We start from the raw sequence: 72,089 nt of genomic DNA, 5'->3' as shown, positions 1-72,089 counted from the left end.
TATGAGATTTCTCTTAAATGGGGTTTTTGGAAAGAAACAAATATTGTTTTGGAAAAACCTTTGAAATCTTTGAAAATTATTGGTTTTGAATAAGGATGCGAATGGTGGGGCAATGTTTGAACCCTTGTTGATTTGGATAGTGGAGTTGAACATGCATTATTACTCCGAATTAGAAATTATGAATTTATATCTATTGCTTGAAATTTATCTTTTGAATTGAGATATATGTTTTGGGATATCGGTAGAGGACAACTTTGATTGTTGTAGAAATCACATGAGGACTAGGTTAGTTAAAACCATTCACTTATACATCTCTCATTTGAACATTATTTCATACTCATACATTGAAATGTATCGTTTTTGAGAAAAATAAGTGAATACCTTGGAGAATTGCGTTAGGGTGTGTGATTATGGTTATTTTTATGTTAGCTTGTGCGTCCTTGGTGAAAGTTCACAAATCCGCACGGTTATCTTTCCGGTTAGTACCAGTAAAATAGATTTGGTAGTGCTTGTATAGCTTATTGGCAGACATGTACCTAAAGATTCCCAGTGCATGTATCCATTGCCCTGTTTTATGTTTTGGGAGTAATGGTTTATGAATTAAATTATACACATGGCATTGCATTTTCTGAAAAAGAAAATGCGTCATTTTGGTAAATAGCATTCATGTCCATTCACCGTATGGAATTGTTAAATATTATATAGAATATTAAATTAATCTATACTGGGTGTTAGCTTACTCTACGTGGAAACCAACTTTCAGGTACTGATGATATACCTCAGCCAAAGAGTTAGCTTGAGAGGATCGTGGAGCTGAAGGGTCATCTTCTTTTTGTTTTGTAAATATTTTTGTATAAGCCTAGGGCTATTACTTGTATTAGGCATCAATCCACTTTTGTGGTAACTATTTTCGTCTTGGAAATATGTAGCCATTCTGGCATGGACTTGACTTCATTTCTTTTCAGTCTTACGTATACCTGTCACATGTTATGGATTTATAGCTTAAGGTTAATGAATATTTCAATGCATGTGACATCATCCTTTAACAGATCAAAGGAATTAATAAATGCATGGCAGTTTTGATAATACATCTTATATTGAATGATTGAATCTTATTAGCTTCCGCATGTCTATTGGGTATTATGAGGGTTTCTGTAGCATAAAATTCCGGGCTATTACATACTTGCCTTGAGATTTTTGACAATTACAAGGACTTCCTCTATGGTTTCAATAATTATAAGATTCCCCAACTGTTAGGCCATTTAACAAAATTTGCTGATATCATGTTAATGCCATAGGTTATAATACTAAAAATGACAAAATTACCCATTAGTTACCTTATCTATTCAAATGAACATTTTCACTCACTTCCCTTGAGGTTTTGCATATATATTATCAAATGCCCATACATATTTTAGCATTATTTAATAAAATTTTTAGATTTAATGCAATATTAAATAAAACTCTTAAATTGTTAAGATATTATTAAATCATTTAGTGAAAAAAATTATTTTTTATTGATAAAATATTTAAAAATAAACAATTTCTCTAAAATTAATGTTAGATAATATCATAATAATTTAATACAAGGCTTATTCCGCACTACATAAGCAACGTGAAATTTATTATTTTGAGTAATGTATTTGTTATTTGTGTTTTTTTTAAAATTGAAATAAATGGATTTAGTTTTTCCTGGCAATTTGTATTACTTATTTATTCATATATAAAAGAAATTATTATTTTATCTTTTCTCAATTATATATTATTCTCAAATTTTAATTTTTATCTTTAAATCATTAACCTTTTAGTCAATGCATACTTCAAAAAATGCAAGTTAAAATTTCTTACATGATTAACAAAAATTAAAAAATAAATATAGATGTAAAAAAATCTAATTGCCTAACAATGGATTAAAATTAGTTAATAGGAAATGAAAGATCAAGAAATCATTTGAGAATAATAAATAATTCAAACAATTTATCATTTCTTACACCTAAAATTAAAATTAATCTTTACTTGAATAGAGAAATTATTTGAGAATAATAAAATACTCAATTAATTTGTTACGTGTATTACTTCAAATCTATTTCTCCATCTTTATTTATTTCATTTAAATTATTTTTATTAAATTAAATCTTAAAATTAATTTCTCACCTTCAATAATGGTTGAATTTTTATTTTATTTTTTGTTTATAAAAGTTCAAAAACTTGTTGTGGAAAAAAATAGAATCAAGAAAATATATTTATATTTTGAAAAAGTTATGAAAATAAATAATAATTTCATATATATTTAATAGGATAAATTAAATTTAGCGCATTTATGTTAAGATTAATGTTGATAATGAATGAGTTTAGTTTAATTGTTAGAAACCTCAATAGAGGTAAGATTTTTTTACTTCTATATTTAATTTTTAATTTTTTTAATCATGTGAGAAATATTAACTTGCATTTTTTTTAATATGCATCGACTAGAAGTTTAATGACTCAAAGATAAAAATTAAAATTTGAGAATAATATATGATTGAGAAAAGATTAAAAAAAAATTACAAATAAATAAATAAATAATGCAAATTTCCTGAAAAAAATAAATCCATTTATTTCAACTTTGTTAAAAAAATTAAACAACAAATGTATTATTTAAAATGATAAGTTTTACGTTGTTTATGTATATCTAACATTAATTTTACAGAAATTGTTTATTTTTTGTATTTTATCAATAAAAATTAAAATTTCCCTTAAATGTTTTAATAATATCTTAACAATTTAAGATTTTTTTTTTAATATTACATGAAATTTCAAAATTTTATTAAATAATGTTAAAATATGTATGTGTCTTTGATAATATATATGCAAAATTTTAGAGGAGGTGTGTGTAATTTACACATGTTGATAATGAATGAGTTAGTTTATGAGTATTTTCGTTTTTTCATGTGCAAAAAAAAGGTATCATGGTCACCCAACTAATGTCGTTTGTATGAAATTAACAGATTGAGAGAATCTTAATAATAATTTCAAAAGTAAAGGAGGTTAATATAATTATTGAAATTACAGGAAAGATTCTTGTAATTGTCAAAAATCTCAAACCCACCCAAAAAAAATTGACTCTTATTTTTCTTATCTCAATTTAAAAAAAAAAATTGATTAAAACCATTATTCTTTTTAAAGGAAATTGACTAAAAATTCATCCTGTTTGGTTTTCATTTTCAAAATTGGTAGATGTTATGATTAGCAGAAGAGCTAGTATAGCATACATACAAGAAACTAAGTGGACGGGTGAAAAAGCTAGGGTAATTGAGGATATCAGTTTTAAACTATATTTCAGTGGTAAGGATAGACGCATGAACAGGGTAGGAATCATAATTACCAAGGGTCTTGTGGAAAATGTAGTGGCGGTCATTAGGAAAGGGGATAGGAATATGTTAGTTAAACTAGTTATTGGAGGGAATATAGTGAACATTATTAGTGCATACGTCCCTTAAGTAGGATTAGATAATCAGACTAAGAGGGATTTTTGGGAGCGAATGGATGAGATCTTACAGGAGATACCCGTAGAAGAGAACTTAATTATAGGTGGAGATTTCAATGGCCATGTAGGCATAGATAAACTAGGCTATGAAATGGTGCATGGTGGATACAATTTTGGTGATAGAAATGAGGTTGGAGAGAGTATCTTAGATTTTGCGTTGGCTTTTGACCTGGTGATGGCCAATACTATGTATAAGAAGAGGGAGGAGCATTTGATAACCTTTAAGAGTGGGTCAATTAAGAGCCAAATAGATTACTTTTTAGTGAGAAAAGTGGACCGCCTAAAATGCAGCGATTGTAAGGTGATTCTTGGTGAGAGCCTGACCACTCAACGTAGGATTTTGGTACTAGATTTATGTTTTAAAGGGCAATACCAAGTTAGGAAGGATGATGGGCATTATAGGACGAGATGGTGGGACCTAAAAGGGGATAAACTAGAAATATTTAAGAATAGAATGGATAAGGAAGGTGCTTGGGACTTGGAAGATGATGCTAACACTATATGAAACTCGATGGCCAATTGTATGAAGAGAATCTCAAAGGGAAGTGCTTGGAGAGTCGAAAGGAACGGGACCCAGCCCTAGGGAAACTTGGCGGTGGAGGGAAGAAGAGGTTCAAGTAGTAGTTAAGGCAAAAAAAGAGTTCTTTAAAAAGTGACAGAATGATAGAACTAAGAAAAACCTTAAGAGCTATATATTGGCTAATAAGGAGGTCAAGAAATTAGTGAGAGAGGCTAAGTTGAAAGCTTATGATGACCTATACACTAGACTAGATAGTAAGGACGGAGAGAAAAGAGTATGGAAACTTGCTAAGATACGGGGAGAGGAAAACAAGAGATTTTAATCAAGTTAAGTGCATCATGAGTGATAATTCTAAGGTATTGGTGAAAGATGAAGAGATTAAGAAGAGATGAAAGAACTATTTTGAGAAACTATTAAATGAGGAACATAGAGGTACGTTAATAGAGAAAAAAATAACCAGTAATACGATAAACGAAGAGTATGGGTTTTATCGCAAGATTAGGAACTTTGAAGTGGAGATTGCACTTACGAAGATAAAATCAAATAAGGCTTTAGGACCCGATGATATCCTTATTGAAGCTTGGAAGTGTTTGGGTAAAAAGGAGGGTTACTTGGTTGACTAGGTTGTTTAGCAAAATTTTGTTGACTATGAATATGCCAGATGAGTGGAGGAAGAGTATCTTAGTGCCAATCTAAAAGAATAAAAGAGATGTCTAGAATTGTAACAACTATAGAGGAATCAAGCTAATGTCATATAATGAAAGTGTGGGAGAGGGTGATAGAACGCCGATTGCGAGATATAACAGACGTGTTAGAGAATTAATTTGGGTTTATGTCTGGCAGGTCAACAATGAAAACGATCTATATGTTGAAGAGAGTAATAGAAAAGTATAAAGAAAAGAAAGAAACATTCATATGGTATTTATCGACCTTAAGAAAGCATATGATAAAGTGCCTTGGGATATAATATGGTAGGTTTTGGAGAAGAAAGGGGTAACAAAAGGTCACATTGATGTGATTAGGGACATGTATGAAGGGGTGGTAACCACTATTAGATCACCTGCTAGAGAGACAAATCAATTTCCTATCACTGTAGGGTTACACCAAGGGTCTACTTTAAATTCTTATCTTTTTTCCTTAGTTATGGATGAGTTGATGAGAAATATTCAGGATGACGTGCCATGGTGTGTGCTTTTTGCAGATAGTATTGTATTAGTGGATGAGACTACAAAAGGAGTTAACACAAAGTTGGAGATTTGGAGAAAAGCACTTGAATCTAAAGGATTTCAGATAAGCAAAACTAAAATAGAGTACATGGAGTGTAAATTTAGTAACAGTAACAATGAAAGCAGAGGAGAAGTAAGGATTGAGAACCAAGAACTACCTAAGAGTGATCATTTTCGTTATTTAGGTCGATTATCACAACGGCGGGGAAGATTGATGTGGATGTAGCCCATAGGATTAAGGTGGAATGGCTTGAGTGAAGAAGTACGTCTGGGGTACTGTGTGATAAACGAATACCCACTAGACTAAAAGGTAAGTTCTATAGAATGGCTATGAGACCAGCGATGTTGTATGGGACGGAATGTTGGGTAACCAAGAAACAACATGTAAATAAGATGAGTGTTGCTGAGATGAGGATGCTAAGGTGGATGTGTGGAAAAACTAGACAAGATAGAATTAGGAATGAGTGTATTCGGGAATGGGTAGGAGTAGCACCAATAGAAGATAAGTTGGGAGAGAATCGATTAAGATGGTTTGGTCATATACAACGGAGACCGATAGACGCAGTAGTGAAGAAATGCGATGTAATGACGGTAGATGAAAGTGTTAGGGGATCGGGTAGGCCTAGATTAACGTTGGATAGTGTTGTAAATAGAGATATGGATATACTTAATTTGACTAACAAAATGGCCTTTGATAGAGTCGCGTGGAGAAGAAAGATTCATGTAGCTGACCTCATTTGATGGGACTTAAGGCTTTGTGACAACCACCTCCTTAATTGAGAAAATTAATTATATTAAATATATGCTTATTGTTAATTATGTGATTATGTGTTAATTGTGTGATTATGTACCATGTATGATATATGTATATGGTATTGTCATTGTGAACAGATAGGTAGAGCTATGGATTGAACTTGTCTGATTCATTAATTTCAACTGGTAAGAATTAAGACACTGGATAGGAATTAGAGCCTAATTCACCTTAGTATATTTTAATTTAGTGTAATTTAGATCATAAAATGATGAGAATTAATTTAAGTGGGTGAATTTGACTTACATTAATTCATGTGATTTATTATTAGCTTAAGTTAACTTTGAAGAATAAGATGATATATATATATATATATATTAAAAAAAATGAATATTAAGTAAATCCCACTCATCAATGGTGTAAAGTAGAGAACTTGTGGGCCTTCTTGTGCAATACACGTAGAGTGAGAAAGGGAGAGTAAACATTTGAGAGTTCAACAAAGATTAGAAGAAGAAGCAGAAGAAATTGAAGAAAGGGTTAGGGAAAAACATTCAACACAACTCAAATTGTTCACTCTAGGTAAGAACTCCTCTCTTTAATCTTATGGAATTGAAAAGATGTACTCATAACTTAGGAAATTCAAGAATGCTTAAAGAACTCATAAGCTTATTTAAGATTTATTGATATAGATGGAAATTGATACATGCATGGCAAGATTTTTAATTATTCTAGATCATGCATTCATGTACTTGCTTAAACCTTCAAAGTGAAGAGAAAACCCCATGGGAATTGAAAATTTGAAGCTTAATATGGCAAGGTTTATGATTACATATGACAAGTCTTGAAGTAAAATTAGAGGTGAGAATCTCTGAGCATAGAAATAAAAAATTAGATGCATTAATTTTTAAATCTTACCATGCATGGCATAATTCTTGAATTTCATGATCATCTATGTATTTTCTTATATGAGTTTTCAAATTGAGGGGAATTACTTTTTTGAGATTTGAAGATTAAAGCTCAAGATGGATAATCGTATGAAGTAGCATGATAATTCAAACCTTAAACTCTTACATGGAAATTTGAGTTTCCTTCTAAGTTGTGATGAACATTTTATATTGTAAATAAAGTGTTGAGTTGTGTGTCATGATCAAGGCCCAAGTTTAGCATGTGTATATGAGTTTTGGGAGAGAATTGCATGTGTTTATGATTGAAATTTGCAAAGGAACGCAGTGCCATAACAGAGCAGCTTTCGACTAGTTTGGTAGCATCACCGCACGTGCAGCCTAGGGCCCCGCACGTGCGGAAAATAGGGCAGTGGTGTGGTGTATTTTGCTTAAATTGCAGGTGCGGTGGTGGTCACCGCACGTGCAGCCCGGACCCCCGCACGTACGGCCCTTTTGGGCAGGCCCGATTTGTTTTTCGCTCCTCTTAATTCCACCTTCCAAGCCTCCATTTGCATGGTTTTGTTTTCATGTGCATATGTATCTCATGAACACGAATGAATTAAAGAACAAAAGTGTACCCAAATGGTTAGCAATGGATAGGAACCGAAACAATGAACATCGAATAGAAACCGAATAAATAAAGAACGTATAAAATCGATCGAATGATTGACTGTATTTTGAGTAGTATTGCAAGAATGTGATTGTAATCGTGTTATGCTTGACTTTATTTGTTAGGTCGGACGCCGAACCGTTAGTACGTGTATCAAGAAGCCCACTGTGAGTAACACTGTTTTAAAGATATGTTCAAATTGCATTTATTTTCTGAATGATAAATTATATTATTTCTGAACTACTTCTTTTTATCGGTTGAATGATGATCCTTTTTTTGAACTGTATTCGTGGCGTCTATCGCATATTGTTATTGTTATTGATATCGCTATTGTTACAGAGATCTTTGTCAGTTCCAATTCTTGAAACTATTGTTTATTGTTTGATGGCCATCAATTGATTGCTCGGTCTTTAAGACCTATTGTATTGTTGCTATCGGATGTACTACGTAGACCTATACGAATATGATTGATTGAATTGAACAATTGTACAATTGATTGACCAAAAGATATTGATTGAAAATGTTCTATTGATAATCGATTGTTTCAAATACTGTAAGGACATCATTCTTAACCTCTTTACACAGCTGTTATTCACTGGGCTCAAGCTCACTGTTTACTATGTATATGTAGGTGATCGAGCACCAGATCAAACTAGAGGCGACGACCCGAACCCTTGTTTTGTCAAGCCAGCTATTGTGCCTTACCGCGAGGTTCCAAAGTAACACACATCTTGGCTTGGGTGTTTTGAATTCACTCTTTTGGATTATGATTATAAACTATAAGTGTGTTTTGGTTTTCATATTCCTATTTTGGTGATGGGATTAAGTCTCTAGATTTGTACTATATTATTTTTGTATATGCTAGGACTGAAGGCTTATGACTGATGCAACTAGACTATTTGTATAAAAGTTTATTTTCATTCAGGTCTTCACAGCTCATTGGACATTGTATGTTATTGTTGATTGGCTTCTACCAGCCCCTTTATATTGTATTATTGTCATTATTGTTAACAGGCTTTCGGTAATCACGGATTACTGGCGGGTTATGACGCTAAACCTATAGGGACGAGTTTGGGTCGTGAAAGAGTGGTATCAGAGCACGAGTTATACCGTACACACGTGTCCAAATGAGTTATAAGATGCCCTAGAAAAATAATTTAGGGCATTACATGAGCATAAATAAGTGCTTGTGGACATGATATGTGTATATGCACTAACATACATGAATATGAAACCATCTTTCCTATGTTTATGATTACCATGTTTTATATAGTGCAATGGAAAATGAAAGAAATGCAGATGAAAATGAAACACCCAATGCAAGAATTGCAAGATTGGAAAGGATGGTTGAACTCTAGACTGAAGCTCTAAGACAACAACAGAATCAGCAACCCCCATCTCCTCCTCCACTACCAGTGCCAGCTGAACCAAATACCAATGATGAAGTCATAGCCTTAACACAAAATTTCAACAAAATGAAGCCACCAACATTCCAGGGAGGTCTCAAGCCACTGAAAGCCAAAGCCTGGATCCTAGAAATAGAAAAGTTGTTTGAAGTATTCCCGTGTTCGGAGGCACAGAAGGTGTTATTGGTTACTTTCACATTACAAGAAGAGGGAGGCGATGCTAGATGCTTATTCATGATACAAATAATGATATGACTTGGGCTCAGTTCAAAGAATCTTTTTATGATAAATACTTTGCTCAATGTGTCCGCGACCGCAAAGTATCCAAGTTTGGGGACTTAAAGCAGGGTACTATGTCAGTGGCCGAATATGAAGCAAAATTTACTAAGCTTGCATGTTATGCACCACACATGGTAGACACTGACTATAAAAAGGCTCAGAAATTTAATGTAGGACTTAATGTAGAGATACTTGACCAGATCAATGTTCTGAAATTACTCAAGTATGTGGATGTTCTTGACCGAGCTATCATGGCTGAAGCAAATATTGTAGCTTTAAAGCAGGCTCAGACGCCAGTGACTGAATGACGGGGTAAGAGACATGGTTTTAATTTCAAAAAGGGATGAAACAACTCACAGACTAAAAAGAAAAATACAGGGTCAACAAGTAGTTCCAGCCAAGGGAACAATTCTATACTGCCTTGTCCAGAATGTGGCAAAAGACACAAAGGGGTTTGTCATAAAATATCTGAGGCATGCTATAAGTGTGGCAGGGTGGGCCACACAGTAAAACATTGTCTTCTTGCAGTTCAAAACCTTACTGGACCTGTAGCAAGTGTTGCTGTGACGCCCCGATTCTACACTATTGGTTGCAGTCAAGGGAGAGTCACTAATGAGTCCTATGGTCAATAACCAAGTAATATCCCAGATCGCCGGAGGAGTCAAAATAGCCTCCTTCTAAGTCCAGCTTTCTTAGGCAGTACACTACCCTTTTGACAGATCTTAAAAGGTATTAACACAAGGTCTCATAAGCAATGATAAGGTTCATACATAGAATTTAAATACATAACAACCACAAATATACTTAATTCAGAAGATAGTTCCATTACATTACATCCCAAAAGAAAGCTTAAATCTTCACATGAGTCTTTACAAAATATCCAAAAAGAAACTTCTAATTTTTCTAGGATAGCCAAAAGTCTTCGAAGGTTTCGGGCTCGACATCTCCAGTTATGAGTTCCTCTTCGTCACCTGGCATGATACGCCGTGAGCTTTGAATACCCAGTAAACACACACACATCCCCCCCCCTTTTTTCCCAGTCCAATACACAATCACAATTATAACATCGAGTAGTAAAGTATGATACTCAAATAAATAAATAAAGGGTTAAGTTAGATGTTAGTAACCTAGAAATCCCCCAAAGAGATTTCGTCCTCCCAACTACAAGAATCGGACGCGGATTATTCGGTATGCCCCTTCTTTTGCTGCTTTGTTGCAGAACTAACCTCGGATGCCTACCAACGGTTACATACCGCGTAGCGCCAACCGCAGGGCCTCAAAAGAGACGGTAAAATAGGGTCTTGCCCGAATCCCTCCTCACACCAAACCACCTAGGGTCCGAATACAACCGCTCCGTTCAAGGGTTCCGAAAATCACTTGCGCAAGACTTTAACTTTCAAATAGGGAACGCATCCCAACAATCCATATATCACATATTCTCATCTTTTCATTACTCAAGTGCTCGAAAACCCAATACCCTCCCAATTAGGTTTCCCGTTGAGTTAAATATTTTACATCAAGGTTAGACAACTTAACAAGATAAAAATATCCACACAAGCATGCATCAATAAGGTGAAGAAGATGAAGAACATAACATAACACATACAATATCATGCCAAGATATGATCATAAGCTAATAAACATTTTCATGAATACAAGGGCATAAAACATCCATGCATAGCAAAATTTCCAAATTTAATATCACATAAAGATTAAAATGAAAGGACTATTTTAGATCCTTCGCCGGATTTGGCCTTCCTATGGTTCGTAGAGAATTTGATCTAGTTTCTAGAACATTTTTCGGAAATGGGATTGCTTTTCCAGATTCTAAGTTATTTAGAAAATATTCCAGCGCTGTCCAGATTCTGTCCAGATCCGTCGGCCGTTACGAAAATTTGATTTTCTTGCAAATCGCTTAATGTTTTTCGATGAAACAAATTTTAGTTGAAAGCTAACACCTTAAGGAAGGTTTTGACATAAAATATAAGTCCAGAATAATTTTGTACATTTGTCTAGAATTTCTGGAAGTGGGCAGCAAAAACAGGTTCTAGGGTGCTTTGCCCAAAACAAGAAGATTTATGAAAAAGGGGGTTCTACCAAGGGAAGGATTCATTTATTTTGTGAAGAAACTATGCTAAATATCACATGTTTAACTCAAAAATTTTGTTTGAAAGAGTGTCCTTGAAAAGTTGAGAGATTGGTACAAAAAGAAGATGGTTTTGTGCCAAAATGGGGAAAATACAAGAGAGATGGAATCAATACTCAACCCTTAGCATTTTTAACATGAGAACTCAGTAATAAAAGATCTGAAAACATTATTTACAACCCTTAGAACATGTATTGAAAAAAAGGAAAAATGAAAGAGAAGATTGTGTTTGTGGCTTACCTACTAAGCTTGCACAAGAAAGCTCTATTCTTCCTCCTCTCCTCTAGACTTCTCTCTCTTGCTCTCCTCTCTCTCTCTAACCAAATGTGTGTGTGTGTGGTGTGGTGTTTGTGCTTTCCAAGCTTAGGAGAGGTTGGTATTTATAGGCAAATTTTGGGGTAAAAAGTCCTAAAAGCCCATTAGTTGGAAATGGATGGAAAGGTTAGGATTTGTTTGAAATTTTAAAGGAAATAGGGATGATTTGGGAGGCTTACTCAAGGATTAAGTCCATACTAGTTAGAATGGAGCTAGTTTTGGAATTAGCAACCTAGGTCTAAGGTACTAGGTTTGGGTTTCCTAGAATATCTTCATCATGAATCTTGAAAATTGGCTCCTCTCTATTCCCTAGGGTGGCCGGCCTTGGGGGAGTGTGATGGGTTATTATTTTAATCATTTTAGGTACTAGTATATACACACACACACACACACACATATATATATATATATATATTACATGATTGATGGTACTTCAAGGTACAAGGTAAAAGTACTAGTTTGGGGTAAGTTTTGAATTTAAATGAAGAGTGAGGGCTTGGCGTTAAATACATGTATTGGGTCCTTACTCATGTAGAATTAAATTAAATTAGGTTAGGGAACCTAATCTGGCTAGGAAAATTCCAGTTTTCATGAAAATAAAATAAAATGCTAACCGACAAGATCTGAAATATTCAAGTAACCGAGGGACTTTAAGAAAATAATTCAAACATTAGAGTCCTTAAAGTGAATACATATTTCAGGGGCTTCACAGTTGCACCATCAATCGCTACACGAAAACCCAATTCTAAAGCTATAGGGAGAGAAACTTTGAGGCAAGGCTGGTTGTTTGCACTTGTACCAGGGGATGTGCAGAATACTGAGATAGTGGTGTCAGGGGTATTTCCAATTTGTGCACAAAACGCATATGTTTGGATTGATTCGGGATCTACACACTTGTTTGTCTCGCATGCTTTTCACAAAAATTAAATAGACCATCAGAACCCATGAACTATTTATTAGCTGTGTGTCTTCACATGTTGGGGGGTCCACGACTTGTGCTTATGTGTATCCTTCATTTGAGATTATTATTGGAGATGTGGTTTTATATGTTGATTTGCCTCTGAATCTTGATCACTTTGATGTAATTTTGGAAATGGATTGGTTAACAAAATATCATGCCTCCAATGATTGTGTAACAAAACAAGTTGTTTTTTGACCACTTGGGTTGCCTGAATTTATATTTAACGGAGTTGGTGTCCTACCTCCCCCATACTTGATTTCATCTATGAAAGCATGCAAGTTGATTAAAAACGGGTGTAAAGGGTATTTGTGTTGTGTAATGACTGTGCGTGCTGATAATAAAGTTAATGTGGACAATATTTCTATAGTTAGAGAATTCCCAGATGTTTTTTCAAGGGATTTGATTGATAGGGAGATTGAGTTCACTATTGAGGTGATACTAGGTACACAGCTAATTTCCAAAGCTCCGTACAGAATGGCACCTACTGAATTGAAAGAGTTAAAAATCTAGTTGCAAGAGTTGTTGGACAAGAAATTTATCAGGCCTAGTACATCACCGTGGGCACTCCAGTTTTATTTGGGAAAAAGAAGGACGGTTCATTAAGGCTTTGCATAGACTACCATGAACTGAACAAAATGATAGCAAAGAATAAGTATATGTTGCCTCGCATTGATGATTTATTTGACCAGTTGCAAGGTGACCAGGTATTTTCCAAGTTTGATCTTAGATCGGGATACCACCAATTAAAATTCAAAGCCGAAGATGTAGAAAATACTGCCTTCCAAATAAGGTACGGATATTACGAATTTCTTGTTATGCCTTTCGAAGTTATTAATGCGCCTGCTGTATTTATGGATCTCATGAACAGAATTTTCAAGCCATTCCTCGATGACTTTGTGGTTGTTTTTATCGACGACATTTTGATTTATTCCAAAAGTAAAGAGGAACATGAACATTACTTGAGAATTGCTTTGCAAACCATGAGAGAGAAGAAATTATATGCAAAACTGACAAAGTGTGAATTATGGCTTGATAGCGTTATGTTTTTAGGGCATGTGATTAGTAAAGATGGCATTTTTGTTGACCCATAGAAAATAGAAGCAGTTGTGAATTGGCCTAGACCGACTAATGTTACCGAAGTCCGAAGTTTCTTGGGTTTGGCCGGATACTACCGAAGATTCGTAAAAGACTTCTCCAAAATTGCTTTGCCTTTGACTTAGCTGACTCAGAAAGGGGTACCGTTTGATTGGACCGATCAGAGGGAATCAACTTTTCAAGAATTGAAAGCCCGACTTGTAACTGCACCGATTCTCACCTTAACCTCAGGTACGGATGGATTTACTATTTTTAGTGATGCTTCTTATAAGGGTTTGGGGTGTGTATTGATGCAGAATGGTAAAGTAATAGCATATGCTTCCCGACAACTGAAGCCACATGAAAAGAATTATCCAACTCATGATTTGGAGCTTGCCGCAGTAGTATTTGCATTGAAGATATGGCGCCACTATTTGTATGGAGCAACATGTGAGGTTTATATAGACCACAAAAGCTTAAATATTTCTTAACCCAGAAAGAGTTGAACATGAGATAGCGGAGATAGATGGAATTGATAAAAGATTATAACTTGCAAATCTTATACCATCCGAGGAAAGCTAACTCTGTTGCCGATGTACTTAGTCGGAAGTCAATTGGGAATTTGGCTTGCTTACTTATCGGGCAAAGAGAATTGCTACATGGCCTTGAGAAATTTGAAGTTGAAATTGTTTTGCGAGAACATGGCGGAACATTGGCTGTTATTTTTGCTCAACCGGCAATTCTTGAAAAACTTATAGAAAAACAGCAACAAGATGAATTTTTAAAGAAGATTATTGTTGAACAGGATTCCAAGCCGAGATCGGATTTTCTTTTTGACAATGGAGTGTTAAAATTTCAAGATAGATTGTGTGTACCAAATGATGTTGAGCTAAAGATGCGAGTTTTGCACGAAACCCATAATTCAAAATTTTCTATCCACCCAGGGAATATGAAAATGCACCAAGACTTGAAGCTTAATTTCTGGTGGCCAAGAATGAAGAAAGAAATTGCCAAATTTGTGTCTAAATGTTTACAATGCCAACAAGTCAAAGCCGAGCATCAACGACCTGCAAGATTGCTCCAACCACTGCCAATACTAGAGTAGAAATGAGAGCACATCACTATGGATTTTATTGTTGGACTACCTCGCTTCATTAGAGGTATGTATTCAATTTGGGTTATTGTTGACCATTTGACTAAGTCGGCTCATTTCTTACCTTTCAAGACAATTTATATTGTGGATAAGTTGGCTACAATTTACATTAATAAGATTGTTAGATTGCATGGAGTGCCTGTATCAATTGTTGCTGATAGGGACTCGAAATTCACATCAAGATTTTGGCAAAGTTTGCAAACATCATTGGGAACTGAGCTGAGATTGAGTAGTGCTTATCATCCACAAATTGATGGGTAGTCAGAAAGAACAATCCAAACTCCAAAGGATATGTTGTATATGTGTGTGCTTGATTTTCAAGGGAATTGGGAAACTCACTTGCCTGTAGCCGAATTTGCCTACAATAACAGTTTTCATTTAAGCATTGGTATGGCGCCTTTCGAGGCTGTATATGGCAGAAAATGTCGGTCTTCTATTTGTTGGGCAGAAGTTGGAGATGGGCCCTTACTTAGGCCTGAGATTCTGCATGAAACAACGGAAAAAATGAAGTTAATTCAGCAAAGATTGAAAACCACGTAAAACCGACAGAAAGTTACGCGGATGTCCATAGGCAAGACAGGGAATATGAAATGGGCAACCATGTTTTTATTAAAGTGATACCAATGAAAGGACAGACTTGCTTTGGAACCAAGGGCAAGTTAGCACCGAGGTATGTTGGGCCATATGAAATCATTGAAAAGATTAATCCAGTGGTATATCAGGTAGCACTTTCTCCCAAAATGGAACATATGCATAATGTCTTTCATGTTTCAATGTTGCGGGATTATTTTCGAGATCCTTTTCATGTTATTGAGCCTACCCATGTGCTTTTGAGTGATAATTATTCTTACGAAGAAAGGCCCATTCAGATCGTTAACCGGCGAATCAAGAAGTTGAGAAACAAAGAAATTCCATTAGTGAAAGTGGATTGGCAAAATCATGGTGATATCTATGCCACTTGGGAAAAAGAAGATGATATGAAGAGAAGATACCCGGATCTCTTCCCACTTGATCCTATATTATTCTCGGAGGAAGGTAATTGAGTTTGGAGGACCAAACGTCCTAAGGGGGAGAGAATGTGACAACCACCTCCTTAATTAAGCAAAATAATTATATTAAATATATGCTTATTGTTAATAATGTGATTATGTGCCATGTATGATATATGTGTATGGCATTGTCATTGTGAACGGATAGGTAGAGCTATGGATTAAACCTGTCTGATTCGTTAATTTGAACAGGTAAGAATTAAGACATTAGATAGGAATTAGAGCCTAATTCACCTTAATATATTTTAATTTAGTGTAATTCAGATCATAAAATGATGAGAATTAATTTAATTGAGTGAATTTGACTTATATTAATTAATGTGATTTATTATTAGCTTAAGTTAACTTTGAAGAATAAGATGATATATATATAAAAAAGAAAAAGAAATGAATAATAAGTAAATCCCACTCATCAATGGGGTAAAGTAGAGAACCTGTGGGGCTTCCTGTGCAATACACATAGAGTGAGAAAGGGAGAGTAAACATTTGAGAGCTCAACAAAGATTAGAAGAAGAAGAAGAAGAAAAAATTGAAGAAAGGGTTAGGGAAAAACATTCATCACAACTCAAATTGTTCACTCTAGGTAAGAACTCCTCTCTTTAATCTTATGGAATTGATGTGATGTATTCATAACTTAGGAAATTCAAGAATGCTTAAAGAACTCATAAGCTTATTTAAGATTTGTTGATATAGATGGAAATTGATACATGCATGGCAAGATTTTTAATTATTCTTGATCATACATTCATGTACTTGCTTAAACCTTCAAAGTGAAGAGAAAACTCCATGGGAATTGAGAAATTGAAGCTTAATATGGCAACGTTTATGATTATATATGACAAGTCTTGAAGTAAAATTAGAGGTGAGAATCTATGAGCATAGAAATAAGAAATTAGATGCATTAATTTTTAAACCTTACCATGCATGGCATAATTCTTGAATTTCATGATCATCTATGTATTTTCTTGTATGAGTTTTCAAAATTGAGGGGAATTATTTTTATGGGATTTGAAGATTAAAGCTCAAGATGGATAATTGTATGAAGTAGCATGATAATTCAAACCTTAAACTCTTACATGGAAATTTGAGTTTCATTCTAAGTTGTGATGAGCATTTGATATTGTAAAATAAAGTGTCGAGTTGTGTGTCATGATCAAGGCCCAAGTTTAGCATGTGTATATGAGTTTTGGGAGAGAATTGCATGTGTTTATGATTGAAATTTGCAAAGGAATCCACTACCATAACAGAGCAGTTTCGGATTGGTTTTGTAGCATCACCGCACGTGGGGCTTAGGGCCCCGCACGTGCGGAAAACAGGGTAGTGGTGTTGTGTATTTTGCTTAAATTGCAGGTGCGGGAGGCAGGTGCGATGTTGGTCACCGCACGTGCGGCTGGGACACTCGCACGTGCAGCCTTCACCCCTGCACGTGCGGCCCTTTTGGGCAGGCCCGGTTTGTTTTTTGCTCCTCTTAATTCCACCTTCCAGGCCTCCGTTTGCATGGTTTTGTTTTCATGTGAATATGCATCTCATGAACACGAGTGAATCAAAGAACAAAATTGTACCCAAATGGTTAGCAACCGATAGGAACCGAAACAATGAACATCGAATAGAAACCAAATAAATAAAGAATGCATAGAACCGATCGAATGATTGACTGTATTTTGAGTAGTATTGTGAGAATGTGATTGTAATCATGTTATGCTTGACTTTATTTGTTAGGTCGGACGCCGAATCGTTAGTACGTGTATCAATAAGCCCACTGTAAGTAACACTGTTGTAAAGATATGTTCAAATTGTATTTTTTTTTTGAATGATAAATTATATTGTTTCTGAACTACTACTTTTTATCGATTGAATGATGATCCTTTTTTTGAACTATATTTGTGGCATCCATAGCATATTACTATTGTTATTGTTATTGATATCACTATTGTTATAGAGATCTCTATCAGTTCTAATTCTTGGAACTATTGTTTATAGTTTTATGGCCATCAATTGGTTGCTCGGTCTTTATGACCTATTGTATTGTTGCTATCGGATGTACCATGTATGACCTATACGAATATGATTGATTGAATTGAACGATTGTATAATTGATTGACAAAAAGATATTGATTAAAAATGTTCTGTTGATAATTGATTGTTTTAAATACTGTAAGGACATCATTCTTAACCTCTTTATATAACTGTTATTCACTGGGCTCGAGCTCACTGTTTACTATGTATATGTTGGTGATCGAGCACTGGATCAAAGCTAGTGGCGACGACCTGAACCCTTGTTTTGTCAAGCCATCTATTGTGCCTTACCGCGAGGTACTGAAGTAACATGCGTCTTGGCTTGGGTGTTTTGAATTCACCATTTTGGATTATGACTATAAACTATAAGTGTGTTTTGGTTTTCGTATTCCTGTTTTGGTGATGGGATTAAGTCTCTGGATTTGTACTATATTTTTTTGAATATGCTTGGACTGTAGGTTTGTGACTGATGCATCTAGACTATATGTATAAAAGTTTATTTTCATTCAGGTCCTCACAGCTCATTGGACGTTGTATGTTATTGTTGATTGGCTTTTGCCAACCCCTTTATATTGTATTATTATCATTATTGTTAAACATGCTTTCGGTAATTACGGATTATTGGCCGGTTACGATGTTAAACCTATAGGGGTGGGTTTGGATCGTGACATGCTTGGTTGGGTTTGGTATTGAATTTTTTTAAATTTTTAAACACACCTAATATAAATATACTTATAAAGTATAATATTTGTGAAAAAATATTTTAAAAATTTACTAAATATCATAAATTCAAAATATATATATGTATTTATTATAAAATTCAGTACTTTTTTTTTTGTATTTTTATGTATTTATTAATTTTTGAAATATATTTTTACAAACATTTTATTATTGTATATCTAAGTAAGGTGCATCTAAAAAAGTATAAAAAAAAAATTGCTTAAAATTTTAAAAATATTCACTAAAAATTAAAAAAAAATACAAAAAATAAAAAAACTCAATTTAAAAAAAAATAAATTCAAAAAAATGAAAGAAATACACTAATTAATTATATATTTTTTATCTGAGATTTTTCTACAAGTGAGATTATGCTATTTTTTCATATCTCAATTTTGTGAGATTGAAGATGAAAACATGCTATTTGTTTAGAGTCCGAATCTTCTACCGTGTTTGTCTGCCGTGCTCGCAAAACAACGTCGTTATGGTAGTTTTTTTTTTTCCTCTTGCTTTGTTTTCTCTTAGTTTGAAGACCACGACCATAACCACAACCACAACCACAACTACAACCTTAAGCACCTTATGAACAAAAAGACGAAGAGGAGACTCATGATCAGACGACAAGGAGACTTCGATGGCGAGGTGACGACAACGACAACTCCATCAAGATGGAGTGATCCTCAACCTCTTCTTCTTCTCATCTCTCTCTCTCTCCTCGCCACTGCCGTCGAAGAGAAAATACTTGATTTTATTTCCACATACTAATTTAAGTTGATTTGTTTTCTGGGTTTCTTGTATTCTTGTTGGCTTAGATTGTTGTTTGTGAAAAACCCTGAGAAATTATCTATAATAACTGGGAAAATGTGATTTTTGGATGAGAATTGTCGTATGTGAGAAAGTTGAAATAAATTAATTTGTTTAATTGAAGGAAAACAAGAAGGAAGAGAACTAGGATTTGGTTTGTGCTTTGCTAATCTTTGTGTTGAGTTTCTCCTTTGCTAATCTTTGGGTTGAAATCTAGGTGGTTGACCAAACAATCATCTTAGTTTTTCATGGAATGTGAATTGGAAAACATATTTTGGATATGTTGAAGAACCCTCTTTTCTTAATCGGAATCACCGTTGCTGTCACCTTGTCGCCATCGTTCCTTTGTCGTCCGATCACCTGTCTCCTCTTTGTCTCCTTATTGTGGTCTCTCAAACAAACATTTGAGACATTTGAGAGCAAATAATATAGGGGGAAAGAAACAAAGGGGAAAAAAAAAAAAAAAAAATCGTCATTTTGATAGCACTGCAAAAACCACGACAGACAAACATGACAGACAATTTGGACTCATTTGTTTATATCTCAGTTTTATGAAAAGTGAGATTGAAAATAAAAAAACGCTATTTTGTTTCTAAACCTATGAATCGAAAATCCCGATAGCCTCATTCATCTCTAAACCTACAGGTACACACTCTCTCTCTTTCTCTCTGATTCTTCTCTCTCTTGATTTCTTTGTTTCTTCTTCGTATTAGTGTGTTTGATTTGAGTTTTTTGAATTTAATTTTTTAAAAATTGAGTTTTTTTGTTTTTAGTGTTTTTTTTTATTTTTAGTAAATATTTTTATAATTTTAAGTATTTTTTTATATTTTTTTAGATGCACCTTATTTAGATGTATCTAAAAAGTAAAATATTTATGAAAAATATTTTAAAAAATTAATAAATATATAAAAATACAAAAAATATATTCAATTTTCATATATTTTTAATACTTAGTGAATTTTTTAAATATTTTTTTTCACGAAAATTATATTTTTTAAATATATTTATGTTAAGTATATCTAAAAATTAAAAAAATTACTTAAAAAAAAAAAAAAAAAAAAAAAAAAAAAAAAAAAAAAAAAAAAAAGTAAACACAAGAAATAGGGTTTCGATTGATGCTTTTTTTTTTTTGTCCCTCGCGATTTCTATTCTTCAATTTATGTTCTTCACGATTTCTTCTTATGATCGATGCATTCAATTTCATTTGGAATTCTGTTTTCTCCATTTCTTCAAAGGTACGTGATTTTTGTTCTTGACGATTTCATTTCATTTAGTTTCAATTTCCAGTAGAGAATCGCTATGTTCGCACTCTCTTCTTCTCTTTGATCATTTCGTTTCCTCTCTCTATCAATTTCATATATTTCAACTTCATACATTTCAATTGTTGCTCATTGAGGCCATATTTGTTTGCATTTCAACTGGTTGGGCTTGTATTTCAATTCCTGATATTTGTTTTTTTTTTTTATTGTGATTTCTGAGCAGCAAGATATGCATAAATTGCTGCATATATAGGTCAATGGTTATATATATAGAGTTGGGCTTTATATATATATTTGGTTGCACGATTGGCATAGGGAGATTGCTTTTGATGCACAATGATGTGAGATTTGAAGTTTAATGTGGATTAGATTTTTCTGATAGCTATGGGATTCAAATCCTATGTAAAAAACCTACTAGAAATTAGAAGACCCATGTCTTACCTTAATACCTATGGTTGTCAATGTTGTTAGTTATTGTTGTCTTACTCGATAGTTTGTTTTGTACTCACTAAAAAAAAAAAAAAAAAAGACACATTATGCCTGGCACATGTTCGTAAAAATTCCAATGACAACACAGGCTGGTGTTCAATAGCTTAAATGAGTTACAATAAAGAATTGCAAAAAAATGAAGTGTTAAACCTGAGATTCATGCTATAGTTACAATAGAGAATTGCTTTTAAATGAATGCATTTTCAGTATAGAATCATTTATTGGATTTGGGTGCAACATTGGAGGAAAACATTGGAGATTGTTTGTCATATTTCAACAAAGAAACAATGTCAGCACCGGTAAGGAGTGATATGGCTAAAGATTCAAATGTAGTTGCTTACAAAGGAAGGCAGTGGGTTAAGGTGGTAGTTTTATTGAGGAAAATCTTGATGTTGATGCTAATGCCTGGTAAAAGCTTTGGCTAACAAGTGTGCAACCAAACCATGGGGCTCTAGCCTAGTTGACTAGCCCTTTGGCCACCATGTCTCTCCTAAGGGGGAGGTCTTGGGTTCCTGTGACACCCCAAAGAATGCAACATACTATAATTACACTATTATTTGTCTTTGAATATCCTAAGCCTAGCCTCATGTTATATGCCTACTTGAATCAAGAATCGTTAAGAAATTTAGGAGTGAGAAACATAACTTGATGAAACCAATTTAAGAATATAAATATTTGAAAGATTATTAGCGTTAGGGGAATGCCTTAAGCTTAGATTTGTGAATACTAGGATGTGCTTATGCACTAATTGAGGAGCTTAAAGATCTTAGACTAATGTACTTGTCATTTTAATGCCATATGTCATTTTGCTAATCGGGATTAGTGTTAATCAAGTAGGATTAGTGAACCTAAATCGAGATTAATTAAGTTAAGTGAGATTAAGTTAAACCTCGATTGATTAGAAACTAACCTTGATTAATTAACTAAGCTAAGTAAGATTAGATAAATTGATAAGACAAACACATAAATGATGCATACACCTCCCTTTTGCTCCACCTCACCAAATAAAAGCTCAAGATCCAAATCAAATAAAGAAGAGGAAATTTCTGCTGGAGAATTAAGGAAGAATCTAGAGAAAAGGAGAAGAAAGGAGAGAAAGAGATAAAAAAAGGAGAAACGAACTCAAGAAATCTTATGCTAAATTCATCCTAAAAAGTATTCTAAGGTAAGATTTCTATCCTAATTCATGTAGTAGACCTTCCTAGCATTCAAGATGAAGAAAAAGTTAGGATTAATTGGGTTTAAGAATGAAGATTTGAGAGAAAGAATGAAGGAAATTAGGTTAGGAGGAAGAACAAGGCATGTAGCTTAGGACTTCATCTTTTTAAAGCAATTTTTGATGTTCTTGATGTATTTAGACCTTCATCATCCCATATTCCTTTGGTTTTCATAAGTTTTGTGGCTTAAATTCCTATTTTAGATGAAAGGAAAGAAAAGTTTTGGAAAAGAATTCAATTCTTCAAATCCTTAGCAAATCTTGAGATTCAATCTTTGATTTTTGAAAACAAACCAAGTTTTTGTGTTTTGATTTGGAAAACAATCATATTTTCATGTTTATCAGTGATTTTACATGTTTTAGATTAAGTTGCATAAGCCCTAGCTCAAGAAAAATGAAAGAAGAACACTTAGAACTTATTGAATTTTCGGACTGCTCTGTTTTGCCTAGAACCGCACGTGCGGCGGGGGTTCCCACATGTGTGGCCAGCTTCACCAGAAAGCAAATTCAATTGTGAAAAAAAGGCATGTACCCTGCCCGGCCCGCACGTGCGCTGCCTATCTCGCGTGTGCGGAAATCCCCTGTTTTGCCTATGCTTTTTTTTTTTGTAACCCTCTTTCACATAAGACACTTCTTATACCCATTTGACACTTAGATAAGACTTGAGCTAGACCTAGAACAATGCTAGAATGCTTGAGAGGATATAAGAAAAACATTTAACTAAGTTTAGACAACCGATTTGTTATGTGAATGCATGTAAGTTAGGAATTTCAATGCTTTGCTCTTTTTTGTAGGTTAAGCTTTGAAGAAGTTACACTCTTATTCTCAGAGCCATTTGTGAGTAGTGATTTAGTAATGCTATCTTCAAACCATTATGTTTTCAATGCAAACCTTGATTATGTTTACAAGTTATGATGTGTTTTGCTATGAATGAACATTCTATACTCTTTTATCATGTACTTTGATGGCATTCTTGGATCATGTCCCACAATTGGTGGAATATCCAATCATGTATTATGGCCGAGCTCATCTTGTTTCGTTTAGCCAATACCCGGGCCGGTTAAGCACCTTGTAATCCTTGAGTTGTCCATCACTATGTAATGTTTGCAAGTCAAATATGTTTTGCTTTCTTCAAGTTAAAGATATGTTTCAATATTATATTTATAAAGTTCATTGATGTTCATTCAATTACTGCTTTACTTTATTACTATTCACTGGGCAATGACTCACCCCTCGTCCTTATATATATGTAGGTGGCGGAGAGTTCAATTACGAAGAGAAGTTTGAATAGAAGACGGTCTTGTATGCTTGTACTAGTTTTGTAAAGCCTTGTCATGTGTTATATTTTACTTTTGTCATACGGATAATAATGCAAAGATAACAATCCAGTAAGAACGTATATTTTCATTATGCACTGCGTTGAATGGATGTTTTAAATAGACTCAATATAAGCAAGTAATGGCTTGTGCACTTAGAAATTGAAAATTTGCCCCGATTATTCTAAGAGTCCAACTTGTTTGGTAAGCTAGGCCTTTGTTAGTCCACAACTATTGGCCGGTCACCTCACCATCCTGTTTGGGGCGGGTTAGGGTCATGGTAGTTCCACTCTTAGGAGTGGAATGGAAGTGCAAGATTTTCTTGCAAGGTGTATGGGTGTAAGTCCCCAAAGTGTTAATTTAACAACTAACCACTGACTTTCGCTGATCAAAAAAAAAAAAAAAAAAAAAAGGATTCTACCATTGATTTAAGTTGATGGCAAACCCTTTGCAAGTCCAATTAATCAATGGTTTGACAAACTCATTTCTGTTGTCTATGTGCTCCTTGTATTCTTTCATATTGTTTCATAACTCCTTTAGAACTTTGTAGCTCCTTTTTCTAGTACTTAATGTTACTACTCCTTTTTCTTTAATATGATTATGTTATTGGGCTATTTTTATTCTATCCCTTTTTTTTTTTTTTCCTAATATATCTGGCAGGTTGTCTCTCCTGTTAAAATGACATTTGAAATGTAAGAGATCTAGTTTCACATTTTAAGTGATTATTTCCTAGTTCTTTTTCAGTTTTCCAACTCTCCTTTCCTATTTGTTCTTAATTTTCTTTATTAGGAATCAGCAATAAGAAATTAGGGAAGGAAGAAGAGTTGGACGTTAAGGCTGAAAGGCTGAAAGAACAGCTGAAGCAAGTTAATGTGGAAAAGTCTGAAATGACCTCCAAATATGAAAAGCTTTCTGTTGGTCTTTGTTTTTCTTTTGCGTGTGTTCCCGCATTTATCGTATCCAACATTTGTTGGAAATATCTATGTGGAGGTGTCCGTGTCGTGTCACGTGTCCTTTCCCATCTCCATGTCTGTGCTTCTTATTCATGTGTTCTTTGCATTGCTTTAATTTTCTCTACACACTCATAGCTATCTATTAAATTTTGAGGAACATTAGTTGTCCATATTCTATGTGAAGGTTGGCATCGTGAGATGCCAGTTTAATATGTGCTTGAATTGTCTAAAAATCATGCACTTTGTATTCTAGAGATTTGAAGCCTTAATTCCAATTGATTGGTTGATGCCATGATGATTTAAATGTCATAGTTTCTAAGCACTCATCTCGTGGTTATACTATTTGCAGGTTGTAAGGGCATTAAAATTCTTCCAGGAGGGAAGAGATTCTTTTTGTGATCAGTGGGAGGCTGTTACAAAGAAAAACCCTCTGATAGTATTCATTCACGCTGGACCTTTAATTTAGTTTTATCGTTCGGCATTCTACATTGAACTTTGAGCTTATGGTTGCTTGTTTTTAGTAGTTCATTTAACGTTATTTGGGTAATTAGTTGAGTTTCTAATCATGCCAACTTACTTTGGGGAACCAAACTCTTTTTGCTGATAGACTACAGTAGAATTTCTTCAACTTGTAATTTTTACATGTATTCTTTCCTTATATATAAATTTTCCTTTTTTTTTTTTGAACAGTATAAATTTTCCTTCTTCTTATCTATTGTTTGCCAATGTTTTTGTAAATTCTGTATTTCAGCTTATGAATATGTGAGTAGATACTATAAGAATTCATGACCTTTAGTTCATATATTTTCATCAACTTGCAGTGTTGAATATTGAAATTTGAAGTTCCAGCATTAACTGTAATTCATTTTATGCAGTCTAATTCACGCTTATGCAGTGGGTAGAGACATGGAAGAAGCATTAGCTTTTGTGAGGAAAATGAAAGACGAGGGCATCGAAATGAGTTTGGTGACTTCCAGTATTCTTGTTGCGGGATTTGCTAAAGTTGGCAATGTTTGGCAAAAATAAATCTTGTACAGTATCCTATATATTAAAAGCTAACAACACTCTGTTAATCTCTCTCGGATCTGCTTCCTGTAATAAGTTCTGCTTTCATTGGGGTTTACTAGAGCTACTTGCTTCTCATTATCTCACTCTATTATAAGATTTACTTGTTCTTGTTGTTGGTGTAATTGTTGTTTGTGTTTGTATTGTAAATCTCTAGATGGTGTCCATCTCAGAGTGAGTTTTAACCGATATTTTGATCTGTGTTTGATTTCTGACTTTTACTAGTTAATGGATTTGTGGAAGCAATGAATGTCCTACATTGTTCTAACTGAATTTGGTTTGCACAGAATACCTTGAAGAAAGAGAAGAATTGATCAAAGCATTGCACAAGGACAAGTAATTCTCTGATCTTCCCAACATAACCCAGGTTTTTTTAATAATAGATACTACTATATGCTTGATACTTTCTCAAAGGAGTTAAACAAAAAACAGCTATTAAGCACTATTGATTACCAACTTCTTGCATTATGTTATGCTTGTTACGGGATTTCCATGAATAGGATTGTAAGTGGAGCTGTGACCTGTGCAATGATCTATATACACTTTCTTTGATTTGGATTATGGAAATTCATGTATTTGAATTATCATCTGATGCTTTAGGCTTCATGTTGGGGTTGTATAGAAATCAAAAATTAGCATTTGAATATTCCCTTGTATTTTTCTAGTAGTTGCAGTTGTTATTGCAGCTGGCGTAATCATTATCTAATCATTTATGCTTTTAATTTTCACATATGGGATGCGAGAGCAAATGTGAACTAGATTTGTTATGCGGAGTGGATTATCAGGATGGTTCCATTTAGAATTTTGTAATTCTCTTTGAAAGTAGTGACTGTCGATATATATATATACTTAAAAAAATTTGTTTATAGAGTTCAAATATTAATTTGTTTGTTTGAAACTATTCTTGTTTAATGTATTTGTTTATTTGAGTTATTCTTGTCTAATGCATTTGTTTGATTGAAATTACAGTAAGCCTCCGTTTGGGAAGTAGATTGGCTTTTTGGCTTTTTGGCTTTTTTGGCTATTTTAGCCTGGGCTAAAAAGCTTGGTTTGGGAAGGGCTTTTTGACTTTTTGTCTTTTTTGACTTTTTTTGTGAGAGAAGAGTGTAATGATTATGGGTTGGATGTGATGTTTTGTTTGTTATGGCTAAAATAGCCTATTTTGTTTTTTGTGGCTAAAATAGCCAAAAAAGCCCAACCAACTTCTTCCCAAACGGTGTTTAAATAAAATTTGTAGGAAAAAAATTGAATTCTATAAAACAAATAATTCAAAATATGAGTTCTTTTAACAAAAGAAATGAGATAGTATATCATGGTTTTAAGAAAAAATGAGATATTTTATATATTAATTATCATGGTTATAACTAAAAATGAGATTCTAACTGTAAAAACAATCACATTTCATTTATTTATTTATTTATAAAAAAGTGAGATTATAACTTTAAAACAATCATGTTTTTATTAAAAAAGTGAGATTGTAACTTTAAAATATTCACATTTTTCTTGAAAGGTGAGATCTTTTACATTTCAATCTCAGTTTTTTAATTATACTATCACGGCTAAAAATTGTAATGAAAAGGTTAGATAAACCGTCACACTTCCATTCAACACACTTTCTTTATTTAAAAAAAAAAATGAAATTGAAAATTTAAGGTCACGGTTTTTTAACTGTGACCTTTTACCATTATTGTAGTAGTGATTTTTTTGATAGTCGGCAAAAGCACTCCGAGGTCCAGCACTGGAGGTACATTAGGTGAAAAATTTACCATATTTTTTTTTAATCTTTCTCACCAAACAATTTTATTAAACATCTCCTTTCTAAAAAAAATAAAATAAAATAAAATTTGAACTGAATAACATGTGGCTCATGAGGATAGATTTTTCACCAATTATCCCATATAAATAGAAAAACACTAGGAACTCATAATTTTAGCATAAATGTTTTCAAGAAAGATCGTGTAGATGCAAACGTGATATATTGTGTCATCTAACAAATCTTGTAGTAGTGATTTTCCTGTAGCTGGCAAAAGCATTTCAACGAAATTCGACAGTAGAGGTAAAATTGAGGAAAAAATTTACAAAAAAAATTATTCTTTTAATCAAACAATTTCATTAAATATTTCCTTGTCCAAAAAAAAAATAAAAATAAATAACATATGGCTTATCGGTGTAGATTTTTTTACCAATTATTGCATATAAATATCCCCTCTAGGTGGAGTAAAAAGCTAAGAACTTGTAATTTTTGAACAAATGTTTTCAAGAAAGATCATATAGATGCAAACGTGATATATTGTGAGTGTCACATCTAATAAATCTTGTTTATACATGCAAAAATTTGAATAATTTTAGAAATTTCTTTCTAGGTTTTTAGTGGACATGGTTTCAAACTATTCATATGATTGGTGCGTATCAGTCACTCGACCAGACAAACAAAGCATCTCACCTCCTTATTAGATAAGGAAAAATCTTCATTGCAAATAGAGATAGCCATACAAATAGCACATGTCCACACACCTATCCTCACCATCCCAAATGGCCACCATTTTCTCACCCTCAGCCCTCCTCTCTCCCTCCTCCTCCCCCACCACCAGCACAACTCCTCCCAAAGCACCTACTCCACCTCCATCCAAACCCCACCAACTTACTTTCCCATCCCACAAACCACCCTGCTTAACTAACCTAACTACCACTCTAACCGCCGCCGTTGCTGCTGCTGCCGCAACAATACTGACCACTACAGCCCCCTCAATAGCAGACTCACCCACCACCTACCAGATTTACTACGGCACAGCCGCCAGTGCTGCCAACTACGGTGGCTACGGTGGCAACGCGAGCAAGAAAGACTCTGCTGAGTACATCTATGACGTGCCCGACGGATGGAAAGAGCGGTTGGTATCGAAGGTTGAGAAGGGAACGAATGGCACGGACAGCGAGTTCTACAACCCGAAGAAGAAGGCAGAGAAAGAGTACTTGACATTCCTATCTGGGTTTCGGCAATTGGCACCGAGAGATGCAGTGCTGAATAACTTGGCCTTGTCAGATGTGGATCTACAAGACTTGATCGCCAGCGCAGATAGCGTGACATCGGAGGAGAGGAAGGACGAGAATGGGCAGGTGTATTATGTGTATGAGATTGATGGTGTTGGTGCCCATAGTTTGATATCTGTTACTTGTGCTAATAACAAGCTGTACGCCCATTTTGTTAATGCGCCTACACCAGAGTGGAATAGGGACCAACAAACTCTAAGGCACATTCATAAGTCTTTTAAAACTGTTGGATAATGTCATTAGTTCATTGTCTACGATAGATATTGTGGGGCGAGAGAGAGAGAGAGAGAGTGAGAGTGAGAGAGAGTGATAATTTGATGTAATGATATGTACTTCCTTTTGTTATTGACCAATATGGATTCATTTGAGCAAATTCTCGTGTTTATTGCACACACTGCAATTCATTTGTTAATGTTCTACTAAGGCAATTGGGTGATTTGGCCAGGGATTGTTTGTCTCAAATTTCTTGCCTCTTATCGTAAATATACTTTCAATAACATGATATACAATTGAGACTCGGAAGTCTCAAAACACAGTCAGGTTTTTAGGCAAAAAAAGTTGTTTATCCAGAAAAAAATAGTTTAAACACTTGTCTAGAATGTTGTTGGATGGTCTTCAATTCAATTTTGTATAATGGGATCCACCTTTAAAATTGCATATCAACCATTCAATACTTTTTCTTAATATTTTTCTCAATAAATATTATGAGTAAGCTCCCTTCTGAGATCATGTTTCAGAGACCCAGTGGCTCCATTGGTCGGCTCCGTTTTGAGTCTATTTAGGGGCATGAGTTTACCCCTGCTCTTAATGTTCAGCATGTATGAAATTTCCCTTGCATTCTTGCACACTGTTCTTAATCGTTTACTGCTTTTATCTCGATCTGTTCATTGATGCTCTGTTTGCTTGTAGACACCAGCGGACTATGTTGAGTAGTGTCTTCTTCTCATTGAGATTTGCTTGGCATGGTGCAGCGGAGGGAACTCCTCATTTGCTTTGCTGGGCTTCTAGCATCCCAATTCCCTACATATATGTCTTCCTTGCACACTTGCACTAATACCCTATTCATTATGTACACAAATATCTGAATCCACACACTTCTGATACTCTGTTTCATTTCTACCCTTATTATCTATTAGGATACTCTGCTCATTGTTGACTTTTTAGGTTCTAGGAGTTCCTCCTCTAGCTGGTCACGGGAGAGGAGTACATCCTTTGATACAGGGGAGAGAAGATGCAGCCCGCTAGGGGCGAGGTAAGCATGATCCAGGCTGTGGCAGAGGTGATCAGGTTGTTGTTGTGCAGCAGATAGAGGTCCCTTCCTCATGAGGAGGAGGATGAGGAGGGGGATGACGAGGAGACTGAGGCCAGCAGTGAGAATGCTAGTGGCTAGAGTAGTGAGAGTGGCGAGAGTGTTGATGAGGAAGATGAGTCTAGCAACAATGATGACAGGAATGCTTCTAGTACACGTGCACCGAAACGGCGCAATATTGCAGGGAGTTGATTTTCTTTTTATTTCTTTCTTTTCCTTTTGCTTAGCAATAGAACCAAACAACATCGTCTGTATAGCTTTACTCTTTTTTGAAAATTGTCATAAAAATTGATCGGGGGCTTCGACCCTCACTTTATGAAAGAAAGAGTTTATTGCACATGACGTATGTATGGCACAACACCTTACTTGAGCACAAGAACACTTTAATAAAATACGAAAGGCGAATGGTTGTACTTCATGAGCTTCTAAGTCAGACATTGAGCCCATAACTGACCAAAATGAAGAATACAACTTGAAAGCAAAAACAAAGTCAAAACAAACTAAAGACACCCAAATACACTTGTTAGAAAGAAAGAGGACTCAAGTTGACCACCAACACACTCAAGCTGAATCCACAATGCATCAACTTGTTTTTGAACCTTTCAGCCTTAGCCATGGCTTCTGTTGTCGGCCAGATAACATTTTGTATGGTCGGGTACGTTTTGGTGTGAGCTGTACCTTTTTCATGAATTGGAAGTATTTGCCATGCCAGGTCTGGAAATATTATACAACTAAGCTAATGTTGGCTAGTCAGGCATTTGTTCTGTACAGCCAGGCCACTGTTGTACGACCGAGGTAATATTTTGGCTAGCACAAAATGAAATAGTTGTCATGCACCCCTAGTTATCTCAACTACTTTAAACACGATCTTTCTCGGTTTTTGAGTTGAAAAAAAGTGATTTTTGTCGTCCTTCTTCTAAAAAATAGATGTTTCGATTGTTTCAAGGCTTGAGGATTGAATACCAACCTAGATGGCATATATAAGATCAATTTTTCCAGCTTTGACCTGAACGCTTTATTTTACTTGAATCGTACTTCCTTATGCTTTCCTTTTTTCCATGATGATGTTGTTCGCTGTTGGGACTCGATCACTCATGTGTTCCACTTCATGATGCATGAGCTATGCTTGACTTTTGAGGAGTTTCGGGCATTGATGGAATGTACTCGAGAGGATGTGATCCTTCCTCAGCCCACCTTTGGTATGGACATGCCCTTGCTCAAATGTGTGGTATCACCCTGAGTAAGGCACGTGCTTTTGCTCATGACGGCGAGCTGGCCATTCTTGACATGATCCGTTGGTGCTCGAGTACTAGAGATAGAAGTGATTTTATATGGCAAGGGTATCACCAACATGCCCTTTGTTTGTGCCTGCTTGCATATTTCTTGCTTACCTCTAACGGTAGTAAAGCTAGCACCAGATTGGTTGAGGTGAAATAGCGCCTTAAGAAGGGTTAGAGTTACATTGGCTTAGTGTTGGGAAAGACTTTAATGGGCCGAGATGCACTTTGCCGTTGGGATACTTCACGATTTGCAGGCTTGCTCCTTCAAGTATCTGTTTTCATACCCTTTCTCACTTTGTGTTTCTTACATCACTTTGTCAATCAACACTCTATTTTCTCTCAAAAACCCTTTTTCTCACTTTGTCCTCTCATTTACACCTTTCTGTTCTTTAATCTGTCTTTTCTTTCATTCTTTCCTAGGTATGATTGATGGACAAATTGAAGGTAGTGGGTATTTAGCCAGATCTTACTCCTTCTGTGCTTAGTTGGTGAGTTTCTCTTCGAAGGGTCTATGGTGTGATTGGATGTGCAATAGGTCTACAGATGATATTGTTTGGTAATGCCCCTAGCTTGATTTGTCCTAGATGACTTATAGCATGTTCTGCCAGTCGGGGGTGTAGTTAGTTGGTTTGACTCATTGCACCTACTAATTCCCTTTTAGATTTAGGTGACAATTTGGCCATGATCAGACTCGTCTAGTTGATGCCATCAAGTACCCTGCTTTCTTTCTGTCCCAATTTTGACTGCTTGGAGGATGAAGGAGCTTTTGGCCCCTTTTGCTGGCTTTAGCTATGCCTTATCTATCAAGTGCCTGAGTTGGCTTGAGGAGGAGTCCCATATTGGTGCCACCTTGTTGGCAAAGACCTCAGAGAGAGTAGGGAAGAGATAGAGCACCTCTACTGGACTCGACTATGCCACTATTTCATTGCTTTCACACTCCTTTTTGGTTTTCTGATGTAAAAAGATTATGATTGACCTGAGAGTTAGATTAATGAACTTATTCCACTCTTTATTTTGAAATCATGTAATTAAAGTTTGAGTACTGAAAATTTCTCCTTTTTATTTCATGAATGGTTTGAGTTTGCAAGAACTAATACGAGAAAATCAGTCAACTTTATTAAAAATCAAAGTGGTCAACACTTGACAAACATGGAACCCATATCCTCAAGATGTATAGTTTCGAATCAATAAACCAAACCAAACACACTGCATTCACTACTTACAACTAAACTTCTGCACTGATCCACTTGCCAATGAATGTTCCATATTGTAGAGGTTTGGATAATCGAGTCAAACAAGGATGGGAATAACTAGATCAAACATGGATAGGACAACTGAGTCAAACAAGGTTGGGATCAAACTTCGAGGTGAAGTTTCCTATGTATCCTAAAGATTGGAATCAGGCTATATGTAGTTCATGGTTAAGGTTTATTTGGGAATTAACACTCCCCTTTTGTGCTCTAACTTTTATCAAAGCCGCCATTTTGAGTTTTTAACCTTGCGAGCTTTTTTTTTATACATTTTTATTTTGAATGCTCTAACTTTTGCCTGGGTCGCCGTTTCGGATTTTCAGCCCAGTGAGTCTTTCAAGGGTAGTATTTCTTTACGTTGTCCATGTCGATCGTTTGTGAAAACCCCAAATCATCGAGGTCCATGAGAATGACTACTCCTGACCAAATGGTTTTGATGATGCAGGGACCTGTCCAATTGGGATTGAACTTGCCCCTAGGGTCGTGGATAGGAGTTCGGTTATCCTTCAGCATTAGATCTATTTCCCTCAGATTCTTGGACTTGACTTCTTGTTGAATGCTCTAGTAATTCTACATTAATATTCCTGAATGTGGTATAATGCCTTCAACCTCCTCTCTTCAAACAACATTAATTCTTCAAATCAATTATGTTGCCATTTTGTTTTTGTGATCTAACACTCAGCCACAATCCGTAGTGAAGGCACTTTAATATCAATACATAGAATAGCCTCAATTCCATATACCAAAGAGTAAGGGTTGCTCCCGAGATGTTCGAATTGATGTCCTATATCCCAAAGTGGAAAAAATAGCTTATTAGGCCAGTCTTTGTAAGCTTCCACCATCTTCTGTAGAATGTTTTTGTTTTCAGTTTCAATGACTCCATTAGTTTGTGGCATGTATGTTGATGACTTGTGAAAAACGACATTGTATTTTTCGAGCAAATATACTACTTCTCCTTTGAAGTGTGAGTCGCTGACTGATACTATTTTATCTGGCACTTGATCTCTGCAGATGACGTTATTCCTGATGACCTTGACCATGTGTGATGCTTTCGACACTGAATACAACGCTAGCTTTACCAATTTGGTGAAATAATCAATTTGTGCCTGTTTGAACCCTTTAGTGTGACTTCTTAAAGACATTCCATTTTTGACTGGCCTTAAGACTTGGGCGCTCTATGAAAAGCTCCCGATGATGAAAATAGAAATCATTTCAAGCAACAAATTAGGGATGAATAGAGACATACCTTCTACACCCATTTTGGCCAATGAGTTTTTTGGACCTTTAAAACCTATCTTCAAAATATTTTTAAGGCAAGTGGTACATTTTCATTCATTTTGGCCATTCTTGGCATTATTTTTTCCAAAGTGGTTTATATATTTTTCAGAAAAGAGAGCTAGAAAAGCGAAAATGAATGAGAACATAGAGGAAACTTTTTGAAAATTTTGGTCAGATCAAACTTGCTTGGCCAGACAACTTGTGAACAAAGTGACAACTTGCCTGGGTCGCCGTTTCGGATTTTCAGCCCAGTGAGTCTTTCAAGGGTAGTATTTCTTTACGTTGTCCATGTCGATCGTTTGTGAAAACCCCAAATCATCGAGGTCCATGAGAATGACTACTCCTGACCAAATGGTTTTGATGATGCAGGGACCTGTCCAATTGGGATTGAACTTGCCCCTAGGGTCGTGGATAGGAGTTCGGTTATCCTTCAGCATTAGATCTATTTCCCTCAGATTCTTGGACTTGACTTCTTGTTGAATGCTCTAGTAATTCTACATTAATATTCCTGAATGTGGTATAATGCCTTCAACCTCCTCTCTTCAAACAACATTAATTCTTCAAATCAATTATGTTGCCATTTTGTTTTTGTGATCTAACACTCAGCCACAATCCGTAGTGAAGGCACTTTAATATCAATACATAGAATAGCCTCAATTCCATATACCAAAGAGTAAGGGTTGCTCCCGAGATGTTCGAATTGATGTCCTATATCCCAAAGTGGAAAAAATAGCTTATTAGGCCAGTCTTTGTAAGCTTCCACCATCTTCTGTAGAATGTTTTTGTTTTCAGTTTCAATGACTCCATTAGTTTGTGGCATGTATGTTGATGACTTGTGAAAAACGACATTGTATTTTTCGAGCAAATATACTACTTCTCCTTTGAAGTGTGAGTCGCTGACTGATACTATTTTATCTGGCACTTGATCTCTGCAGATGACGTTATTCCTGATGACCTTGACCATGTGTGATGCTTTCGACACTGAATACAACGCTAGCTTTACCAATTTGGTGAAATAATCAATTTGTGCCTGTTTGAACCCTTTAGTGTGACTTCTTAAAGACATTCCATTTTTGACTGGCCTTAAGACTTGGGCGCTCTATGAAAAGCTCCCGATGATGAAAATAGAAATCATTTCAAGCAACAAATTAGGGATGAATAGAGACATACCTTCTACACCCATTTTGGCCAATGAGTTTTTTGGACCTTTAAAACCTATCTTCAAAATATTTTTAAGGCAAGTGGTACATTTTCATTCATTTTGGCCATTCTTGGCATTATTTTTTCCAAAGTGGTTTATATATTTTTCAGAAAAGAGAGCTAGAAAAGCGAAAATGAATGAGAACATAGAGGAAACTTTTTGAAAATTTTGGTCAGATCAAACTTGCTTGGCCAGACAACTTGTGAACAAAGTGACAAACAACTTCGAGAAGAGTGAGCACGTCTAGACAAGATCTACAAGGACGTGCATGCCCAGAACTTTTTTGCCAAGCCAAACAAGTTTTTGTAGAAATACGACAAACAACAACTAGCTGGCCGGGCAAGTTTTATTCGGCAAAAGCTATTTGATGTCAGCCAAATAGGTCCTTTCATGAGGTGTCCCCTAGTTCTAAACTCCCAATTTTATTCTCTAGATTAGTTAGTTAATTAGGTAATTAAGCTAATTAATCTGAGTGAGAGTTGGTAGGATTTGGACTTTGATACTCATACACTTGGATTATCTTCTTTATCCCCTCTGCTTAGAGACTTGGAATTAGAGATCTCCATTGGCCAGAGGGAGCTTGGATTAGAGTCTCTAACTGTCTTGGGTGTCCGCTCGAGCGGGGAAGTTCACGCTCGAGCGGGGAGCTATATAGACAGACCTTCAGCTCGAGCGCCAGACTTCACGCTCGAGCATAATTTTGATGCATCCAGCACTTTTACAGATCTCATGGGTTCGCTCGAGTGGGGAAGTCCACGCTCTGCTTGAGCGAGGACCCTGTTTTCTGAAATTTTGAAAGCATTCTGAGTATTGTTTTCCGTCCTCTTTCACTTCTAAGTACTCTTAGGCATGCATTGAGCATTGTAATTGAGTTAAAGAGATATGAATGAAGCCTAAAGAGGAAAATGTGAATTTAGAACGGATTGAATTGTTTGTAACCCTTTTGTGTTCATGGAATGTGTAGGGTCGAGCTTTAGGGCAAACCCACCAACCGATCACTGTGAGTAATATCTTAACAAAGATATCTGAAATATGTTGTTGTCCAAATTACCTACTTCTATGTAAGTTTTATAAGTTCGTTGATTCGATTGGTGGACAATGTTGCTACGCCAAATGAATGGGCCAGAGGCCAGTTTGATCTGAATGATAGAGTGAATGGGCTAGAGCCCGTTTTGACAAGAATGAATGGATGGGCCAGAGGCCATTTTGACATGAATGGATGGGCCAGAGGCCGTTTTGACACGAATAAATGAATGGGCCAGAGGCCGTTTTGACACGAATGAATGAATGGGCCAGAGGCCATTTCGACATGAATAAATGAATGGGCCAAAGGCTAGTTTGATACGAATAAATGAATGGGCCAAAGGCCAGTTTGACATAAATGAAAAGATGAATTGGGCCTAAGGCCATTTGAAGCATGTTGTGCTATATACCGTTTGTAGAACTCCTTTATTTGATATTATTCACTGGGCTTTCGTTCACGCTCATTCATGTGTTTGTAGGTGAGCCAAGAGAAGTCCAAACCCAGCCCTAGTGAAGTCTGTGAGGAACAACAAAGGTTTTGAAGAGTCAGCCCTTACGTCTCACGCACGAGACCCGTCTTCTCCTTTTGTCATTCTGTTTTATTTTGTCATGTGGGCGAAGTCTTTGAATATGCTGTATATAGTTTTCTTGGGTTGACTTAGACTTATATGATCCTGTATGTACAGAACCTTGTGTAGTACATATTTTGTTGTGAGTTATTAATATACATATGTATGGTTTGTTATGATGTGCCATGTAAGCATAGCTCTATAGACAAAGTTTTAAACTGCTTCTGTTTGGCCCCCATTAACTCTGTTAACATAGTTTTGGTTTGGTTTAAGGCCATAGGTAATCTCATGATTACTAGCCGGTTATGTCCTCAACCCACGGGGGCGGGTTCGGGTCATGACAGAGTGGTATGAGAGCACGAGTTAATAACCCACACACTTGTCGAAAAGAGCAATAAGCGTCTAGAAAAGATCTAGGATGCATTCATGTGATAAGTATGAATTTGGAAGCATCGAGAATGTGCCTAACTATTTTGATATGAACGATTATGTGCTATAAGTTTGTGAATCGCTTGCATTGCAATTGTTTGAATATGTGTGCTTTCTAGTATATGCATGCTTGTGTATCTTTTGTATAAAGTATAATGTAAGTTTAATCAGATGGTGAGAACAAGAGGTGATGAGATAGAGGAGTCCTCTACTTCCAGAATAGATAGAATGGAAAGATTGATTCAGGAAATGGCAGAAATGTTGAGGCAACAACAGGAGTGGCAACAACAGTGGCAACAACCACACCCTCCACCTCCACCTCCGGCACCTCCTATGCCAGATAATCAGAATGACAATCGGATAATAGCACTCACCAAAGAATTCAAGAAAATGGAACCACCACAGTTCCATGGGGGACTAGATCTGTTGAAAGCCGAAGCATGGGTCCTCGGCATTGAGAAACTGTTTGAAGTGTTCTCGTGTTCAGAGACACAAAAAGTACTTCTAGCCACTTTTATGCTAGAAGACGAGGCAAGAAGATGGTGGATATTAATGCGAGAAAATCATAAAGATGTTGACTGGGTGAAATTTCTGGAGATTTTCTACGACAAGTACTTCCCACAATGTGTTCGGGATAGGAAAGTAGCAGAGTTCATGAAACTTAAGCAAGACAACATGACTGTAACTGAGTATGAGGCCAAATTCACTGAATTGGCCAAGTTTGCACCACATGTAATTGATACTGACTATAAGAAGGCGAGACATTTTGAAGGTGGACTTCGAAGTGACATTTTAGAAAGAGTGAATGTCTTGAAGCTGGAGACCTACATTGGGGTGCTAGATAGGGCCATCATATCTAAGGCTAACATAGCTAGACAGACTAAGTCAATAACTGACTGGAAAGGTAACAAAAGGCAAGGCTTCTTATCAAAGAAGAAATTTTTGAAAAAGCAAAATACGGGCTCCTCAAATACTTCAAATTCTTTTCGAGACACAGCTCCCAGGTGCAATATTTGTAGCAGAAAGCACCGTGTAGTTTGTTACCGTGTGTCAAGAGCCTGTTTCAAGTATGGAAAACAAGGGCATATGGCCCGAGATTGTAATCAGAATGGGGAAAATCTAGCTACTAGCTCAACTACATCGATCCCGAAGCCGAGAAATACTTTGAAGTCTGCTACCACCGGGGATACCGTGAGATAGGGGAGAGTTTTTGCGCTTGTTCCGAGCATTACACGGAATGCCAACACAGTTGTCTCAGGTACCATTTCTGTATGTAATCAGGATGCCTTTGTGTTAATTGACTCTGGATCAACACACTCATTTGTAACATGTGCATTTGCATCTAGACTGAATAGACCTTTAGAATTACTGCCATATCTGCTATGTGTGTCTGCTCCATCTGGGGAATCTGTATTGTGTGAAGCTATATACCAATTTTGTGATATGCGTGTTGAGGATGCTATCCTATATGTAGATTTGTTACCCTTGAACTTTAGGCATTTCGATGTAATTTTGGGCATGGATTGGTTGACCAAATATTGTGCCACCATTGATTGTGTGACAAAACGGGTTGTGTTTAAACCACCAGAACATAAGGAAATTGTGTTTGTGGGTAATGTGGTAGTGCCTCCACCTTATTTGATATCTGCAATGAAAGCATGTAAACTGATCAGGAAAGGACGCCCGAGTTATTTGTGCTATGTGTTGTCTGAACAATTTGTGAATGTTGAATTGAATGATATCCCTATTGTTACAGAATTTCCAGATGTGTTTCCAAATGAATTACCAGGGGAATTGGTAGATAGGGAGATAGAGTTTACTATTGAAACTGTGCCAGGCACCCAGCCCATTTCTAAAACTCCTTGCAGAATGGCTATTGCCGAAATGAAAAAATTGAAAGAACAGTTGCAAGACCTGCTTGACAAGGGGTTTATTCGACCTAGCACTTTGCCTTGGGGTGCACTAGTATTATTTGTGAAAAAGAAGGATGGAACCCTACACCTGTGTATCGATTATCGGGAATTGAACAAGGTAACAATAAAGAACAAATATCCCCTATCCCGTATTCATGACTTATTTGACCAGTTGCAGGGATCACATGTGTTTTCTAAGATTGATTTGAGGTCTGGGTATCATCAGTTGAAAGTCAAGGTAGAAGTTGTCGAGAAAATCGTATTCAGAACGAGGTATGGACATTTTCAGTTTCTTGTTATGCCATTTGGAGTGACTAATGCTCCGACAGCATTTATGGACTTAATGAACCAAATTTTTAAAACCTACCTTGACAAATTCGTTGTGGTTTTTATTGATGACATTTTGCTATATTCTAAAGAAAGACTTGAACATGAACATCATTTGAGAACTCTCCTCCAAATACTTCGGGAAAGGAAATTATTTGCTAAGCTAAAGAAATGTGAGTTTTGGTTGGATGAAGTTGTTTTCTTAGGGCATGTTATCAACAAAGAAGGGATTTCAGTGGACCCACAGAAAATAGAAGTAATTGTGAATTGGCCCATATCGACGAATGTAACAGAGGTCCGCAGTTTCATGGGCTTGGCTGGGTACTACAGGAGGTTTGTGAAGGACTTTTCGAAATTAGCTGTACCTCTTACCCAATTGACACGAAAAGGGCAACCATGAATGGAACGACGAAAGAGAAGCTGCCTTTCATGAACTGAAAACAAGATTGACCACTGCACCAATTCTAACACTACCTTCAGGTACGGAGAATTTTGTAATTTTTAGTGATGCGTCTTATAAAGTTTGGGTTGTGTGTTAATGCAGAACGAAAAGGTTATTGCTTACGCCTCCTGACAGTTGAGGTCACACGAGAAGAATTATCCAACACATGACCTAGAATTGGCCGCAGTTGTTTTTTCTTTGAGAATCTGGCGGCATTATCTGTATGGAGCAAAGTGTGAAGTCTACACAGATCACAAAAGTCTAAAATACATCTTCACGCAGAAGGAGTTGAATATGCGACAGAGGAGATGGCTGGAACTGACAAAGGATTATGATTTAGAGATTCAGTATCACCTCGGGAAAGCTAACACAGTTGCTGATACCATGAGCAGAAAATCAACGGGGAGTATGGCTTGTTTGCTTACTGAATAGAAAGAGATCTTGCAAGATTTTGAGAAGTCTGAAATTGAAGTGGTAATGTGTGAACAGGGCAGATTGATAGCCGCTATTACAGCCGAGCCGGCAATCATTGATGAAATCAAACAGAAACAGAAAGAGGATAAATTCCTCAAGAAGGTGATAGATGAATTTGAGACAAGTCCGAAAGCAGAGTTTGGCGTTGTAAATGAAGTGTTGAGATTTCGAAACCGAATGTGTGTCCCAGACATTCCGGAACTAAAGAAGAGGGTTTTAGATGAAGCCCACAAATTAGCGTTTGCTATGCATCCGGGTAACAACAAAATGTATCGGGATTTGAAACAGACCTATTGGTGGCCTAAGATGAAGAAAGAGATTGTAGAATATGTGTCCAAATGTCTTCAGTGTCAGCAAGTTAAAGCTAAACATCAGAAACCAGGCGGTCTACTGTAACCTCTCCCTATTCCTGAATGGAAGTAGGAGCATGTGACTATGGATTTTGTTGTTGGCCTACCTTAGACTTCTCGAGGTATGGATTCTATTTGGGTTGTAGTTGATAGATTGACTAAATCTGCACATTTTCTGCCTGTCAAAACTCCATTTAATGCTTATAGATTGGCTACTATTTATGTTGATGAGATCATCCGTTTACATGGAGTTCCAGCATCTATTGTGTCGGATAGAGATTTGAAATTTGTATCTAGATTGTGGAAGAGTTTGCAGGAAGCTATGGGGACAGAACTAAGGTTCGGTACTGCATTCCACCCACAGACAGATAGGCAATCAGAACGAACAATACAGACTTTGGAAGATATGCTTCGGATGTGTGCTTTGGATTTTCAGGGGAGTTGGGAAGACTATTTGCCACTTGCGGAATTTGCTTATAATAACAACTTCCACTCCAGCATCGGTATGACACCATACGAGGCTTTGTATGGTAGAAGGTGTAGATCACCAAATTTTTGGACAGAGGTCGGGGATAGAGCTTTACTTGGGCCTGAAATTGTGCAACATACTTCTGAGAAAATCTAAACTATTCGGCAAAGGCTCAAAACAGCTCAGGACTGACAAAAGAACTATACAGACGTTCGAAGAAGACCTCTTGAGTATGAGGTCGGTGACCACGTGTTTATCCATATGTCCCCAATGAAAGGCCAAGTCAGGTTTGGAAAGAAGGGCAAGTTGTCGCCCCGTTACATTGGGCCGTTTCAGATTCTGGAAAGGCTTGGTCCAGTTGCTTATAGAGTTACTTTGCCACTAGGATTTGAACAAATCCATAATCTGTTTCACGTGTTGATGTTGAGGGGTTACCTCCGAGACCCGTTTCATGTGATTGATTATCACCGGGTAGCTATTGATGAAAATATGGAATACGCCAAATGGCCGGAACGAATCGTTGACCGACAACTGAAACAACTGAGAAGCAAGTCCATCCCAATGGTGAAAGTGGAATGGAAAGAACATTATGGGACGGATGCCACGTGGGAAAAGGAGGATGAAATGCGACTACGCTATCCACATTTATTTCCCGACGAAGGTAAATTAAGTTTGGAGGACCAAACTTCCTAAAGGGGGGAAGACTGTAATATCCTTATTCTGTAGTATGCTAATTGGTCCTTAACATGAATATGATTATGTGTCTGATATGATTTTGTGTGCCATTATGTGAAAATATGTGGTTTTGAATTTCTATCTGTTTACCGTAGGAATATCTGTTTGATTGTCTGCTTTGGAAATTAAATTGAAGGCCTTATCGGCCACCGAAATCGAAATTGGTCGCGCCATTGTGATTGGCATAATATTTAGAGCCTATGGTGAAGTTTAATTGAAAAATTGATTCGGACCAGATTAAATTGATTAAATTAATAAATTAGTGCCCAATTATTTATTATTATTAATTGGAATTAGTGAGGCTTTATATAAAGGGCCATATACACTCTCATGGTTTCTTTTTGAGCTCAAAATCTGAGATATACATTTGAGAGGGTGAGAAGACCGGCTATAGAGAGAGAGGGGAGAATTGTGCAATTTTGGCCTTGAAGCTTGATAACTTTGAAGCTATACTCAAGAATTTGCTACTGATTGGAGAAATTCAGCCTCTAGGTAGGTAATTGATCTTGAATTCAAGTTTGAATAATGGTCAAGAACATGGATTAAATTCATTATAAGGAAATTGAGTTGATTTTGTTCTATTTGAAGTCATGGAATGCATGCATGTGCATAATAGCCATGAATTTGTATAGTTGAGCATGAAAAATATGATCCATGTAGAATTGTGGCTAGAATCCATGCTTGTGACCAGCATTTGTACAATTGAGTTGAAATGGAAGTTATATCTCACATGCATGTACCATTAATAAAAAGTATGAGCTTGAATGCATGAAATTGTTATGTTGAAAGTGAATTTGGTATAGATTGGGACATGCATGTGATTAATTGTGAAATTGAGCTTCATTGTGTTGTAATTTGGTGTTGGTACCGTGTTAGTATATGATTATGTGAAGTTTGAGCCAAAAGCATGCATCTAGAACCATTGAATGTCGAATTGGAGCTCAAGAACATGTTCTGGAAAACCCAGAAAATTTGATGTCCGCTCGAGCGGGGAGCTTTGTAGACAAACCTTTAGCTTTAGTGCCAGACTTCATGCTCGAGCATAATTTTGATGCATCCAGCACTTTTGCAGACCTCATGGGTCCGCTCGAGCGGGGAAGTCCATGCTCCGCTCGAGCGGGGACCCTGTTTTCTGAAATTTTGAAAAGGCATTCTGAGTTTCGTTTTCCGTCCTCTTTCACTTCTAAGTACTCTTAGGCATGCATTGAGCATTGTAATTAAGTTAAAGAGATAAGAATGAAGCCTAAAGAGAAAAATGTGAATTTAGAACGGATTGAATTGTTTGTGACGCTTTTGTGTTCATGGAATGTGTAGGGTCGAGCTCCAGGGCAAACCAACCAACCGATCACTGTGAGTAATATCTTAACAAAGATATCTGAAATATGTTGTTGTCCAAATTACTTACTTCTATATAAGTTTTATAAGTTCGTTGATTTGATTGGTGGACAATGTTGCTACGCCAAATGAATGGGCTAGAGGCCAGTTTGATCTGAATGATAGAGTGAATGGGCTAGAGCCCGTTTTGACAAGAATGAATGGATGGGCCAGAGGCCGTTTTGACATGAATGAATGGGCCAGAGGCCGTTTCGACATGAATAAATGAATGGGCCAAAGGCCAGTTTGATACGAATAAATGAATGGGCCAAAGGCCAGTTTGACATAAATGAAAAGATGAATTGGGCCTAAGGCCGTTTGAAGCATGTTGTGCTACATACCGTTTGTAGAACTCCTTTATTTGATATTATTCACTGGGTTTTCGCTCACGCTCATTCATGTGTTTGTGGGTGAGCCAAGAGAAGTTCAAACCCAACCCCAGTGAAGTCTATGAGGAACAACAAAGGTTTTGAAGAGTCAGCCCTTGCGTCTCACACACGAGACCCGTCTCGCCTTTTGTCATTCTGTTTCATTTTGTCATGTGGGCGAAGTCTTTGAATATGTTGTATATAGTTTTCTTGGGTTGACTTAGACTTATATGATCCTGTATGTATAGAACCTTGTGTAGTACATATTTTGTTGTGAGTTATTAATATGCATATGTATGGTTTGTTATGATGTGCCGTGTAAGCACAGCTCTATGAACAAAGTTTTAAACTGCTTCCGTTTGGCCGCCATTAACTCTGTTAACATACTTTTGGTTTGGTTTGAGGCCGTAGGTAATCTCATGATTACTGGCCGGTTATGTCCTCAACCCACGGGGGCGGGTTCGGGTCATGACAGAAAAACTAGCCGAGGAAGTCTGTTGATGTGAATGGATGGATCAAGGCTCTCCAGGCCGCGGGCGTTGATCCAACGTCGCCCTGATATCAGAGTTATACTTTTTCGTTCGAAGCTTTCGATGCCGAGAAGACTGATGACGAGGACGAAGCCAAATAACTTTGATGTACATTGTTCTGTTTTTATGTAAAGCATGTACTCACGATCTATTGAATAAAACATATTATTCTAAATGTCTATATGTTATTTTGATCAATACTCGTAGATTAAGTTATGTCTACTACTTTACGTCAATCGCGTTTGCGTTTGTCAATCACAATATTCACGAAAAAAGCTCCGAATTCGGACGATTATTCGGCCCAAACGTCATTCGCGGATGGGGCTCCAAATTCGGAGGCTTTTTCTTCTGTTTTTTTTAGCCCAAACATTGTTCGCGAAGGGCGCTTTGAACTTGGAGGCTTTTCGTGTTGGCCAATCGTGATTTCCACGAAGGGCGCTCCGAATTCAGAGGCTTATTCAGCCTAAACATGTCATTCACACAGGGCAATCTGAATTCGGAGGCTTTTTGTGTTGGCCAATCGTGATTTCCATGAAGGGCGCTCCAAATTCGGAGGCTTATTCGGCCCAAACGTGTTATTCACGAAGGGCGCTCCGAATTTGGAGACTTTTTGTGTTGGCCAATTGTGATTTCCACGAAGAGCGCTCCGAATTCGGAGGCTTTTTCGGCCCAAACATGTTATTCACGAAGGGCACTCCGAATTCGGAAGCTTTTTGTGTTGGCCAATCGTGATTTCCACAATGGGCGCTCCGAATTCGGAGGCTTTTTGTGTTGGCCAATCGTGATTTCCACGAAGGGTGCTCCGAATTCGGAGGCTTATTCGGCCCAAACGTGTTATTCACAAAAGGCGCTCCGAATTCGGAGGCTTTTTTGGTTGGCTAATCGTGATTTCCACGAACGGCCATTTGAATTCGGAGGCTTATTCGGCCCAAACGTGTTATTTACGAAGGGCGCTCCGAATTCGGAGGATTTTTGTGTTGGCCAATCGTGATTTCCACAAAGGGCGCTCTGAATTCGGAGGCTTTTTGACATAACCATAACTCACTGGGCAAGAGAGAAAACATTGTATTGAAAAAAGAAAGATGTGCACAGCATAAAATCAAAACAAGCTATCGTGCCGTACAAGTTAACTTAATGATAAAATTTGCGCAAGTGTATGGAATTCCACGGACACGGCAAGCTTCTTCCATCCATGTCTTTGAGCCGATATTCCCCTGTCCCTGCGATTGAGTCAATCTGATAGGGGCCGTCCCGGTTAGGACCCAATTTTTTGTTAGCGGGATTCCTAGCAGCGGAAAACACTTTCATGAGGACCAATTCTCCTGGTGTATAACGGCATAGCTGAACATGTTGATTATATGATTTAGCGAGCTGTTGCTGGTACCGTGCCATGGAAGTAAGGGCACGGTTTTGGCGTTCTTTAATCAGAGTCAAGTCCAAGGTCAACGTCATGTCATTTTAGCCCATGTCAAAAACCTTCGATTTCAAGGTTGGAAGGCCGATCTCTCGGGGGATGATTGCCTGGGTTCCAAAGCACAGAGCAAACTGTGTTTCCCTAGTGGATCGCCTTGGAGTAGTGAGGTGAGCCCGCAGCATGCTGGGCAACTCTTCGACCTATCTTCCTTTAGCTTTCTCCAGCCTTTTCTTGATGCCATCCAAAATAACCTTGTTGGTGGCCTCCGCTTGACCATTGTTTTGGGGGTAAGCCGGCGAGGAAAAATGGGGCCGGATACCATAAGTGTTGCACAATTCTTGATCCACGCCACAATCAAACTGGGTACTGTTGTCTGAAACAAGTGCTTGTGGTATGCCGAATCTCATTATGAAGTTTTTCCATACAAAACGCTTAACGTCGGAGTCTCAAATATGTGTTAGTGCCTCTGCTTTGACCCATTTTGTGAAATAATCCGTCGCAACAATTAAGAATCGCCTGTTGCTTGGGGCCCGTGGTAATGGTTCAACGATATCAAGCCCTCATTGAGCGAACGGCTAAGGACTAGTGATAGAGTTTAACTCCTCAGCAGACTGATGAGTTAAGGGGGAAAACTTCTGGCATTGCTCACATTTCTTGACATAACACTCGGCATCGGTTCGCATGGTCGGCCAATAGTACCCCTGCGTTACAGCTCGATGGGCTAGAGAACATCCGCCCGAATGGACACCACAATTGCCTTCATGTATTTCAGACAAAAGTTCCTCGACTTTATCCGGGTGAACACATTCTAAGTACGGCCCAGAGAGAGTGCTTTGTAAAGCTTTCCCTACGGATCCAAGTAGTATTAGAGGGCTTTGTTTTCCAGTTTGTGTGCTTCTTTCTTATCCATCGAGAGCTGCTTTGAAGATAGGAATGCGGTGATAGGGTCCATCCAACTTGGACCCGATTCGATAACGTTGACCTGAACTGATTCTGAAGAGGCAATGCTTGGCTTAGGGACAAACCCTACTTCGATTGTCTGCTTAATTTCTGAGTTGATGGCAGAACCTAAGCAAGCCAGGGTGTCTGCATGTGTGTTATAATCCCAAGTTATTTGTTTTAACTCGTGGTGATCAAATTTCGCGAGCAAAGAATTCGCTGTTTTCATATAGGCTACCCTGTAGACCTCCCGAACTTCCTTTGCGCGCCCTCCTTTTGGAGAGGGAGCAAATTTGGTTCATGCTACTACAGTTTGGACTCCTGTCACGGTTCTGAATCTAATCTCACAAAGTGCAATGTAAGACTGATAAATCACCAAAGAGTCCAATCCGGCAAATCATTTTGGAAAATTAGATTTTGAATAAAAAATGCCAAACTGAACTACTTTTCCAGATTACAGAATCGCCACCTAAATATTTTGTTTTGGGAAATTTAGGAAACCTTGACTCGTGCTAAAGTCCACATGTTCGTCATCACCAAAGTTGCCTCGGCTCGGGAACTTGGGTACGAGAAGGGAAGGTCATGCAATGAGCACCCTCGCTCGCCCTATCAAAGGATCGGCCTCTACTAATCATGATATGTTGTTTTGAAAACACATGTGTTCTTATTCCGGTTATTTAGCTAACTTACTACGTGATGCGCACAGCACACAAGTATAGACTAGATCGTCTAAATTGGAACAAAACAATTCAATGTTTGTTTTCGAAAATGGTTTGAATTTGCCACCCCCAAGTGGGCTTAGAAATGCGGATTTGCCACCAAACAAGGTGGGCTTAAAACATGATGATTTGCCACTCCAAGTGGGCTTAAAACTTCCATTTTGATGAATTGTTCCAATTCAAGTAATGAAGCCTTCATCCACAGGCATTCATGTAGTTATAGTAATTAAGCAAATAGCCTCATGGCAAGCATGCTATCATGGCAACACTCACACACATACAAGTATGCTAAAGCGTAAACACTTACAGTGTATTCCAAGCCAAAACAGAGAACTAGTTAGAAATCAATGCATGATCCTAACTATGTTAAGTGTCTAATGCAACACATGCAAAAATGAAACTAAATAGGCTCGACTATCTAATATGGCATATGAGTGCAACAATTCGATAACCTACTTTTAAAACACGTATTCAAATATGTATTGAAATACAATGTAGTTTGAATGATGCGCCGAGCCCGGTGCATGCAAGACAAATGAATGGATGCAAACATGCAAGCATAAGGTATGCTAATTAAAATATGCCCTAAACTAACCATCGTAAGCGGTTAAATAAAAGGGAGAAAGACATGGGGTTAGAAGACATTCACACACACATGCACACTTATTACAACAGTTTGCCCTCTTGAAGGAGGGTCCAAATGAAAGAGAGCTAACTATCTACGCTAATTAAGCTAACTATTACAAATCAACTAATTAACTAACTTAGCTAATTAATTATTACAACACAAACCGATTAGCTAAGCACATTAACTAATTAAGTACAAAGCCAATAAATTAACTAGCTAAGTAAAGCAGTTAAAAGGCCTCGAGGGCGAGGGGTGCATGCATGCTTGATCGTCTTCCTCTCAAAAATCCGTCGCCTTGCCACCGGTTGCCTCTGTTTGCATTTGCCTTGATTTCTGAACACCGAACCAATCTCTAGGCTGTTTCTGCTCCAGAACCAGAATAACTTTGGACCACCTCTGAGTTTGAGAACTGTCAGCCACTCAAGGAGACTGTAGGCCACTTGCTTCTGCATTCTCCAATTTTGCTGCAAACAGGGAACAACAGAGGCAAAGCAAGGTCCTTGCAGGATATGTGTGTACAACCACCCTCCTTATCATTTCTCAAGCTCAAAGGAGTGTGGTACTCGACTCTCGGGCCACCAACCGAGCATCTCAATGCACGATGACCGAGAAGCCAAGTATGCACAAGTCAATGAATGCACAAATAGACTCGACGAGCCTTCACCCTGTCATGCACAATCAAGGGTGTCGGTGACTAAGAAATAAGGCACGGTTCATCACTTCAAGTATAAAACGTCTCTCATTTCTTGTGTTTGGATTAACGTCCGATCCAAACACATGCAATGAAACACAAACATGTTATCTTGGCATGTTTTACTTTGATTCATTTTGTTTACTCGTTTTAGATTACCGATTAATCCTTTAATTGGTTAAGTCCAATGTGCAAGTCCTCTAAGGAGAGGTGGTCAACCAAAAGAATGGTTTAAGGCATAGGAGAGACCATGCCTTTGACTAGGAGGAGCCCTCAAAAGAGGGTTAAAGCCATTTAAGCACAAGCCTCAATCCTATGCATTAAACTCAAACTCAAGACTAACCAATCCCCAAGACAAATCAAAAGTGAAGAAATGAGGGAGATGACAGATTTTTCAGTGCTAAAGTGGCATGAAAAACAAGACTCCAACATGCAAACACTTCATGTACAACATGCTAGAAGGCTTAAGCATTAAAATTAGTGAAGGACACAACACTAGAACCATGCAACACAATGCTCAAAGGACTAAATCAGCCCTAAATAGACCTTATGCATGCCAAAACAGTGGCCAAAATGAGTTGAAATGATAGCATGAAAGGCAAGAAATGCATGCACATGCGTTGGCTCACAAACAAAGCATAAGGTACAACTCTCAAGAGCTATGAAGAAGTGAAGTGTATGAGAGTGTGTCTACACTAAATGCACTGAAACATGCCAAATGGTGCCATACCATGCAAACATCACATGCACAACATGTTAAAGGCCCCAAAACTCAAAGCTAGTCAAGCCCCTTTACATTACAACCATATTAAACAATGCTCAAATGACCTTGGCCACACAAAACAGACCCAAGGCAGGTCGAAACAATGGAAAAAATATGCTAGACTTGCAACATAGATGGCAAGAAAGATATGCTCATGTATTAGTTCCCAAACAAGGCATAAAGGCACAACTCTTAAACACAATGAAAGAGTGATAAACATGAGAGTATGACAGTGAAACATGCTCTGAAAATCACATATTCGATGATGCCATATCATGCAAACAACCTAAGCAAAGCATGCTAGTGGACTCAAAACACAAGGCTAGTGAAGCCTATCATGGTATAGCTATACAAAGAAAGCCTCAAAGGACCTAAACCACTCAAGATAGAGTTAAAGCATGCTAAAACATGAGTAAAAGCATGCTGGAGTGTAGCCAAAATAAGCTAGAATGATTAGCCAAATCACCAAGTACACTAAGTTAATGAGCATGATTGCACTACAATTGCAAAAACCAACCAAGAGGTGACCCAACCAACCAAAATCAGAGTTAAAGCATGTTAAATAATGGCCAAAAACATGAACCTGCTGGAGTGGAGCCAAAGCATGCTAGAATTATAGGCTAAGACATGAAGCATGTTAGGCTAGCACGTAGGATTTACACTACAAGTGTATGAAACATGCAAGAGGTGACCAAACTAGCCAAAAACAGAGTTATAGTAGGTCCAAAAAGTCACAAAAACATGCTCAAACTAAGCCTCAAGAAGGGAGAAACACATGCTAATTTGGTACGCCAACAACACATACTAACAAGACAAGAGGAGGGGGGACCACCCCCTTCTATTTGGGACCTCAAAACAAGTTTTTCACTACTGAAATTCCTCTAGAATTCAGTGGTTAAAAGGCCAAAACAAGATAATTTCAAAAGCTTTAAAGAAAGGCAAGAAGCTAAGCAAATAAGCCACCAAAGAGGGTGAAACACCCCTAACTCCAAAAACACTTTAAACTACCATTTTTAACACTTAAAAACAAAGGTTTTTGTAGTTGAAAGCTAGGCCTAAAATAGCATGCAAATGTGGCTAAGTAAGCAACTAAAACAAAGCTTCAAAGAGAAGATAGCTTACCCTTGAAGCACAACAGCCACAGCAGCACTTCTAAACCAAAACCAACTTTAAAATGCTCCAAACAAACCTCAAGAAACCTCAGCTCCAAGTAAGAAGTGTTTGATCAAGAGTCCTTTTGCAAATGCACAAAGAATTCCCACTTTCAAACCCTTTCAAGTATAAAAATATAGAGAGAGAGTAGATTTTTTTGCTCTAAAAAATCTGAACCCCCAAAGAAGGGGGAGGCACCTCCCCTTTTATAGAAATACAAGAAAGAGCTTGCTTGAATCCCTCCATACACGTGTAGGGAGGATGCATTCAGTGACCAACAACTGGTAAAACTGGCACAAAAAATATCTGCAAAAATAGAAAAATGGCCGTAGGCCACTTCAAGTGGCCAACCAGCCACTTCCACTAGCCTACCGGCCACTTCAAGTGGCCTACAAGAGGGAAAAGTGGCCTATAACTACCAAAAGTGGTCGACAAGCCCTCCCCTCCCTCTAGGCAAGAGCTAACAAGGTATGGTCCAAAAACAAACCAAAAAAAAGAGAGCTAAGAGGCCCCAAGATAAGGCACTCAGCCGAAAGCTCCTGAAACTAGCCTATTGGCCACTGCAAGTGGCCTACAAGAGGGAAAAGTAGCCTACAGCTACAAAAAGTGGCCTACAGGCCTCTCTCTCCCTCCAGTCAAAGGCACCAAGGTCCGGTCCAAAAACCAGGCCACAACATAGAGGGTTTAGAGGCTTAAAGACAAGGCGCACGGTCGAGATCTTCAGGCACTCAAAACGAGCACAAACATGCATAATCATCGCGCGCACAAATGATGATGTCTGAGTCTTAAGGTCGGTCAAAAATGGGATGTCTACACTGCCATGCGGTCATTTTTGGCTGTATATTCCCCTTTAAATTGGTTGATTACTAGCTTTGAGTCACAAAAAACAAGCAGACGCCGCGCACCGAGGTGAAGTGCATTTCGGAGGCCGGTTAACAGTGCTTCGTATTCGGCCTCATTGTTCGATGCATTGAAGCCCAGTTTGACGGCCTGTTCGATTATTGCCCCTTTGGGGGTCATGATTACTACGCCAGTCCCACTGCCACGCTGATTGGATGATCCGTCGCTATATATCTGCCAAACGTCGCCAATATACATTCTCTAGTTGGGCTTAGTTTGCACTTGATCATACTTAAAATCGATGAGGGATCCTGTGAATTGGGCTACAAAGTTGGCAAGCACTTGCCCTTTGATGGAAGTTTTCGGTAGAAATTGGATATCATACTGGCCGAGTTCGAGAGCCCATTTTGAAACACGCTTGGACGCTTCTGCGCTGCGGAGCGCTGACTGGAGGGGATATTCCGTTGGTACCCCAATGGTATGCCCCTGAAAGTAGTGCATCAGTTTTCTTGCAACCATAACGAGAGCAAGGATAAGCTTTTTCAGTGGAAGGTAACGTGTTTCGGCGTCGGCCATAGCTTTGCTCACATAGTAAACTGGTCGCTGCTCCCCAAGTTCTTCCCTTAACAGTATGACGCTGACCACCCGATCGGATACTGCCAAATACAAAATGAGCGGATCGCCTGCCGCAGGTGTTGCCAAGAGTGGTACTGATTGGAGATAAGACTTCAAGCCGTCCAAAGTGGCCTGGCACTCGGGGGTCCAATCAAATGCTCTGCCTTGCCGAAGTGTGTGAAAGAATTGTCGGTAGCGATCTATGAAACGGCTGATAAACCTGTTGAGCGCGCCGGCCATTCCCATCAGCTTCTGAACCTCTTTGACTGACCGAGGGGATCCAAACTCTAGAATTGTCATGATTTGCCTCGGATTGGCTTCGATTCCACGGTGGTTAACGATGTAGCCAAGGAATTTTCCGGATCTGATGCCGAATGCACACTTAGAAGCGTTCAATTTCATCTTGTACTTTCGAAGAATGCCAAATGTCTCTGACAAATCGGCTATATAGGAGTGTTTTTCCTTAGATTTGACCACCATATTATTGATGTATACTTCAATGGTACGGCCGAGTTGTTCCTTGAACATTGCAGTCACTAGTCTTTGATAAATTGCCCCCGCATTCTTTAGCCCAAAAGGCATGACCTTGTAGCAATAGGTTTCTCTTGGGGTGAGGAATGCGATTTTTTCTTGATCCTTCGAATGCATGGTAATTTGATGATAGCCCCTGCAGGCATCCAAGAAGCTCATGCATTGATTATGTGCTGTTGCATCTACGAGTTGGTCTATTCTGGGCAGGGGAAAACAGTCCTTGGGACAGTCTTTGTTTAAGTCTGTGAAATCCACACAGACACGCCAAGAGCTATTCTTCTTCTTTACAACCATAGTATTGGACAACCATGTAGGATAGGTTACTTTGCAAACCGCCTCGGTGTCAAGTAACCGATCTACTTCTTCAACAACGGCCGAAGTATGCTCTGCGACTGACTGCCGACTTCTTTGAATAATTGGTTTACATTTTGGATCAACGTTTAAGCAATGTTGGGCCATTGATGGATCCACTCCTGGCATCTCGTATGGAGACCATGCAAATACATCAATGTTGTCGAGTAAGAAGGATACCAACTCCTGCCTTTCAACTCTATCCAAGGAAGTGCCGATTCTGAAGAACTTGTCAGGACTTCCGTGAATTTCAACCCGATACAGGGCTTCGGTTGCCTTTTCACTTGGGATCCTCCTAATGTCTTTGAGGCTCTCCCTATCCGGTACCTTAATTGAATGCACTTCCAGCTTCTTTGGTCTCTTTGTAGCTAGAAGATAGCATGCTTCCGCTAATTTTTGAGAGCCGCGAATTTGTTCGATACCGTATTTAGTTGAAAAATGAAGTAGTTGGTGTAGGTGCTTGGCACGGCTTGCATCGTATGTAACCATGTTCTGCCCAAGATGAGATTATATGGCGAAGGAAGCTTGACAACCTGAAATTCAACGTCTACTAATCCGATGCCGGCCCGTATTAGCAGTGTGATTTTGGCCAAAGGATACTCCAGGTTAGCATTGAAGCCGAATAACGGGTAATCAGCCGGCGACAGGTTCGAGTCGGTAAAACCAAGTTTGACGATAGTTTTGTAATACATTATTTTTGAAGTGTTGCCCTGGTCAATGAGAACACGCTCAATGGTGAATCTGTTTATGCATAGCTCGATGACAAGGGTATCGGTGTGGGGGTGGGTCATTCTAACTAAATCACTATCATCGAGACTAATCATTCCTGTGTCATGGGGTCGTTTCGCTGGTGTGATTGGGCTATGGGGGCTAGATGGCAACTGGATTGTATGCTCCTCGGATGATGCCGACAAGTTGTATATCATATGAATTACACCAAGAGGAGGTGACTCCGACCATAGAGCTACTGTATTTGTTGAATTGTTCTTTCGGACGTGTTGGGTAAGATGGTCATCTTGCACCAATTCTTCAAGGTGATCTTTTAATGCATAACAACTATCGGTGTCGTGACCGTGGTCTTTATGATACTCACACCGTTTATCCTGTTTTTTCGCATCGGGAGGTCCCATCATCTTGGGCGGCCACTTCAAGAATGGAAGGTGTTGTAGTTTCGACAGAGTCTTATTGATCGGCTTTGTTAGCTCCATGTATTTCTTGCTTGAGTGCCTTGTGCGCTTGCTATTCACTTGATACTGTTCATTAGCTCGATGTGAACATTGGTCATTTGATCAGCGCGAGTCACACCTTTTGTCTCGTTTAGGTCGATTCTGCTGCTCGGGGTTTCTTGATGGCACAAAGCTAATTGGCTGAACAATTCTCGACGTGGTCGTCTCAACAGATTTTCGTCCAGCTTTGACTCGTAGGGCATCGTCTTCCACTTTGCAGTATTCTTCGACCTTCTTCATTAACGCCCATGGAGTCATTACAAGCATCATCTACTAGATTAAAGCACTCCCAATAGCGGGCCGAGTATTCGCGAAGAGTTTCTTCCGGTTTAATTTGCATGGCCCAGAGAGAATCGGCTTGCTTCGGCTGGACATCATTAGTAATGAATCTCGCCCTGAATGACTGTTGGAGTTAGTGGAAGCTCTTAATCGATGCCGGCTCCATTTTATAGTACCACCTCACGGCCAATGGTCCTAGACTGCTTGAAAATATTCGACAGATAAGGGCTTCGTCGTCAACATAGAGCGTCACCGCTTGCTTGTAATGATGAATGTGATCAGTGGGGTCTGATTTTCCATCGTGGAGGATGAATGACGGTGGCTTGAACTTTTTAGGTAGCACAGGCCTTGCAATTCATCGCACGAAAGGGTCATGTTTATCTTCCTCATCCGAATCATCGCTTCTCCCTCGTTTATGCCGTACATATGGACTTCCATCAAATGAGTTGGATACATCAACGCGTCCTTTCTTTCTGGGCTCCAGGGATGGTGAGTCTGAATCACTATCATTATTGCGTTTCTGAAGTCGATGTCGTCGACCATCCTTCTTTCCTGAAGGTCGAACCCAGTCTTGGCATGCGGCTTGTTGGGATCTCGCCACCTCCAAGGCCAAATCCTGGCGCAGGTGCTCATTCTCAGCCATCATGTTCTCCAGCCGCTGTTCATTTTTCTTTGGTTGATCCATAATCGTCTGTATTGTCTCATCCATTAAAGTTGAGGGTGAGGTCTGAGCTACTGAATCAAAGTTCAAGGCACGTCGTGTGACGATATTCTCTGGTCCCAGCATGTTTCTTGGAGTGAGGTCATCTCTTGGTGTAGTTTTGTTAGCAACTATCGGAGGATCTTCTGTGACGCTAGCCATGAATATGCTTGAGTATTCTCACAGATGGTGCCAATTATGGAGAGGTAGGTTTGGAAATACTCTTGGATCTTGAAGGACGTTCCTGATCCTTTGATCGCCACCTGAAAAAGGGATTAACACTCCAATCGGGGGTGCCGGAATTAGAACTCCGATGGACAAGTTAGTATAGGTCTCTTGTTTGCTTGTGTCTTAAGTTTGCTGGGTCTGTTCTCACATACCTTTCTTTGGTTGATGTTCCTCTATTTATATTAGCTTTTGGGCCCTAGGGTCGGGCCCACTCTTAATCCATCGTATGATTGCTCATTCGGCCCCTTCTGTCGTGTGCCAGTTCCCACTCGACTTTTTGTTCAACTAGTTCTATGGCCGATTAGTCTATTCAGCTTCGGGATAGTCTAGGACGGAGCCGAATATAATATATATCCTGATTTTCTTCAGATGCATTCGGCTTTCTTGCATGTGCTGATATTCGGCCCCCACAAGGACCATGGTAACATCCTCGCCCAGGAGCCTAGGTCTATGCAGGCTTATCAACTGTTGCTTGCCAGATACTGTTAACACCCCCGCAAGGGTATCCTAGTCCATGCCTCCTTGCATCGGTGATAATGTAAGCAAGCATGGGATCATAGCCATTTGTCATGGCCATAATAAATGCCTCTGCCACCGTGTTCCCAGAGGAGATGTCACTCCTAGTGGCATGTTTAATTCATCAAAACCAATGGGAGAATTGGGTAAAAAAGGAAGAAGATCATCATCAGCCATGGGTAATGCTTGGGAATGAGTTCAGAGAGTTCGAGAGGTATTTTTTGGATGGAAAAAGGAAGTTGGATGGTCACGCCTTTATGTAAACTTTTGAAGATGTGAAATGACTATTCTGACCTTGTAAAAACCCGATAACATCAGCCGATCAATCATTTGTTCGGCTCACCACATTTTCAACTAGCCAAGAGAACCTCAACAGCATGTTGAAATAAGGGTGTTTAGAATTATGCAGTGGTAATCTAGGGGTATGTGGTCGATACCCCTGTCATACTTCAAGGTAAAATTATCCAGCAGAACCTGTGGAGTAGAAGGTTATCCCCATTTTCGTTGTGTTTTTCCTCCATTTGCCTTTGCGGCATGATGCTTCTATTATTGCAATCGCCCCTTACACGTGCTAAGTGTGAGAGGCATATCCTCAGTTAATACCGCCCCCTACAGGGTTGGCAGTTAACACCACCCTCGGTTAATACCACTTCTTGCGGGGTTGGCAGTTAAGATCACCTCTGGTTAATACGCCCCCCCGCAGGGGTGGTAGTTAACACCACCCTCGGTTAATACTGCCCCTATGGAGCTGTTGATTAACACCACCTCCGATTAATACCGCATCCTACGGGGTTAGCGGTTAACACCACCTCCGGTTAATACCGCCCCCTGTAGGGTTGGCGGTTAACACCAATGCCGGTTAATACTACTCCATACAGGGTTGGCGATTAACACCACCTCTGGTCAATACCGCTTCTTACGGGGTTGGCGGTTAACACCACCTTCGGTTAATATTGCCTCCTGCATGGTTGGCGGTAAACACCACCCTTGGTTAATACTGCCCATTATAGTTAACACCACCTCTAGTTAATACCGTCCGCTGCGGGGTTGGTGGTAAACACCACCCTCAGTTAATACTACTCCATGCAGGGTTGGAGGTTAACACCACCTCCAGTTAATACTGCCCTTTACGGGGTTGGTGGTTAAGACCACCCTCAGCTAATACTACCCCCTACGGGGTTGGCGGTTAACACCAACTCCGATTAAAATACCACCCTCTGATTAATATCGCCCTTTGTGGGATTAGCTATTAACACCACCTCTGGTTAGTACAAAACCCTACGAGGTTGGCGGTTAACACCAGCCTCAATTAATACCACCCTCTGTGGAGTTGGCGGTTAACACCACCTCCAGCTAGTACCGCCTCCTGTGTGGGTTGGCAATTAACACTACCCTTAGTTAATACCACCCCCTGCGCAGTTTGGTAGTTAACACCACCCTCTAATTAATATCGCCCCTTGTAGGGTTTGCAGTTAACACCACCCTCGGGTAATATTGCCCCCTGCAGGGTTAGCTGTTAACACCACCTTCAGTTAATACCGTGCCCTACGTGAGTTAGTAGTTAACACCACCCCCGGTTAATACTGCCCCTTGTATCATTGGCAGTTAATACCACCCTCGGTTAATACCACCCCCTACGCGGGTTGCCGGTTTGCACCACCTTCGATTAATACTGCCCCCTACAGGGTTGGCAAGTTAACACCACTTCCGATTTATACCGCCCCTACAAGGTTGGCGGTTAACACCAGCTCCAATTAAAATACAATCCTCTGCGGGGTTGACATTTAACACCACCTTTTAACACCATCTCTGATTAATATCACCCCCTGTGGGGTTGGCGGTTAGCACCACCTCCGATTAGTACAGCCCCCTACGGGGTTGGCGGTTAACACCATAATTAATTAATACTGTCCCCTGGGGGGTTAGTGATTAACACCACCTCCGGTTAGTACCGCCCCCTGTGTGGGTTAATGGTTAACACCACTCTTAGTTAATACCACCCCCTGTACGATTTGGTGATTAACACTACCCTGCAGTTAATACCGCTTCCTGTGGGGTTGGTGGTTAATACCACCCTCAGGTAATACCGCCCCCTACAGGGTTACTGGTTAACACCACCTTTGGTTAATACCGTGCCCTGAGCGGGTTGGCGGTTAACACCACCCTTGGTTAATACCATCCCTTGCGGGGTTGGCAGTTAATATCACCATCGGCTAATGCTACCCCCTGCATAGGTTGGCAATTTGCACTACCCTCGATTAATACCCCCCCTGCAGGGTTTGCTAGTGAACACAACCTCTGATTTTTATCACCCTCTGAGGGGTTGGCAGTTAATACCACCCTCGGTTAATACCGCCCCTTGCGTGAGTTGGTAATTAACACCATCCCTTCATTTTCAACATCGTAGCATGCTTGGTGTGTGTTGTGTAGTTCCTTGTTGCTGTGACTGCCAGTCACATGTAGCTTTGGCTGCGACCATCCTCTTCTCTTTTCCTCTCGTACCATAGTGTGGGTGGGTGTTGCGTTTCTTTCGTACATTGCATGCTTGTTTGTGTTGCACATCATTCTTCACATTTTTCACAAATGTTAGCTTGTTTTGCGTGCCATTTGCATGAGGTCCTACTCTTTCTTTTGCCATCTTTACAGCTTTATCTATTTGTTCCACCTCGTCACCCTTCGTGGCATTCACATCATCAAGTTTTTCAAAACTCTGGCAGTGCAATACACATAATCCCAATTATCAAACTGTGGTAGCGCGCCGCGTAAGCCCACCTTTTCAAAACATGTTTCGAGGATAACATTTGCATTCTCCCCTCTAAACTACGCTTCTTTGATTCCTTGCAAAGGGATACATAGGCAACCATTGGGTTCAACCAAGTTTTATCTACATTTTGTTTGCCTAAGTCTTATAGCCTTGTCAAAAAGGGTCGTATTCAGGTTTTAACATTCACTCACGTCATGAAATGACACACCGAGCTCTATCAAATATGGGAAACTATAGACACCCCATTTTGGACTAGCCTGGAGACTTGGGCACTCTATTTTGAGTTCTCGATGATGAAAATGAGATGTGTTAATTTGTGCAAGTTCCACGGCAAGAGTTCTAAGGATCAAGCTTTAAACCCTCCAACGACCTGTTTTGGATAGAATATATTTTGACCAAAATGGAATCTCTTCCAAAACGAGTTTTAGTAGGTGTAACTCTAGACGTTATTGCAATGTTCTGTGGCTCATATTTTCAGAATCCTAAACATAGTATTCTTTCAAAACAAACCAAGCAAAGAATATAATAGAAGTGAATGGAAATGGTGAAATCCTTTAAAATAATTGTTTCTCCCTTCAATTCAAGCTAACCTGCTCTTGTTGATCTGACGATGTGCCCATTGACTGGCCAGACACCATATGATGGCCGGCTATAAAAGCACTCGGTCGATTGATTTTTTCGAGTACAAAGCATTTTCAAAAATTTCAGCTTGTTTGGCCTACCTACCATAAATATCTTAGATATTTGTAACCTAGGCTCTATATATAAGAGCTCGATAGCTCTTGTCAAAAGGTTGAAACTTTTGCCCAGGGCTTCTAAGAGCTTCTCAACCACACTTCCTACATACCACTCTCTTGACTTTGGACACACTCCATAGAAGCTTGATCCTAAGCACGTTGCTCAGACTCTTGGACATTAAACAATCTATCCAAAGAGAACTGAGGGAATTAACAAGGGAGTTTGTGAATCAAAACTATCCTCTTAGTCACATTTCTCATAATCTAAGTCACTTTCTATCTCCCTTTCTTCAGTTTTTTTTTTTTTTTTTTAATATGTGATTGTTGTAAGTTCTCATGGATGTGGAGGGAATAACTTTAGCCACCCATCCATTGAGTTGATAGCTATTCCCTTTGTTTCTTTGCTTTCATAGCTTGAACTATGTAACTCTTGTATATTTTGGATCCATGTGGATGTGCTTGAGAGTAATTTTAGCCACCCATCCACAAATTCAATAAGTAGAGTAACTCTTCTCCCTATTACACCACTTATCTTCATCTATCCTATTCCTCAAGTATGCTAATCCATGTGTTTCGATCCTTGAATCAATGAAAATGGGTGTTAGGGGTTGTTTCATAAAGTTGGTTGAGTGATCTATAGGATTTGGTAATGACAAGTGTTGTTCCCTCTTTTTTTTTTTCATTGAGTATTTTGGAAGTAAAACAAGAGATTTTGGGTCAAAGAAATTCAAATCTCCCTTCTCAATCAATTAGTTTGATGAATCCCTTGTTTTAGTAAGCAAAGCTTCTGCCAAGAAATGATTTGCATTAATCTATGCTCTTCACTTAATAGCATGGATTTGGGAATTAACTTGACCTCATTGACAAAGAGAAGATATAGGTTCATATCTATTTATTGGGCTTAAATTTGTTTTGATTTTGACCTATTTAATTTGTTTCTTTGGGCAAAATACATGTTATATATATATATTTGTCTATGTTATTGTTGAGGTTTTTTCCTATCTATCTCCTCTCCAAGTGATCCCTGTCAACAGAGGAGGTGGAAGGTGTGAGAACCACCTAGAAAGCCTTCCTTTGGCCTCTGTCGTGAGATTCTGCACTGACCTAATCCCCAGTCAGAAAAGAAATTCGGTCGGCTCATTTCTACTTCAGCCGGCTCATCTAGTGCTTGGTCAGTCATTCCCCCCAAAGAATAGAACATGCAGTTTTTGGGAAATGCTCCCTTGAGCAGTACTGGAGCCCCTGGATTGCTTCTTTTCATTATTTAGTGTGATTTGGTCGATTCAACAATAGCTAGGCTGAATCGATTCATTATTGTAATAATCTCTCTCTCTCTCTCTCTCTCTCTCTCCCCCCCCATTTTCTTATTCGAATTGTCATAATAATCTCCCAACCCCACATCTTTTTAACCTTTTTATTTATCTGCTTTTGGTATTGCATCATGTTTTCTTTATCATGCTTGTATATTGCATCCATTTTTCCATGCATTTGGGTCTAGATCATCCACTTTAATATAATGTGTTATCTTCAAAGATGAATATGTGCACAAATCCATGTGTTGTGGTGATATTCATGCTACATCTTAGCAACTTGTCTCCTAGGGACATGGTTCATATGTATGGCATTAGGAACTTGTATATAGGATCATGCATCTATGTAAACATTTGTATATATCATGATTTGACCTAGAGTACTAGGTGGGCATTTCGAGCTTTGGTATATATCATGATTCGATTTAGAGTACTAGGTGTGTGTTCCTTACCATATATGTTGCAATAACATGAGGCTAAATGCTTAAATAAGATATCTATTTGAATGCCTATGGATGGAGGTTGTGTAATTTATTTTGGAGTGTAGGTGATTCTTATGCTGTGGTTTTTGTCCAACCCCTTTTTCAAAAATGCATGAATTCAAAGGATAACTAAATTTATGACACAATCTATATTTGAATGCCTTAGGTAGTAATGGTAACATTATTAAATAATCGGAATACGGATTTACATTGATTATAAAGAGCACATTATGACTTAGTAGAGGCCGATCTTTGATATGGTGAGTAGGGTGCTCAATTAATGATCTTTCCCTCTCATACCTATGTTCCCGAGCCAAGACACTTTGGTTATGATAAACGGTGGCCTTTGGCACGAGTCATGGGTTTCTTGATTTCCCCACATTGTATTTTCAATAAAAGTTGTCGAATTTGGACTCTCATTTTTTGTTTTGTTTTGTTTCACATTGCACTAGTGAGACAAGATCAGGAGATCGGGAGTCTGACTTGTTGGGTGCACTTGGTAACCCCAAAAACATCCCACACATAGCTCTAGCCCAAAATGTCACCAATAATCCACTTCCCATCCATAACCGAGTACCACATTCCTTGAACATCAATCGCATCCATACACTACCCTGCCACCTTCAACCTTAGCCTATATATCATTCCATCTCAGCTACCTATGCCTAAGGTGTTCATCTTGAAAAGCATTGACTTATGCATGTTGGGTGCACTTGAACCCCAGCTAAAACACCTAAACCCTATCGTGGCAATGAAAACTCAATCCAAGGTTTTGATCAAAGGAAATGTGGCATTGAATCAATTAGTATGAGAAAGAGTTCGGAATGGAAAGAATAACTGGACAATTAAGAAAGAAGAGGTAAATCTGAAGATAGGAGAGGTTGAGGAATCGATAATAGAGAAATGAGAGTTACCCGAGAGAGGATATGATACGAGAAAATACATCATGCTGGTTGTCAACCAAGGTCGAAGGTTATGTTCCCAGAATCATTCAGTATCAATGCCATTAGAGAAGAAGGCCTGAAGCAAAATTTAGACGACTTGGCAGATTTAGAAGAAGACCTAAACAACATTCATTTCTTTTAGGAACAAGATCTTAGGAATATGGAAATCGGGTGGTAGGATTCGAGTAATCTGGAAACAAGTCATGCTTGGATAAGTTGTGAGAGAATTCTGAAACAGAAGAAGATGGAACAAATGAGGAAGAAGTAGAGGAAGAGGGAATTGAGACAAAAGAAACTGACAAGGGAGAAAACTCAGAAGTAAACCAGGAGATAATTAATAGAAAGGAAAAAGAAAAAATGGAGGAAGACAATGAGTCTGAAGAGATTAGCAAAGAAGAGGAATCTAATGAAAAAGAAGGGAAAAAAGAGAAGAAGATACTAAAATATCATTAAAAGGAAAAAAGTGAACCAGTATAAGAAGAACAAAAATAGAAGTCTGACAGAGCATGGGCGCATATAAGGAGAAGAGAGATCTTCTCAGAAATTCGGTGGACGTCACCGTATGAATCGAAGATTGAGGATCATAGTATCGGCATGATTCAAATCTAACGAGATATTTGTTTGTCAATAGATGAAGGACAATGGAAGGAAGATAATGATCTGCATTTTGCTTATTGTAGACACCCCATTTTTGACTGACCTTAAGACTCAGACGTTATCGATTGAGCGCTCGGTGATGGTGCATGTTGTGCTCGTTTAGAGGTTTCAGAGTTTTGGCTGAGAGCCTTGCCTCCGGGCCTCTGAACTCTTTTGTGCTTCAGCTCGGTTTGCAGACTAAATCTCTGTTTCTCTTCCCGGAGGGGGGGAGTGGTCTTGTAGACCATCTCTTTGTGGTCGTAGACCACTTTTTGTGGTCGTAGGCCACTTTTCCCGTTTGGAGACTAGTTTCCGATTTTTGGAGCCTTTGGCCGTGCGCCTTGTCTCAGGACCACTTAACGTTCTCCGTTTGGCGTGGTTTTTGAACCATACCTTGTTGCCTCTGCCTAGAGGGACACTGTGGTCTGGGAGACTACTTTTGTGGTCGCACACCACTTTTGATGCTTGTTAGTTAGTTTTCGGGGCTTTTGGCCGCGTGCTTTGCCTCCCGATTTCTCGTCTTGCATCCGCTTTGGTTTGTTTTTGGTGCAAACCTTGTTTTCCTTGTTTGGAAGGTGGTCCAAGGGTGGGAGACCAATATTTCTCCTGGCCGACCACTTTTTCCTCTACCAGCCAGTTTTCTGGTCAGACAACTAGCTTTCTTGGTATTTGGACCATCTTTTCTGGTCGGCCACCACACCACCACCTTGCATTTAGTGTGTTGACCTCTCCCACCTATGGCCGACCAGTTTTTACTCTGGTTGACCATTTAAAGTGGTCGGCCGACCACTTTTACTAGCAGGTCGACCACTTCAAGTGGTCGACTGCTTTTTGACACATTTTTGGAGATATTTTCCTCCAGTTGAGCTGGAGGACATTAGAGCCATCCTCCATATGTGTATGGAGGGATTGGCTTGTTGCTTAGCTTCTCCTAGAAGCTTTGGCTTTCCTCTTCTATAAGAGGGAAGCTCCTCCTCCCTCCTCTAGGTTCAGAAAATTGCCATTAGAAGGATAAATATAACATTGTCTCTATATTGCCTTGTTTCTCCATTTGTGTGCTTCAAAAGTGTAGATTTGTCTTGGTTTAACACACAAACACACACTCAAACACCTTAATCTTGGAGCTGAGGTCCCTTGAGGTTGTTTTTGGTGTTCTTGGACTGGTTTAAGTTCAAAAAGGCTGCTGGAGTTGCAGTTATAAAGACGGTCTTCAAGGGTGAGCTTTTAACCTTTAAATCCCCCTTTCTTGCTTAAGATTTTAGCCTATCTTTCATGCTGTTTTAAGCTTAGCTCATAACTGATAAAAGTTCTATTTTTGCATGCTTAAAAAGTTTGTTGAAGATCACTTTTGTGTTTGGGGTTGTTTACCCCCTCTTAGGCCTTGTTTGGCCTTGTTTTTGAGCCTTTTTTGTGAGCTTCGGGACCACCTTGTATTGGCCTTCTCACCACTGAAATCCAGGGATTTCAGTGGTGGGGATTATGTTTTAAGGTCCTAGAAAGGGGAGGGCCATCCCCTCTCCTTACATCTTCTATACATGCCTTAATATGCCTCATGTTTGAGCACCTTTGTTAAGTATATGTTGACCATGTCTTAGCTTGTATTTGTGGTTATTTTGCTGAGGCATACCACTATTTTTACTTGTCTTGGTCACTCCATGCATGGTTAATACACTTGTAGTGTAAATCACACAAACTAACTTTATGTGCTTCATGAAATAGCATGTCATTCTAGCTTGTTTTCTTTCCATTTCAGCATGTTTTTGGTGATGTTTTAGCATGCCATGACTTTTTTTTGGGTGGGTTTGTAGGCCCCTTGCATGCTTCATGCACTTGTAGTGCAACCCCTTGAAATAGCCTAACATGCATTATGTTGTAACATGTCATTTTAGCATGCTTTTGGCTCAGCTCTGAGAAGACTTTGTTCATGTTTTAGCATGTTTAAGGTTTGATTTGTGTTGTATTGGTCATCCATGACTTGCTTTGTAGAGCTATGGTTCAATCTAGCTTGTTAGATTTGTGAGTTAAGTCCTCTAGCATGCATTACTTGGACTATTTCAATGATTTGGCATCATTCATTATGTGATTTTAGTCCATGTTTCATGGCCATACATTCACATTTGTCACTCGTTCAATGCGTTGGAGGGTTTCCCCATTTATGCCTTAACATGAGTCATTGTGTATGCCTTCATGCTTTAGCTTGCGAGCCATCATTTCAGTGGTTATTTGGGGTTATTTTGCCATGATATAACTCTGATTTTCATTTCTTAACTGATACCATGCTTGGTCCTAATAGGTGTAGTGTAATCCACCTTATTTGCCTTGCATTCACCATGCTTCATGCCCTTGATGCTAGCATATTTTGGCCTACTTCCATGCATGTTTTAGACTCATTTTAACATGTACTAGGACTATTTTGGGTTGCCTTGGTCACATGCTTCATATTTTGTATACTTGTAGTATAAATGCTCTTGCTTGCCTCAAGCTTTGAGCACCATTGCATGCTCCATTTGTGTTGTGTACATGATTTGGCATTACTTAACATGACATTTCAGAGCTTATAGCATTGCCATGTTCCCACTTCATTCATGCTTTGAATGCCTTTGAGTATTGTGCATTGTTGCCTTACTTGTAGCCTAGCTCGTATGCTTGCATGCCTAGGCCTTTGTGCCATGTATTGCATGTTTAGGTCCTTATTTTGAACTACTTAAGCTCTGTCCATGCTTGGTTCATGCATTTGTGTCATGTATTGCATGCCTCCTTTGCAGTCCTCTTCACTAGCCTTCATGCCTTAGGACTCTTGCATGCTTTGCTTATGTTGTTTGAATGATTTGGCATCATTTCTTACTTCATTTCAGTGTACTTAGTGTTGTTACACTTCCATGCTTTTAGCTCTTTAAGTGTTCTTGAGAGTTGCACCTTAGTGCCTTAATTGGTGAGCCAATTGGCATGCCTGTTTGTATTTGCTTTCGGTGCCTCTGTTTCATCACCAATGGCCACAATTTGGGCATGACTGAGGTCTACCCCTTTCGGTTTAAGTCCATCGATTATGCCATCTTACATTGCATTGTGCATGCTATGTGGTTATTTGCATTGTGTATGCCAAGTTGTTCCTTGCATTGAGTTTGCATGTCCATAGCATTGATAGGTTGCCCTTGTTGCATTGTATTGTGCATACGTGCATTACATTGTGCTTAGAACCTTATGATTGTTAGTCGCATTGTGTATGCCGTGTTCATCGCATTGTGTATGCCTTATACTTTGCATTGTGCATGCTTAGGTTACATCATTGCATTGTGCATGCTAATTGATATTTGCATTGTGCATGCATGCATTAGCATTGTTTGCATGCCATTAGCTTTGTTAAGTTAATCATGTCACATTGCATTGAGTATGCCATGTAGTTCATTCGTATCGTGTATGCCATGCTTGCTTGCTTTGTGTTTGGAATAGGTGTTAGTCCAAACACGGGAAACGAGAAACGCTTCATACTTAAAGTGATGAAACATGCCTTAATTCCCGATCGCCGACACTCTTGATCATCCATGATAGAGTTTTAGGCTTTATGTGTTTACTTGTGCATTCATTTTACATTGAATTGTGCAACTTCGCCTCTCGCCCATCATGCATGGAAATGCGCGATTGGTGGCCCGAGGGTCGAGTACCACACCCCCTTGAGTTCATGACATGATAGGGAGGGTGGTTGGGCACACATATCTTGCAAATACATTGCTATGCCCTTTCTTGCTCTCTGTTGTAGCAAACTGGAATTTAGCAGTAACAACTGGCCAGCTAGCCAGAAAAAGTAGCTGGCCGACCACTTTTCTGGTTTTTCAGCAACCAAAAGTGGTCGGCAGGTGTTTTTAGAGACCAAAAGTGGTCGGCCACCCTCCCACAGGATTCCTAAGGTGGAGTTTCATCTTTCTGGAGCTTGGTGCAGAGTTCTGAGAACAAATGAAAACAGAGGCAAATCGGGGCATCGCATTGGATTTCCAAACGAGGCGACCGGGCTTGCATGCATTCCTCTCCCTCTGAGGTTCCTGATTTATTGCTTTCCTTAGCTGCCATGCTTAGATAGCTAGGTTTTGCTTTGGTCTGTACCTTTAATAGTTAATGCGTTTAGCTATTTCAAATTCGTTTTGTAATAATTAGTTAACTAGGATTAGTTAATTAATTCGTTGTGTAATAATTAGTTTAATTAGCTTAGATTAGCTAGTTAGCTCTTTATTCGGTCTCTCCCTCGAGAGAGCCAAGTGTTGTAATAAGCATGTGTGTGTGTGATGCATGTCTTCCAACCTCCATTTCTTTCTCCCTTTTACTTAACCGCTTACGATGGTTAGTTTTAGGGAATATTTCATTTAGCATACCTTATGCTTGCATGCGTGCATCCATTCATCTGTATTGCAGGCACCGGGCTCGGCGCATCATACAAACTGCATTATATTTCAATTCCAATTTGAATACATGTACCAAGTTGCATCTCACATGACATTCTAGAATAGTCGAGCCTATTTTAGTTGCATTTTCACATGTGTTGCATTAGCCATCTTGACATGAACTAGGATCATGCATGATTTCTAACTAGTTCTTTGTTTTGGCTCGGAGTACACTGTGAGTGTTTACGCTTTAGCGTACTGCATGTGTGTTAATGTTGCCATGAAAGCATGCTTGCCATGAGGCTAACTGCTTATTTGATTAACGCCTGAATGCCTATAGGTGAAGGTTGGATTACTTGAATTGGAACAATTCATTGAAACCCGTGTTTTATCCTACTTGCGAGTAGCAAACTTCAAACCATTTTCCAAACAAACGAACATGCAATGTTTTGTTCCAAATTAGGCGATCTAGTCTATACTTGTTTGCTGTGCGCATCACATAGTATGATTAGCTAATTAATCGGAATAAGAGCCAATGTGTTTTCAAAAACAAAATATCATCCTTAGTACAAGCCGATCTTTGATCGGGCGAGCGAGGGTGCTCATAGATGACCTTCCCCAAAGGTACCCAAGTTCCCGAGCCGAGGCCACTTTGGTGATGACAGACACGTGGCCTTAGGCACGAGTCAGGGTTTCCTAAATTCCCCCAAAATAAAATATTTAGGTGGCGACTCTGTATCTGGCAAAGCAGTCCATGTTTGACACTTCTTTACAAAAATCAGTTTTCCAAAACGATTTGCCGGATTTGGACTCTTTGGTGATTTATCAATCTCACATCGCACATTGTGAGATCAGATTAAGAATCGTGACATTGAGTCCGAACTGTAGCATGAAGCCCAAGGGCGCGTCTACACTTATACAGACAAAGGTTAGGAGAGAATGCTCCCAACGATACATGGTATTCGGAAGAAGTAGATCATCTAACTAAGAGCGGGCGCTACTTCCAGCCCCTACACCTCGATTAAGGAGAGCTTTCAGGCAAGGACGCGGAGAAATGAAAGGAAAAGGAAGCAGATGAAGATTTGGTGTTAAAACAGCTGAAAAAGATCTAACCAGATATCTCAATCGTAGGACTACTTATGACTTCCCATGAGCATCGCAAAGCAGTGTTGCCGATGTTGAATAAAGCAAAATGGTCAACTGATACTACGCCCAACCAACTCGTGTCCATGGTCATGCCAATGGAGAGAATTCCAACTTACAACAAGCATTGTATGTGTCGCTTACATGTGGAGGAAAATGGGTTCCGGTGCTCCTTGTTGATACCAAATATGCCATAAACTTGTATTCGGTACGAATTGCTTATCCCATGGACCTAAGACCTGCAAACTTCACTGCAAATAACTAGGATGCCATAGCATATGACAATACTAGGAGAGAAGTCATGGAAACTATTCAAGTTGAGGTAATAGTAGGCCCAGCACAACTCGAAGTGGAATTTTTCATTATGGATGTTTCAGCCTCCTTCAATATGCTACTGAGGAGACCATGGTTACATTAGCAAATGGTGATATCTTCTACAGTACATCAGAGGGTGAAGTATTCACATAACGGCAGAATTGCAACTGTCTTTGGAGATACCTCTGCTCATTATCCCCCAGGTATAACAACACTATTACTGGAGATTCAACATGGGGATGGGGATGTATTCCTCTTTGGTTTTACTCTGGCAAAAGCTCAGTTAGTACATTATTCCTCTCTGAGCACCTAGTCTATTTGCATGATAGGTAAGCAAGGACATATCCTAGGTTTAGGATTAGGAAGAAGTGGTAGGCAAAGCATTTCAAGTACATTTGAGGTGAGCTACAATCCACATGTTTTTGGGTTGGGATATTAACCAATGCCAGAGGATTGGAGAAAGAAAGGGGAAGAAATAAGAGAGAGAGAGAGAGAGAGAGAGAGAGAGAGTCAAGGAAAAGAAAGTGGGAAATCAATATGAGTAGACCTGCAAACAAATTTGGGGAACTCTAAATGGACATTTTGTTGTGCAAGGGGATGATTTCCCGTTTCTGGTTTTCTGGAGCCCTGGCTTGACTAAGCAACTAAGAAGATTTACACAGGGTTTGAGATCATCTTTGATCATTAGTTCTTGGACAACAAAGAGGAATGGGTTGATCCAAATGTCAACATGGATTGTAACGCCCTAACTTCCGGGCCATTAATAAATCAAATTGACCTCCAATATATAATTTCAGATAAATAGTAACTCAAATATATAAATCAATCTCAAAAAATAATTAGAAAAATGTCTCCAAAATATAATTTATACAACTGTCTACAAAAATAATATTTACTAGTGGGCTCCAAAATATCTAACTTAGTAAATCCTTTAATGCTTTAACTCCAATTGCCACTAAATTGCTCCGTACTTAAAAAATAAATTAACTCGGGAAGTATACAATACGACAGGAATAACATTGCTCGGATATAAAATAAATCAATTGGGATCCAATAATTTACAACATTGCAGAAACAATACAATTTGGTTCAAGATATTAAGTAATTTACCAAATTGCATAAACAAATCAACTCAACATATGATAATTTGCCCAAGACCAAATACCTGGTTCTACTCAGTACATGACGAGTGACTAGCTTAACCCATCTTACCCAAGCACAATTGCTTATCCGGGCATATTGGTGCAAGCTACTGGCAGGGTCCATGTTTTTCCACACTATTTAGTCAAACAAATAAACACTATCAACATAGAATAACTTCACAGAATTTATCAAATGATCAGAATAATCAAATGAATCAACATAGACTAATTTCATAGATTTTATCAAATGATCAGTATAACAAACAGAGTACAAATTAGAAGTAATTAAACTAACACCCTTTGCAAAAAGATTTAGAAAGAGAAAATTGTATACCACCCAAATTACCACAAAATAATTTACTTCATCACGAACACTTTAATCATCTACTATTCCTCCATAGATGTAAAAATGACAGATTAAAATTCTATGGCATAAGGTATGTAAAGTTTGACAAAATCTATCAATATCATCTTTTGTAAAATTGTTAATTGTTACTCAAAACACTGTCAATCTAAACTCAATATTTCTATTATAAACAATTTGAGAGAGAACAATATAATAGAGAGAGAGTGAGAAAGAGAGAGAATCGAAGGCTTCAGAATGTAAGAAGATGAAAAAGTAAGAGGAGAATGAAAAGGAAAAGAAAAATAAAATAAAAAAGTACAAGAAAATAGAAGAGAGGTATGACATGGGCATGGCATTATGAAATCAAGATTATGAAAGCATGACAGCCCATTTGGGTCTTATAGATACCCCATTTTGCCTAATCCTAAGACTTCGGGCGCTTGCAAGACTTCTAATGATGAAATGGTAATTACTTCATCTTTAAAATGTTTAAGGTTCTTTGGACATGATGTATAAACCTATTTCGGCTGAAAATTGACTTTTTTAAAAAATTACCCTCCCTAGACTCGTTTTTAGCCAAAAACCAACTTTTTAACCCTAAGAAAGAGAGAGAAACCTGGTTGTGCTTTGATCAAATAAATTTTCCAAATTTGGTGACCTATTTTATCAAAAACATTGATCAAAATGCAATTCGAGCTTACTTCAGCCACAAGCAAGTCAATGGTAAGGGACCCCACACTTGTGCAAGCATGGATGACACGTGTACTAAGGTGAGAGGTATGAATGCACACGTTCATTTTGAGTACTCATGGTCATTGTGAGTGAGCATGTCTAATGTGAGTGTGCACGTCCAAGCGTGGCAGAGTTATTTTTGGTAACAACTCAATTTTGATGCAATTTTGGTAGGAACGGCGGAGGGGGGAGTGATGAAACCCTGGAGGGGTTCCAAAAGCTTCCCCATGCTCTATAAATAGAGCCCCTCTCCCTCTCTCTCTCTTTTTGAAGGGGTTAAGAATTTTGAACCCTTTCCAAGCTATTTGAAAGAAAAACACCCTCCTTTTCTTCCCCCCTTCCTTAGCTCCAAAATATACACAACCTACAGTAGCTAAACAACTCTGAAAAACTTCTAAAGATTGAAACACATTAACCCTAACTTGGAACCAAAACCTGAAGGAGGCTCTCAAGCAAGTAACTTGGTGTTTCTCGCTATTTTCTTAGTATGCCCTTCTGTTTCTTAAAACCAAAAGGTAAAACAGTCTTCTATTGTTAATTCCAGCACATATTCTTGTTTATTTTCAGTAGTCAATCATGCTTAGGGCTTTAGTTCATTCATATGTCATGTAGTTAGGCCATTTTACTAACTTTCTCGCCTTTTCTTACATATTCTTTTCATCTTTATTAGAACAACATATTTAGGATCATCTAATCATGTAGTATTCATGTGTTAGGCCCACTTTGAATCATCATATAAATAGTTTGTATCATTACTTTTCTTTTCATTATGTGTTATTTGCTATTTTATCCATAAGCATCATTAGTAGCCTTTAACCAGGCCTAGGTTTATGTCTTATATGATTAGTTGGATGTCTAGGTCATATGTATTTTATGTATTTCATGTAATACATGAAAAGTGGGCATCCGGATAACTCCTTTAAATCTCCATACCATGTGTTTGTGCTTCTTGCGTTGTCTTTTCAATTATGCAAGTTAAATGCTCCTTATATGTAAAATTGGTTGTTTTGAATGTTTTTATAAATATTGTTCATTTTAGTTCAAGTTTGTGGCCATTGTTTTATCTCAAATCCAGTTTATTGGAAACTCTTTGTTTAACTTAAAGACATGACTTTATTCTTGCAACTAAAATAAATAGCACTTGTTTTATTCAAATCATGTAGTATTAGGTTAGTTAAGGGATTTAGGTCTAAAATGACCTTTTGTGAACATTTAACCACTAAAATCATAAAATAGAGAGTGAGTAAAGGTCAATTTTCGGATTGGACAAAAAGGGATGCTTCTATGTAAATAGCCTTCCCTTTTTGTATCTAAGCTCCCGAACCCAAAATGTTATTTGTTATGATGAACTAGGCTTTAATTTAGTTTTCATCGTTAAGTGTTTCTTAATTCCCCTCTAAAAATTAAGT

General features: G+C 38.3%; 2 protein-coding genes across 23 annotated transcripts; both read left to right on the top strand.

The window, feature by feature from the left end:
* Positions 1–20,583: 20,583 nt before the first annotated feature.
* Positions 20,584–25,920, top strand: LOC114320255 (uncharacterized). 22 transcript variants are annotated; one of them, XR_014329676.1, is made up of 4 exons: positions 20,584–20,732; positions 23,715–23,763; positions 25,080–25,166; positions 25,606–25,920. XR_014329676.1 is itself a non-coding variant. In XM_082869129.1 (4 exons), exons 1-4 carry the CDS (start codon positions 20,686–20,688, stop codon positions 25,194–25,196), a joined length of 264 nt encoding a protein of 87 aa, XP_082725255.1. In that variant the 5' UTR covers positions 20,584–20,685; the 3' UTR covers positions 25,197–25,920. The 22 variants fall into 22 exon arrangements, 2 of the variants coding, with proteins under 2 accessions (XP_082725255.1, XP_082725254.1); XR_014329673.1 differs by having other exon boundaries at positions 25,080–25,208; XR_014329680.1 differs by having other exon boundaries at positions 23,715–23,771.
* A 2,348-nt stretch (positions 25,921–28,268) lies between these two features.
* On the top strand, positions 28,269–29,216 carry LOC114320254 (thylakoid lumenal 19 kDa protein, chloroplastic). Its single transcript, XM_082869126.1, has one exon. It carries the CDS (start codon positions 28,298–28,300, stop codon positions 29,075–29,077), a length of 780 nt encoding a protein of 259 aa, XP_082725252.1. The 5' UTR covers positions 28,269–28,297; the 3' UTR covers positions 29,078–29,216.
* The last annotated feature ends 42,873 nt before the right edge of the window (positions 29,217–72,089 follow it).

Source organism: Camellia sinensis, chromosome 5 (assembly GCF_055761805.1).
Source record: "Camellia sinensis isolate YWXY chromosome 5, ASM5576180v1, whole genome shotgun sequence".
In the NCBI taxonomy this organism is placed as follows: Eukaryota; Viridiplantae; Streptophyta; class Magnoliopsida; order Ericales; family Theaceae; genus Camellia; species Camellia sinensis.
This window is presented reverse-complemented; position numbering and strand designations above follow the sequence as displayed.

Coding starts and splice junctions, on each gene's coding strand:
- LOC114320255 (XM_082869128.1), top strand. CDS start 20,686: ATGCATTCAATTTCATTTGGAATTCTGTTTTCTCCATTTCTTCAAAG. Junction 20,733..23,255: donor TTTTCTCCATTTCTTCAAAG/GTACGTGATTTT, acceptor TCTTTTTTGTAG/GTTAAGCTTTGAAGAAGTTA. Junction 23,299..23,714: donor TCTTATTCTCAGAGCCATTT/GTGAGTAGTGAT, acceptor ATATATATGTAG/GTGGCGGAGAGTTCAATTAC.
- LOC114320254 (XM_082869126.1), top strand. CDS start 28,298: ATGTCCACACACCTATCCTCACCATCCCAAATGGCCACCATTTTCTCA.